This window comes from Phoenix dactylifera, chromosome 16 (assembly GCF_051530095.1).
Source record: "Phoenix dactylifera cultivar Ajwa chromosome 16, Ajwa_hap1_PhDact_Kaust_v1.1, whole genome shotgun sequence".
Classification (NCBI taxonomy): domain Eukaryota; kingdom Viridiplantae; phylum Streptophyta; class Magnoliopsida; order Arecales; family Arecaceae; genus Phoenix; species Phoenix dactylifera.
Genome location: NC_143205.1, coordinates 867728 through 939073, shown reverse-complemented (window position 1 = coordinate 939073; position 71346 = coordinate 867728). Strand labels below are relative to the sequence as shown.

General features: G+C 42.1%; 6 protein-coding genes across 7 annotated transcripts; all 6 read right to left on the bottom strand.

Moving 5' to 3' along the window:
* Positions 1–15089: 15089 nt before the first annotated feature.
* On the bottom strand, positions 15090–16965 carry LOC120104165 (60 kDa jasmonate-induced protein-like). Its single transcript, XM_039114750.3, has one exon. The coding sequence runs from the start codon at positions 16807–16809 to the stop codon at positions 15283–15285; it is 1527 nt and encodes a 508-aa protein (XP_038970678.2). The 5' UTR covers positions 16810–16965; the 3' UTR covers positions 15090–15282.
* Positions 16966–25739: 8774 nt separating this feature from the next.
* On the bottom strand, positions 25740–26138 carry LOC149751079 (ribosome-inactivating protein charybdin-like). Its single transcript, XM_089927908.1, has one exon. It carries the CDS (start codon positions 26136–26138, stop codon positions 25740–25742), a length of 399 nt encoding a protein of 132 aa, XP_089784034.1.
* A 1219-nt stretch (positions 26139–27357) lies between these two features.
* Positions 27358–28335, bottom strand: LOC103695937 (60 kDa jasmonate-induced protein-like). The gene has a single exon (XM_008777389.4). The coding sequence runs from the start codon at positions 28333–28335 to the stop codon at positions 27358–27360; it is 978 nt and encodes a 325-aa protein (XP_008775611.3).
* A 9581-nt stretch (positions 28336–37916) lies between these two features.
* Positions 37917–40222, bottom strand: LOC103695932 (putative membrane protein At1g75140). Its single transcript, XM_089927885.1, has one exon. It carries the CDS (start codon positions 40007–40009, stop codon positions 38159–38161), a length of 1851 nt encoding a protein of 616 aa, XP_089784011.1. The 5' UTR covers positions 40010–40222; the 3' UTR covers positions 37917–38158.
* A 3379-nt stretch (positions 40223–43601) lies between these two features.
* On the bottom strand, positions 43602–64723 carry LOC103695933 (acyl-CoA-binding protein). The gene is made up of 4 exons (XM_008777383.5): positions 64570–64723; positions 46865–46982; positions 44047–44109; positions 43602–43942 (listed from the first exon to the last, which is right to left on the bottom strand). Exons 1-4 carry the CDS (start codon positions 64579–64581, stop codon positions 43863–43865), a joined length of 273 nt encoding a protein of 90 aa, XP_008775605.1. The 5' UTR covers positions 64582–64723; the 3' UTR covers positions 43602–43862.
* Positions 64724–65922: 1199 nt separating this feature from the next.
* Positions 65923–70212, bottom strand: LOC103695934 (large ribosomal subunit protein eL13z). 2 transcript variants are annotated; one of them, XM_008777384.4, is made up of 5 exons: positions 70081–70212; positions 68722–68840; positions 68438–68571; positions 66474–66632; positions 65923–66380 (listed from the first exon to the last, which is right to left on the bottom strand). In XM_008777384.4, the coding sequence occupies exons 2-5, from the start codon at positions 68828–68830 to the stop codon at positions 66159–66161; spliced, it is 624 nt and encodes a 207-aa protein (XP_008775606.3). In that variant the 5' UTR covers positions 68831–68840; positions 70081–70212; the 3' UTR covers positions 65923–66158. The 2 variants fall into 2 exon arrangements, with proteins under 2 accessions (XP_008775606.3, XP_008775608.3); XM_008777386.5 differs by having other exon boundaries at positions 70085–70212.
* Positions 70213–71346: the final 1134 nt, after the last annotated feature.

Genomic DNA, 71346 nt, shown 5'->3' with positions numbered 1-71346 from the left:
AAGTATTACCACTTCAGTTTACGTGTATTAGTCTTGTATGATATGATATGACGGCTAAAGCTTAAGTTCTTATGCAGAAGGAAATTTTGCCTTAGTATGTGTATGATATGATATGGCGGCTAAAACTTGTAAAAGGATTCAATGACATGGAAACTAACAATAAATCAGGTGGCCCCGCAGGAGTTCGAGGTCTATCATCTCCGTATCAACTTTTTTTTATCATCCATTAGTGACATCTAAGCTATTTTTCTGTATAAGCTTTAAGTAAGTAAAAATGGAATACATAATATATATATTGATGGTGAAAATATTGAACATCTAGACCTCGGCTTAGACCGACCTCCTTGACTTTGGTATTAACTAAGATAAACAATTAACCAAGGTAAACAACCTCGGTGAAAACCGAGGTGCCATTTTGCTCGTGCTAATAAAGACCGGTAATTATGGTAACATTGCAGTCAATGCACGATCGATGTAATTATCGCCATGTGCTGCTCACGCGAGACGGTTTTCATGTTGTTAACGTACAGCCGATCGTTACCTTGCAATTAAGGCACGTCACGCCAAATCAGGAACTTTCCGGCAAGTGGACTTCTTGCAGATTAGCCTCGAAGGCAACCAGGTCTTCCTCATCTTGGTCTCATCCGACCTCATTCAATTCGGTTCTTACTAACCTCAAAGCGAGCCTTGGTTCAGAATTTAGCAACAACAGATTAGTGCTAGAAAAAAAGCCTTATACCGATATTAAAGAAAGGAGAAATTATCATCATGAGGTCACGAAGAAGTCCTCGAGCATTCCATGCCTCACAGCACAGAGCTTTAGCCTCACGAGGTTTACTGCAGAGTCCGAAACATGCCCCACTAGTACAGTTCGCTGCACCTATGAACATTGAGCAATTTAATCTACTTGTACAACAAGTGCAAGCCTTGACTATGATAATTCAGGGCTTACAACAAACAACAATACGGCTGGAACCAATCTGACTATAACCTATTCAGCCTAGCTGTCACTCTCCACAACCAACGCGCCATACACGCCAAATCAACCAACGTGCCATATCGACCTCGGCCATCAATCAAGTTACAAGTGTTGGCTGACTTTCCGGTGGAATGTACCATTCCTAATGAAGATCCTCCTGAGCATTGTAAGAAAAAGAAGACTACCGAGCAGCCATGGGTCTTGTACGTGGATGGGTCATCAAGCTCGGGGGGCAGAGAGGTCGAACTCATATTTACTAGCCCAGATGGAGTAATTATGGAGTATGCACTATATCGACCTTACAGCAGGATGCGGCCGATTTTGTCAAGAATTGTGACTGATGTCAACGCCATGCAAGCATCCAACAACGACCAGCGGTACCATTAACACCAATCCATGCCTCTTGGCCGTTTGCACAATGGAGAATCGATATTCTTGGACCTTTTCCAATGGCAACTGGGCAGCGCAAGTTTCTCATCGTGGTTGTAGATTACTTCGCCAAATGGAAGGAAGCAGAATCAATAGCTCGGATTACCAAGATAAAAACTCAAGACTTTATTTGGAAGGCTATAATTTTTAGGTTCGAACTTCCTCAGGTAATCATCGTAGATAATGGGCATCAATTCGGCAATGCTCGATTCAAAAAATTTTGCACTGAGCTTGGAATCAATCACCGGTTTACTTCGATAGTGCACCCCCAAACTAATGGAGAAGCCGAAGTGACCAATCGAATAATTCTACAGGGCTGAAAGTAAAATTGGACCGAGCAAAAGGACTATAGACGGAAGAGCTCAATAATGTTTTATAGGCGTATCAAACGACATATCGAATTCTTACTGGAAAAAAGCATTTCAACCTTGCTTTTGGAACAGAGGCATTGATTCCACTGGAGATCGGACTTCCATCACTTTGGGTAGAAAACTTCAACGACCAAACAAATTCAGATCAGCTTTGAGCCAATCTTGAGCTTCTAGAAGAAACTAGAGAACGGGCTCAAAGCAACATATCAACAGAAGGTAACTCGCTGCTACAATTCAAGAGTCAAAAGTAAGCTCTTTTGACCTGGCGACCTTGTCTTAAGAAAGATTGAAGCATCACAACTAGGAGAACTCGGGAAGCTGAGTCCAAATTAGAAAGGTCCATACCAAATGGCCAAAGCAATAGACCAGGGATGTATAGGCTGGAGCATCTCGACAGTACTCCGATCCCTCGGACTTGAAACTCTGAAAACCTGCTTATATATTGCCAATAAGGTCCATTATATTCTAAGCTCATTTCTAATAAAGATCTTCTTGTTATATTTCTATCTTTTAGATCGAACAATTATGACTAGTATGTCCGACTTAGATAAGACAAAGGACACCCCAGAAATGCTTGGGCCCCGACCTAAGACCTCTGAGGTCAAGGAAAGTTTGGTAACAAAATCGGCTACTCCTATGGTGACACCTCGGATATATTCGGGACCTCTGTAAGCCAAGTTCACTCAAAATTTGAAGCATATCTAGAGATGAACTCCAGAAAATCATATGGGGAACCCAAGATTAGCTAGGGATCCTAGCCGATCCTCTGATCAGAATTAAGCCTAAGAAGAGGCATCAAAAGAAAGGAAGTTTGGTACGATGAATCAAACTCAAACAAAAAAGTAAGTTATGCACATACAACTTAGTCTAAACCGATGTTAAGAACTTGGAGAAATTTTTATTACTTTTAGAAGTTTGTACAGAGACCTCAGAATACCCGAGCAAAAGGAAAATACACTAAGCTCGATAAATCCAAGTAACAACAAAAAGAAAACTTCAGAGAGTTTCTGGTGGGGACATTCCAATGCCTAAGTCAGAATAGAGTTGCAAAAGTAGAGAAGGGAGAAAACTTCACTAGAGTATGGTTCTCTGTGAATGGTGTTGCATAATGTATGTCATAGAGCGTACTTGAGTCCTTCGAACTACCCCTTTATATGGAGGAGTCATTTTTTTATTATCTGGGTCGGCATGGTGTTCGCTAGTCGCCAGGCAGCGGCAAGTAGTATAGCCTCGGCATGGGCGGCGTACGGTACTGACCGCATGCCGAAGGCAAAGCTGTCATAATAGCCAGTCGTTACGACGGCCGATTGCCAAGACTATTAGTCCTTATCGGCACGTGTCGATTGACTTCTCGATTGGAGACGAGGTCGCTTACCTCCGTTGGTTGGCTCCTCAGCTGTTTGAGGTCGATTCATACCGATGTCACGAAGAGGTTGGTCAATATTTTCCCCAAAGTAATATTTTAGGACCAAGGTGGATCTATGTGATGTGATGGCTTATAAACTTCCGGACCCATTCGATCCTCAATTTCATTGGATTGGCTTGAGCCACCAAAGTCAAATTATTATTATTTTTTTGGTGTAGGTCTAATTACACATCACTTTGATTTGTTTATTCAATAAGAATTTTTTTCATTCATTATATAATTATTGTTGCTGAAAATTGGACCCAGGGGCGACCGCGAGCCAAGGAGGAGGCGCTTCTACTGCCGGCGCGGTGGCAGACGGCTGTCTCCGGCGAACCTGCAAAAAGCCTTTGGCCGGGGATTCCGGTGAAGGCCCTTAGATGGCCCGAGATTTCGGGCTAGCTGGCGATCGGCTGAGATTGTGTGGATTCAAATATTGACAGCCGTTGTGGCGGAGGTTGCGGAATTTGATCCCGGATGTGGTGGACTTGATGACTCCTTCTTTATGTAGGCGTTACGACGTAGAGGTCGGCTTGGTTTTTGTTGGAGTTGGAGTTGGCCTCAGCTTTTGACTGGATCTTCCTCGGCCTCGAGGTCAATTAGCCTCGCCCAGCCGAGACCGAGCTTGGCGAGGTCAAGCTTGGCGAGGTCGTGCTCGTCAAGACCGTGCATGCCGAGGTCGCGCTCGTCGAGACCGTGCATGCCGAGGTTGCACTCGTCGAGACCGTGCTTGCCGCCAGATTTGGGGATTCCGACCATATGCGCCGAGTAACCCACTTTTTCCCCCAACACTACCTCCGATTTCCGAGCTCGAGCCGTTCACGGGCTCGGGTGAAGGAAGTAGCGAAGCAGCTAATTCTGTTTCACATTACTTTGTCATTTCGAAAAGGAGGAAAAAGGCGCTTTTTGGGGCGTTTTTAATGAGAGCACGAGGCGGCAGCTTTTTGCTCTTCGAGGTGATTTTGAACTGCGGCTTCATAATGAGACTTCAGTGCCCGAAGAGACGGCTACTTCGATTCTGCTTTTAAAGCGACGATCCAGGTTGATTCACTGGTTCGGTTTTCGAGGCCGGCACGTGGCGTGATCTGGGCAAGTGGCGCGGCTTGCTCTCGTCGATCCTATCCGTTGGAGGAATCTATATAAAGCCCAGTTCAGTCCTAGAATCTTCATTTGGCCGTCGTAGCTTTCGTCTCCCCCTTTCTTCATTTTCTCCTTGACTCTGATTGTTGTGTAGTCTTCCTGAAGGTATTTCGGGGTGCTGTCCGGTGATTCTTCTAGCCGTCAGTGCTTTCGATGATGACCATGGTAGGTTCTTCAATCACGCTTGCTCGGAGGCTGGCTTTTTCTTCTTCATCCTTCTTCCTCTTCCTTTGTTCCCTTCTTTCCCCTTCTTTTTTTATTTGTTTCGTGAGCGGGGTAAATGTCGGGCAGTGCTTCATCTTCTGCTGGGGCTCCTTCTCGTGGGAAGGAGGTCGAGCCAGAGGTGAGCCATGGTCCAGATGGGGTCGGGTCAAACCTGACTGAAGAAGAATTGGGCGTGATTCGAACCCAGTTCTCCTTCCCATGTGAGTTCGCCTTTGAGTTCGCGGGGCCATGGGACCGAGTTACTAGACCCCCCCAGGCCGGGTTGGGGTGTATGTGGAAACACTTCGAGCCGGCCTGAGATGCCCCCTGCACGGGTTCGTGAATGAGCTCCTGGAGAGGTATCGTCTCGTCCCAGCGCAGCTCGCTCTGAACTCGTGGAGGATAATCATTGGCTTCTTGTCCCTTTGCCTTGCTCATGGGATACCGACCTCGGTAAACGTCTTCCGCGAGTGTTATATGTTGAAATCCAACCCCGCAGACGGAAGGTGGCTGTACTTTATCCTTCGAAGAGGTAGGCCGCTGTTCCGAGGTGTTCCTTCCTCCATCCGTGGATGGAAGGAGAGGTTTTTCTTTCTCTCCTCCGAGCATCCGTGGGGGTTCAACCCGTCGTGGGGCCTGCCGATACTTAAGACCAATAATAAGACCCCTGAACTAACCATGAGCGAGCAGAAAATCCTTGCAGCTCTTCGCGGTCTAAAGGGGGATATCCTTCTGAATGACCTCCTGAGCGAGGAGACCTTGATAAACGTTGGCCTGAGCTCGGTGCGTCCTGGGGGTAAGGGCGGTTGTACTGCTCCTCCCTTCATTCTATCGTTCTTCGTTTCATTTTTTCTGTTTTTCTTCCTCCCTTTCTTTTTAGGGTTGGTCTGATACTTGAGTTTTTTTTTTTTCAAAGATCGCAGGGATGGTGTCCAGCAATGAGGCCCTCCTTGCTAGGTACAATAAGAGAGTGGCCGAGGCTGGTGGAGCTCGTCCTTCATCCAGGAAGAGGCCTAGGCCGACCTCAACTTCTTCCCCTGTGGAGGTCGAAGATCTTGAGGCAGAAACTTTCCAGCTCATTCGGAAGAACAGTAAGAAGAGGATTGGGGAGTCTAGATCAGAAGAGGCTCCCCCCACCAAGCGCGCAGCTTCTGCCGAGGCTGCAGAAGGATCAGCGGCCTGTGCCCGCCCGACCTCGGGCCCTCCAAATGCCCGCAAGGTCGTCCATCTGCGGCTCTCGGGTCCCGAGCCGGGCAGCGGTCTCGGGGTCCCGAGTTCTTTGCACGCTCCGTCGCCGAGCTCTTCAAGGCCTGATCTCCCGAGCTCTTCAGGGGTTGATGATCGCCCTGAGAGGAGGCTCTACTACCCCGAGTGGTTGGTTTTCGAGGATGACTCAGCTCTCCGCAATAGCGAAGTCGCTCGCAAGGTCGTCCGTGGAGCGTTGCTTCCAGCCGACTGAGCCGAGCTCGAAGCTGGCGAGATCGGTGATTTTGTCGACCAGGCCTACTATTCCGCCGTCCGAGTAAGTCTTTCTCGTACTTTCACTTTCATGTCCTTTTAAGTTTTTGACCTCGGCTAACCATCGCTTTCCTTCGTTGCAGCACCTCCACGAAATCGATGTGTTAGCCTCTGCGTTGGCTAACTATCAGAATCTGGCTTGGAAGAGTCAGAAGGGGCAGGAGCTCGCTGAGAAGAAGCTCGCCGAAGCCGAGGCCAAGCGGATGGAGGCCACTGTGAGGGCGGAGGCTGCCGAGGTCGAGCTTAGTTCCAAGGCCGAGCACCTTGATGAGGAAGAGGCCTCGCATGCTCTGACTAGGTCGGAGCTCCGTGCCTCTGAAGCACGTTTGGCCGACACCCATTCTGAGCTCGCGGGGAAGAAATATGAGTTGGGAGTCTTCCGCCTGAAGATCGAGCAGCTTGAAGCTCGGGAGAAGAAGTTGACGGAGCAAGCTTGGAACGCGGTGCAGATCTTTCGGAAGTCAGCAGAGTACCATGAGGAGCTGGAGGAGGAGGCTATTGACGGGCTCATCCGGGGCTTCGAGGATTTTCGGGCTCAAGCGCAAAGGGTATATCCCAAGCTTGACTTTAGCAGCTTTCGACCTCGTCTGTTTGGGGTCGCTAAAGGCGAGGATGCTCCGGACAGCCCTGCTCCTGTGCCCGTTGAGCCTGAGTCCGAGGTAGCTCCCGAGGCAGCCTGTGAAATTTCACCCGAGGCTGCTACAGCAAATGCTCTCGAGGCTGCTCCAGCAGAGGATCCCGGGGTTGCTCCTGTAGGGGATCCCGGGGCGATTCTAGTGGGAGAACCCGAGGTCGATGTCGAGATCATCGCTACCCCAGAGATATCTTAGGACTTAGCTTTTCCTTCCTCTTTTCTTTTTGTAAACGAGGTCGGCCACTGAAGCCATTGTGCGGCTAAGTGGGTCGGCCTCAGAGCCAATATTTTGTACTTAGCCTTATGGCTTTTTATCAATAGAACACATGCGGTCTTCAATTTTGTTGTGTCTTTGAACTTGTCTTTTGTGCTTTCGACGAATCCTTTGTCTTCAATTGTTTGGGCGGGACTTCACGCGTCGCCTATTTTCAAATGTGATTCCGACATTTTTTGAAGAATTTTACTAAGTCTTCAGGCTCGGATCTAGTCGTAGTGCAGGTCGACGCCGGGCTGTTATTCGGCCGTTGGAACTTGAGTGCCCTTCGACCTGTAGTATTTTCCTTAGGCATCCCGAGCTATAGTTGGATTTCCGTTCAGTAGTACCCGAGGTCGAGGGAGCTTTGGCTCGCAGTCGACGCAGCGGAGCGTCTCGAACTTGGTCGGGCCATCATTAGATAGAACCTGAGGTTGAGGGAGACTTGGCTCGCGGTCGACGCAGTGGGGCATCCCGAACTTGGTCGGATTATCCCGAGCTTGGTCGAGCGTTGTTAGGTCTCCCCAAATGATTCGAGACATTTTAGAGACATCCTGAGGTTCACAAGCAGATCATCATTAGAAGAAGTTTTGAATGGTTAGGAGAAATCTTTGAAGAATATCTTATTAGGTGGATTTTCAAATATTGAAGACCCTTAAAAAGGGCTTTACTAATAATACATCCTGAGGTTCTCGGAGTGCCAACTTCGGGGAATGAGGGTTCTATCGAGGGACTCCAATTTGTATGCTCCGGGCCGTTGGACCTGGGCGACTCGATATGGTCCTTCCCAATTCGGGGCAAGTTTCCCTTGCTCCGTAGGCCGAGATGCTTCGATCTTCCTCAGGACGAGATCACCCACTTTGAAGAGCTTGACCTTCACTCTAGAGTTGTAATATTGTACCGCTTTCTGCTGGTATCCCGCCATGAGGACTCGAGCGGCTTTCCTCATTTCTTCGAGGAGATCTTGGTTGTTTCGGAGTCGCGGTGAATTCGAGTCTGCATCCACTACAGTAAAATTAGAAAAAGCCGACCCTTTTTTGCCGACGCTAGGAAAAAGTGTTGGCAAAATTTTCTGTTGTGCTAAATTTTGCCAACGCTTTTTAAGAGCGTCGGCATTTTGAAGAATCAACGACGCTTAAAAGCGTCGTCATAGTCGTCTAGCGAAAGCGTTGCTGGGAAGCGTGGGAACTGGACCTAGGATGACGCTTTTAAGCGTCATTGTTGTCCCCGGCCTAAGACGACGCTTATAAGCGTCGAGTAAACACGACGTGTATAAGCGTCGATCAAAGACGACGCTTCTAAGCGTCGTCTAAGGCTAGAAACCCTTAAAACCCAGCGCCCGACCCCGATCGATCCCTCCCTCATTCTGCCCTATTTCTCCTCTCCGGCACTGCCCTAGCTTCCGTCTTCCTCCTCTCCGGCACTGCCCTAGCTTCCGTCTTCCTCCTCTTCGGCGCTGCCTTTGCCACCCGTCTTCCTCCTCTCCGGTGCCGAGCATCTGACTCCAACCTCCTCTCCTCCTCCCTCCTCTCCAGCGCCGAACGACCAACCCCAACCTCCACCTGAGGTATTTTTCTCCTCCTCCCTTTTCTCCCTCCTTCTCGTCTTGCTTGTTCTCCTCCTCCTCGCCTCTTCTTGTTTGTGTGTTCGTGGGTGTTTTTTTCTTTTTTTACTGATACTCTAGCTTTGCCTCCACCCGAGGATCTCCTCCTCCTCCCTCCTCTCCGGCGCCGTCCGAGCAGACCTCAAACCTCGATCGAGCGGCAACCCTGATAAGTATGATCGTTGATGCACATTGAACAATTATTATTTTTTATTATTTTGTTGCTATTTGGCTAAGTTAAAAAATTAAGTATCAAATCAGTTCTCCTAAGAGCCTATTTAGATAATCTATCAAGATTTGGACTAAATTTTCTACTGGATTTATAGGCTTGTAAGCCCATTTGAGTACCGTTTTTATCAACCCAACACTCTCCGGCCTGAATCATGTTGGACTTTTTTCCTCCTTGGAGATTAATAGGCCTAGGATCAGTGAACAAATCCAACCCCCCAGCTTCCCCAAGAACCTTTAATCAAAGGAAGGAAACATGAGTATTATGAACCATAGAAATCTTGATCAAGAAGCTCGGTCCCAATTCAGATTCACAGTCATTTGTGCAAATCACTAGATCATGATTCATATTGGAGGGAAAAGAGAAAAGCATAATTAGGGTTTAGATAATACTACCTTGAGATCCAACTGGTTCACTATTTGACCAAATGACCACAGCCACATAAAAACAACATAAATTTGTGTTAGTATGTCAATTAAGTGAGATTCATTTTTTGCAACTTCAGACCAAGCAATGAAGCACAATCCAATGCTTGTAAATTGGTTATGAAACTTTGCTAACACAAAAGGGGGAAGTGGTAACATTCATTTTTTGCAACTTCTGACCAAGCAATGAAGCACAATCCAATGCTTGTAAATTGGTTATGAAACTTTGCTTTTGGAAATGACATAGGTGATGATGATGAGTGGCTGCAATTTGAATTTTGTTATTTCTCTGATGGAGTTTTTTGTTGTATTTGATTGGTCGACAATGTTTGAAGTAGATAAATATGACAATGCATTGTGTATTAGGATTATGTAATCATAGTATCTACATTTATAATTTACAAGAAGTTGAAAGTGCACAAGAAAGGGAAACCCTTAACAACTAATGAACTAAACACAAGTGTTCCAATCACACTCATATTTTCAAAGGGAAAGGTGGCAATGCTTATCTCCATTCAGGAGTAGATAGAGGCAAGGAGTGAACTCAAATGGAAGCAAAGGACTCTTTAAAATCCTTCATGAGCAATGTACTAAAAAGTGGATTGCAGGAACATAGTAGCCAGGGGGTTTCATGGCGAAGAGCAGATGGCAGGTGCTACAGTGGGCACCATGTACTCAAAATGGGTTGTTGAAACATATCAATATATTTTTATGAAGTATCAAAAATCATTATTTTATATCAACTTCATGCAACAAATAAGGAAAAAAGATCAAGGCCAAAGCAATGAAAATATCAACCATCTAACAACATAATGTCATGCTAATATCTATATAATGTCTACAATCACATAATATCTATATAATGGCCACTATAGCTGCTGTAGTGGCTGTTTTTAAAACAATGTTCATAAGAATTCCGCATGTAATCTTTTTATTTTTTTGTTTATTTGCACTTTGTATACCGGACATTAGTGAAACAAAGTATAAAGCTTGCTGGTTGATATTAAAATTATGGAAGAATTTGAAAGGCTAACTGCATTGATACTTTGTTATCATCAATTTCTTTTGGGAACAGAAAAATTGTTGAATCTGTGGGGTTTGGCATTTAGAATATACCTAAGGGCTCGGTAATTTGATTGTGCTAAAAGCATTGCTTCTATTCACAGTCCTTTCTCGCTGGCTATTTAGACCCAATTATTAGGAGGATCTTGAATGAGCTTTCTTCTTGTAAGTGGCTTTCTCTCTTCTTACTAGGGGAAAAGGGGGAAGTGGCTATCATAAATCAAATTCCCCACTTTTTTTCCAAGCCTTCTTAACATCCTTTTTCTAGATGCTAACACAAATTGGTAACATTCATTTTTTGCAACTTCAGACCAAGCAATGAAGCACAATCCAATGCTTGTAAATTATGAAACTTTGCTTTTGCAAGTGAGATACATAATTATCGATTGCATTACGCGCAGCATGCAGTATGGTGGGGAACTCACTAAACTAAAATAAGAGCAAAAGATGGTGGGGAACTCACTAAACTAAAATAAGAGCAAAAGATGGTGGGGAACTTTATTTAGTATAAATTTATCATTTAACCAATATTGATTCTTTTTTGTGCATACCAGGTAACAATATGCCCCGAGGGAGACGATTTAGAGATGTGGAGTTCCAGCATTCTCAGGTGGGATCTACTTCTGAATAGTCCCTGCAGTCCCAGCAGCCATGTGAGCACCAGCAGCACGAGTCAGGATCTCAACACGAGCCTCCTGCTGATTGCCCGGAGGATGAGCTCCGGATCCAGGGTAATTCGATTTAAAGTTCATATTTTATGTTCATATTTGTCTTCAACTTTTTAAGACATATTTTATTTAATTTTAATAGATGGACAAGGGATGGTGAGGACGAGACGGGGACCCACTCAAGCAAAGGATGTGTGGAAGCTTCCTCCAAGTGAGAAGATCATCATCCGATGCAATGAATTGGGGCAACCCATCAATAGAGCTGGAAGTCTTCTATCAAGCTTTTTAGGATCGGTTGCACGCAAGGGTCAGCTGTGTCCGCTCAACTATACGAAGTGAAATGACATGCTTCCTTCGTATAAGGTTGAGCTTCTTAGACTTATATAGGTAATGAATTGAATTTGTTCTTTTTTATTTGACACCTCTTGTGTGTTAATTTGCTTACTACCATAATTTTACTTTTGAGGTTCTATATTATTATAACATTCTGTATCTTTTTGTAGGATAAGTTTGTACTCCCTCCAGAGAGTCATGATTGGGTGCTAAAGTTCCTCAACCGCAAATGGAAAGAATATAAAGCAAAATTGAAGACGGACTTCAAGCGCGAGGGTATGACAGAGGAGGAGGTTGCTCGTGTGACTCCTCCTGATGTATACCCTCAGTAGTGGAGGGAGCTTGTTCACTACTGGTTTTCTGAAAGAGGACAGGTTACGTATATTGTACTATGTGTAAATATATACATTGAATCATATTATACTGTGTGCTTTTATTTTGGCAGACATATTCTAATATTGGCAGAGCTGCACGAGCATCTCAAGCAGTTCCTCACACTTCAGGCTCGAAGAGTTATACGAGACGTAGAAATAAATTCGTAAGTTCTTTTGAAACTATTTGAAACTCTACTAACATATAGCACGTATCATGATATATAGTATGCCAATATATTTTCCGTATGCGTAGATAGTATAGCATGGAAGGGAGCCTGATGAGGTAGAGTTTTATAAGATGACCCACACTCACCGAGATGGCAGCTTTGTCCGGGACGAGTCGAGAGATATAGTTGTATGTATTCATTTTTTATTTGTTCAAAATTTTCTTATTAATTTTACTTCTTTTAAAATATTAATGTGACTGTTTTTTTTTTGAGAGAGATATAGGAAAGAGCCACAACTCTTATTTCAGAGTGCGTCGGGGAGTCATCATCATCCGACGCGGCCAGTCGCGTCGAGGCTTAGGTCTATGCCGAATTGATAGGCCCAGAACGTTATGGTCGCGTGAGGGGTTACGGTGTCGGAGTTACCTCCACTCAGCTGTCTGCAGTAAGCCGATATACCCAAGATGCCAGACAAGGTAATAGCACTGCAGAGGTTTGTAGTTTGAAGACAGAGATGGTACAGATAAAGCAGTCATATGAGACAAGGATAGAGAAGATGAGGCAGAGTCATATGACTGATATGGCGAAGTTGAAGAAGAGCCAAGAGTTGAAGATACAATCTTTGCAGGATCAGCTTGACCATATTTCATCTTTTTTGCAGAGATTTGCTCCTCCGGTACATAACTAAATCTATTTGAATATTTTATGTAATTATAATGTATTCTTGTATGAGCGTGATGACTTTCGTATTTTTAGTTTCTAAAGTATTTTTTTCTTGTAGATTGCTGATACTTCATCTACTCGATGATGATGCCGTCGACCCTTGATACATCGTAGATTGTGTACTTAGGAATTTGAGATGTATGTTTTTAGAATATTTTTGAAGTACAATGTAATCAAATATGATAATATGAATATTTTGAATGAAAAGTTTATTATTTGTGATGTGTATTTTGTTATCTATGTGATTTAGTGTATTTGTTTTGTTAGAATTTAATGTATACAGAGTATTAAAAATTGCTTTTACGAATTTTTTTTTTTTAAAAATTCTATTGCCGACGCTTTTAAGCATCGGAAATAGCAAGTGGCACGAAATCTGGTACGCCTTTAACGACGCTTTATAGCGTCGGTCAAGAACCATAAGCCGACACTTTTAAGCGTCGGCCTAGTTCGACAGAAACCAACCATTTGGAGCGTCGGTTTAAGTTCGCCGACGCTTTTAAGCGTCAGTTAGGTCGCGGATGAACGACGCTTAAAAGCATCGGCATAGATCGAGCCCACGCCCACCTACCCAACGTCTTACCCACGCTTTGGGGGGCATTGGGTGGATATCTACCGACGCTTAAAAGCGTCGGTAAAGACCAAAAAAAGCGCCGGAAGATATCCTTTCTTTTGTAGTGATCGTAGCTCTCTACCCTTGGCGATGGAAGCCCTATCTCCAAGAGAATGACTGCTTCCATTCCATAGGCTAGGTTGAATAGAGTTTCACCGATAGGGATTCGAAACATGGTTCTGTAGGCCCAGAGGACATTGTATAGGTCTTCGACCCATTGCCCTTTAGATCGATCCAGTCTGGCTTTAAGACCTTGAAGGATTGTCCGATTTGTCACCTCCGTCTCTCCATTAGTCTGGGTATGGGCGACCGAGGTGAAACGATGGTCGATGCCGAGCTCGGAGCAGAATTTTCTGAAGCGGGCATTGTCAAACTATCGGCCGTTGTTGGATATAAGGACGCGGGGGAGTCCAAAACTGCAAATTATCGATTTCCAGACGAAATCTCGCATCTTTGACTCGGTGATTTGGGCCACTAGCTTGGTTTCGACCCACTTGGTGTAATAGTTGATGGAGACAATAAGAAACTTCCTTTGTCTGGTAGCTTGGGGGAACGATCCCAAGATGTCGATTGCCCATTGGGCAAACGGCTAGGGAGCACTGATGGAGGTCAGTGGAACTGAGGGTCGGCGCTGAATGTTAGCGTTCCTCTGGCATCAGTCACACCTTTGAACAAAACTTGCGGTGTCTTTTTAAAGTGTAGGCCAGTAGTATTCTTGGCGTAGAATTTTGAGGGCCAAGGCTCGACCTCCTAGGTGGTTTCCGCATATCTCCTCATGGATTTCTCGCATGGCAAATCCGCCTCCGAGGGGCGAAGGCATCTAAGGAGCGGAGACATGAAGGACCTGCGATAGAGCTTGCCTTCATACAAGAGGTATCGGGAAGCCTGGCATTTGATTCGGCGGGCCTCGAGCTCATCATCGGGGAGAATTTCATTCTGTAGGAAGTCGACAAATGCATCTATCCAGCTCGGCTCGGTTTCAACGCAGAGGACTGGTTCCGGCTCCTCGGTACTTGGTGTTTTGAGGTACTCGAGCATTGTGGTCTTCGGGAGCTCGCTCATGCAGGTCAGCCCTCGCGTTCTCTGCTCTAGGGATGTGCTGGATGTCAAAATTATTTAGCATGGAGGTGATATCCCGCACCTTCTGAAGGTACTTTTGCATTGACGACTTCCTTGCTTCGAAGTCTCTTAGGATTTGGCTCACGACCAATGGGAATCGCTAAAGACCTTTAGGTTGCCAACCTTGAGCTCCTTTGCCAGTTTCAGTCTGGCAATGAGCGCCTCATACTCTGCTTCATTGTTCGAGGCCGGAAACTCGAGGCGTAAAGCTTGCTCCGCGACCACTCCATCCGGACTGGTGAGAATGAGGCATGCCCCACTACCTCTCGAGGTTGAGAAACCCTCCACTAGCGCCAACTATTGCTGGAAATTGGACCGAAGACGACCGCGAGCCGAGGAGGAGGCGCTTCTGCTGCCGGTGCGGTGGCGGACGGCTGTCTCTGGCGGACCTGCAAAAAGCCTTTGGCCGGAAGTTCCGGCGAAGGCCCTTAGATGGCCCGAGATTTCGGGCTAGCTGGCGATCGGTTGAGATTGTGTGGATTCAAATATTGACAGCCATTGTGGCGGAGGTTGCGGGATTTGATCCCGAATGTGGCGGACTTGATGACTCCTTCTTTATGTAGGCGTTACGACGTAGAGGTCGGCTTGGTTTTCGTCGGGGTTGGAGTTGGTCTCAGCTTTTGACTGGGTCTTTCTTGGCCTCGAGGTCAATTAGCCTTGCCCGGCCGAGACCGAGCTTGGCGAGGTCACGCTCGTTGAGACCGTGCGTGCCGAGGTTGCGCTCGTCGAGACCGTGCTTGCCGCCAGATTTGGGCGTTCCGACCATATGCGCCAAGTAACCCACTTTTCCCCCCAACAAATACCGTAATAAGTCCAACTTTGAGCCTTATCATTTATGCAATGTTTATTTCTGCAAGATTACTATTTATTTATGCAAACTTAGTGTTTGCTAGGGAAAGCACATACATTGCGGAGGATTCGGACTCATTACATATACTAATGCTCAGGAAGCAAGCGGACAGCCATGATGACAACACGCATAATCACCACAAGCTTATTCATATTATCATCCATATATAGTAGCATATATATGACTTCAGATATCCATGGTCCAGGTCACCCTCACTCGAATTTTACCGTTCTTGCCAGAAATATACTCCTGGGATGTACCGGAGAGTTGAACAGGGAACTTTGCAGTGCCGTTGGCAATCTCATCGTCGTGAGAAACGGTGTCGTGATCATACAGAAGCGCTCGAACTGTGAGGGAGGAGTTCAGCGGCACTGCTACGATGGACCTCAACAACGGGATGCGCTGCCCAGGACGTACTTCTATGTAGTCGTCCGACCCCTTTCGGAAGAGCTCACTTTCACCGAGACCATTGAGAGCAGCAAGTCCTCCATAAACTTCGGCTGGGTCTTCCCCATCTCCGTCTATGAGCGTGACCTCCAGAATGGCCGCCACCGCATCGCTTAACACCGCGTACTTCACTGTTATCGAACCATACTTGCCGTCAACGCGGGAAAGCAGAGCCTTGTCGTACTCGTTGGTGGTGTCGTAAGCGTTCCACGAGATCTGCCCGCGGCTGACTTCGTCATCTGGAGACGGGTCAGCATCCCTATCCTTGAGATCTACATCGATGGTGAAGCTCCCGAGGGCTGATATGGCTCGGTCTGGGCCAGTCAGCAAAGCAAACTGGCCCGGGCGGATGGATTCATAATTGTCTCTTGCTCGGTTGTAGATGTATTGAGTACGCAATCCGTCGGCGACCGTTATCCAGCCGTAGAGCTCGCCTGGGTCCTCGTCGTCGATGTTGTCGATGCGCACAAAGAACACCTCGACCAGCGGTCGTCCTTGAGGAAGCCGGACGGGTCCATCGTCGCGGGGCATGCGCGGGATCCTTCGAGGCCCGAGGCAAGGACGCAGCAAGATGCCAATTTGCGCTGTCGCCTCTAAAGCGTTATAAATTGCCATTCGGTTGGGTTGTGAAAGTCGGAAGCGATGTTCGGCATCGGCGTCCTGGCGCAGCAACTCTTCAGAGAGGTCTCCCCAGCCGTGCACTAGATTCTGCATCCAGTTAGGGGCTGGCGAACCGTCGCGGTATGTGTCCAAGAGATGATCGGAGATACGAATGAATCTAACTGATTCGCAGATCATCTGGATCACGATGATCAGCGACCGTGCCCTCTCTCGGCGCACCGTGGAGGTAGCGAGCAGATTTACGGCGGTCGTGAGTTGCTGCTGGCCAAGGTTTATGGCCTCTCTCCTCTGACCGGCAGCATTTTCCAAGTCGTTGTATTCCCCACCGAAGCCAAGGAAGGAGGATCCTGGTATCAGATGCGGAGCAGGATCCCTCCCAAACTCCAACCACCGGTTAGAGTTCTCCATTCGGTAGGCGTCCAGGTAGAGGTTGCCCCGCCGGATCCTCAGCGTGATCTCATGAGAATAGGTTCGCAGCACGAGGTCGAACCATCGGGTAGGTGGATTCTCTTGAGCAGGAAGCACAGGACGATCGTGGGAACGAGTCGCTTCCAATCGACGGCGCAAGCGCTCGATGAGCTGCCTGTAAGTTGCCCACCCGTTGCTCTTCGCTTCCACGTGGAACTCCTCCGTGAATTCCGCCATTAGGTTCCACTACTTTCGACTGGCTGTTGTTGATCAGCTGTCCTGCGATCAGATAGGGAGATACCGAAGCCCCCTTGGACCCAATTTATAGCCAAGACCGCGTTTTCCAATTTGGATGATTTCTCTCTTGAAAGTAGCCATCCCTTTGTGACGAGCACTTTGTTTTTTTTTTTTTTTTTTTATGTGGGTGATTTCTCTGCCACCAAGATTTTTGATATCTTGTAACCATTAAAAATTGACCACCAGCATCATCATACCGTTGTGTACAAAAGATTAATGTTCATGTGTTCCAACAACCGGGACTCAAGCACTTTGTTTTTATGTGGGTGATTTCTCTGCCACCATAATTTTTGATATCTTGAAACCATTAAAAATTGACCACCAGCATCATCATACCGGATGTGTACAAAAGATTAATGTTCATGTGTTCCGACGACCGGGATGAGCCCTTTGTTTTGATGTGAGTGATTCCTCTATCACCAAGACTTTTGATATCTTGAGACCATTAAAAAATGACCACCAGCATCACCATACTGGATGCGTACAAAAGATTAATGTTTTGGCCCCATGATCCGGCCCGATCAGACCTCGAACTCGGCCTCATCCTCGATCGGGGTGGCAACTCGACCCCGGTCCCCCATCTACTCTATTAAGGGTAAGTTTAATTAAGAATGAGAAATCTAACAAACAAGAGAGTCGATATGATGAGAAGAATGGAGGAGAGATATCAACATTTCTAATAAATGTGTATATCATTGGAGACCATGTTTGTGATCGGAAAAAAATCATTGGTGGTTTCGCTTGTGTTTGTCACGAAAGGATACAAAAATAATTTGGAAGCCAAAAGGATGTAACCCTTTGAAAAGTGAGCCAATAACAATTGCCTAAGTGCTTACTTTGAAACTTATTTTAAATGAAATTAACCAAACAACTGAACCTATATAGCTACGGAAACAAAAGCACAAAAGAACCCATTTTAGGAAAACTCGCTATAGCAGTGCCTCTATGTTTTATATTACGATAACGTCAGTTGCCTCTACGTTATATATATATATATATATATATATATGCACAATTGTAGAGATGCAAATTGGAGACTCTGTTAATTGATGAAAGCTACAATATCTGGATAGTTTAACACATACAGATGAAAAAACTTGAAAAAAAAATCTGTTTTAAACCTTAAAAAAAATGTGGCAATATTATTGGTGCAAACGAATACGGAACCGTCCGAAATCACCCGGTATGAGGTATATAGAGCTATGCCATTATAAACTGGGATGGTTGTGGCATTCAAAACGAGAAACCCACAAAGGAGGGAAAAGGAAAGAAAGGAAACACTCCAGCAAGCAAATTTCTTGCAGGTCATCCTCGGAGAAAGCCGGTTCCGACACGCCTCAACTAGCCAGCTCAGCTTGGTTCCGGTCGGCTCTAGGGTCGTTCGAGCTGCAATCCGACCTCGGTCTAGATTCTGTGGCAACATATTGCCGCTAGAGGAAGGGTCCTAACCCTGCTACATCGACATCTAATGGACGGAGAGACAACTAGCATGAGGTCACGAGGAGCCCGCAGTGCATCGCATGCCACGCAATGCCACGTTTCAACCTCCCAAAGGTTGTTGCAGAGCTCGGAACCTGCTCTGCCGGAATAATCTGTTGCGTCTGTGTTAGGGATCAACCCTACGATTGTGGAATACAAGAAATAATAGGAGAAAAAAGAAAAACACGGCAAACCAATAGCACATGCACAAGACACACAAAGTTATGTGGTTCGGAATCTCTTGCTCCTACGTCCATAGCCGCATAGATTAATATTTTACTATATGATCAAAAGAAGTTACCGAGATTCAGGAGATGAGAACGAACTCTCTTTCTCACAATAAATAATCTCTCTCAAGACGAACAACACGTCATCTTCCTGATGCATGCCAAGAACAAACTGTTCTACCGCCTTCCTTGGATGCTTGGATCTCTTTGGAACCTCTTGTTGATGAGTTCTGGGATTTCTCTAGCTTGCCGCCTCTTGCCTCTACTTGCCCTAAACCTACCCTTGTGTTCCTCAAGAAGTCTATATATATCTTCTAGTCTCTTACTTTGATTAGGACTCAAAAAATCTTGACTTGGACCCTGTTCACGACTCAGCTTTGCGTGAAACCTGTGCTCGAGTCAACTCCCGCAGTTCTGCGAGTTGACTCGTGAAAAAGTCCCCAGAAAATAACTTTCTGTCTGCTTGTGGGAGTCGACTCCTGCAGGTCTGGAGTCGACTCCAAAACTGTGCCAAATCTGCTTGCGTGCTAGGGTCGACTCCAAGTCTGCTGGAGTCGACTCGTGACCCCGCTGAAGACTTTTTCTTGCCAATTCAACTCTGAATCTTCTCGAACTCTTTCCGACTTGTCTTTTCTTGATCCTCCACCACCATAGACCGCATAAGGGTCTTGAAAAAGGAAATGAATCAGGATCCACAACCCAACAGTCTGTGGGCAATGAGCAGTTCAACCTGTTCATTCAATAGGTGTAGGAGCTGACCGCAGTGGTCTAGGGCCTGCAGCAGGCAACAACATGACCGGAGCCGATCCGGCTGAAATCTAGCCAGTCCGGCCGCCACTCCCAATCGTCGGTGCACCGCAGGCACCTGGTCAGCCATCGCTCTTGGCACTGGGACCCTAAGCGATTGCATTAGAGCGATGGACTTAGCAAAGCAGTTCCGACCGGGATGGGAAATGACGTGCTCCAAGCTCCCATTCCAGCGAAAACTTTGCTCCAAGCCTCTCGCTTCCTCGCCATGCAGAGCCCTCGCTTTAGCAAGACGCTGATCTCGATAGGAGAATCGAGGAGATGGGCCAACAGATCAAGCTCTCAAAGAACAGACTTTGAGGGCGAACAACGACCTCAACTTATCCTTGGAGCCCCCCTTCACCTAGCAGATCATGAAGGCATCGATTCCACCTTGGTTTAAAATCTTCGAGAAAGAGCCGTATGTTGGAACCTCAGATCGTCTAGATCACCTTGAGAGCTTCAAGGCTCTCATGATGTTGCATAGAGCTACCAACATTGTGCTTTGCAAGGCGTTCCTCGCGATCGTTCGCAAGGCGGCCCGATTCTGGTTCTTTGGGCTTCGGCCCGAGTCCATCCAATCCTTTGAGTACTTGCCTGCCTCTTCGTGATGCACTTCATCTCCACCAGCAGCTATCCTAAGGATGCCTCTTTAAGATGAAGAACCCTCAAAAAAGGGACAATGCAGCTCGGATATTTCAAAGGAAACAAAGAGAACGGAAACGAACTAAGACCTGCCAGGAATTCAACACTAGTTGTGTCAGAATGAGGCTGTAAGGCCTTATTAGCTGCAAAAAAAAGGAGTGGAGAGAAAGTCTCAGCCCGACCTTCAGAGTCTCCTTATACAAGCCGAGCCAAGAAGGACGAGGGTTGGTCACCTGGTCACCATGACTGGCAAGCCCAAACGTGAACTCAACAGGCACAAAATGCTGAGCTCGGATGAGGTCCATTTCTTCTTGAGTAAGGACGGGTGCCTCATAATCCATCCTTGATCGAACCTCGGACTCAGCCTCACTCGAAGGCGATGACTGCCAAGCTATAGAAGAGTGGTCAAACGACCGACTCCCCTCTGAGGCGTTGGCCTCAACCCCGCTCATAGTGGCAAGAAAAAGATGAAGGGAAAGGCTGAGAAAAAGATCAAGGTTGAGACATATGGAGAACGCCGAAGCGGGAGACAAAGGGCTTCATCGGAGCACCACCCGGGGGCCTGAATACTTGAGCACTCGGGCGGGGGAACAAATGAAGCAGAAAGTACAAAGTGAAGGTTGGGGACGCCCATATATAGCGGCGCGGACAATCCTGATCAAAGCGCCAATTCGACTACCTGGGGAGATCAAGGCATGTGTTAGCTCGGGACACGACATGACAATCCACTAGGATTGCTGTAGTAATAGCTTCTCGAAGAAATCTCCGCAATGATGACGCCTCGGGACTCCCAAGATGTGGCGATGCCTCAAGGTCGGTCGACCATTTAATGCCCCTGGCAAACGTCTTGCCCTCTATCAGGGTGATGTTTCGACTTCCATCGCCCAAACTGAGATACAGCTCCTCCTCGAAAGTGGGGGGCAAGTGATGGAGGAAATATTGGATGCCTCAACCTCAGGTGGACCGACCTCGACAACCTCGGCCCTGACTGAGGAGAGCAACTTTGGTCCCAACTGAGGAGCCAACTAACTGAAGTGAACAACTTCGTCTCTGACCGAGGAGCCTCTTTGACACATGCCGACATAGACAGACAGTCCTAACAACCGACGACCCCGACAGCTTGCAATTACGACAGCACCTTAGTCTACGCCTGATTGGTGCTGCACGCCGCCCATGCAGAGTGACTTCACGTCGTGGCCGTACCACCGGCTATTATCTGGCTATTAGTGCACGGCACATCAGCCCAAGTAACGACAAAATGAGCTCCCCTATATAAAGAGACAGCCCGGGGAACCTCAGGTACACACAATAATATATATCACGCATACAATACTATTCCTAGAGAGCACACTCTACTAAAATTTTCTTTCTTATGTGTTATTGCCTCTCTTTTCTAACTCAAACATCAGAGGTCCCCGCCGGAAATACTCCGACAAACGGAATTCTTGCAGGTCATCTCCGAAGACAGCCGATTTTAGTATGCCTCAACTAGCTTGCTCAGCTCAGTTTCACTTGGCTTCACGATTGCTCGAGCTACAATGCGAACACAGTCTGAAACTTGCGGCTACAAAAATTATTAAAAATTGACCAGCATAGGAAGATTAGTGTTTCACGTGTTCAAACAACCGGTATGAGCACTTTGTTTTTATGTGGGTGATTTCTCTGTTACGGACGGTTTTGATGTATTACAACCATTAAAAAATGACCAGCCCATCGTACCAGATGTGAACAAAGATTAATGCTTCATCGTTGGGGATGTGGGGGCCATGCTTAATATATTTAATCCACCTAATCTGTTATTTAACCTATTAAAATCGAGTTAATTTGCTTGTTTGATAAAATTATTAGATTTCGAGTAGCATTTTTTAATAACTAGTAATCATATGTTGGACTTAATTTATGTTTGGACGGAGTCTCTCCAACATCGGTGATTGGTGATGGTGATTGTTAATTATCTTAATCACCAGCATCCTTCTCCGGGCATGCCTTTATGGTCATCAATCAATTGATACAACTGATTGCCAACCAGCACCAAACTTCTATGCCCTTCTGAGTTCATGGAGACAGGTATCAAGAACCGCACATGCGATCATCCTATTTGGAGAATTAAAATCTAGCATATATACCGTCATGAATCCTCAAATGTAGCTCTAGTAGAAAGGAGAATCACCGAAACTATTCTCCGATCGACATGGTTATCAGGAAATAGCATTCGTTCATGAAACGTAGTAGCAAACTGAGAGTCAATACATGCGCGCATCATCCTTCACGTGCCTTCTACTTAGATCTTAGGGTGTTGCAACTAATCACTTCTCCCGGCTGCTAATCTTTACTTGGGCCTACGTAGGTCCATTTAGAGAGCCTCCATGGAGTGTTTTCCTGAATAACTTACTTCCATATATGCTGCTGTAAAAGAGACCAACTATAGCACCTCTTGATTCCTAAAGAGATCAAGAACGATGGTAACTTTGGGGATATCAGTAATTGAAGCTTTAAGGACTTATAAATTATCTTAGATTCAACCAAGGAGTTCTAAATATTTTGAAATCATACGTGCAAATGCACTGAAGTCAGCTAATCTATCTATTGGGTTGGGAATGAATGAATGAATATGGTAAGAGTTTACATGACATGGTTAATTTTGGTCATGTCCTGGTTAATTGGGTGAAAGCTACTTGGATTTCGACTAGGAGTCTAGAATCATTATGATTGAATTGTTTAAATTAGGTATGATAGAGTTCATTGGGTTTGGTCTTTTGGATCATTGATTGGAAGAGAATTTGGATAAAATAGCTAGGGGTGTCGATGCTGTATTAAATATGCATCTTGCTATATGAAATTTCTACGAAGGCCCGTCAATTATCATGCTTTAGTGGTACCTCATTATTAATTTCTCAATGGAGACTTCTCTTCTTGTAGATGAATCATTTACTTCATGAGCCATCAGAGTACTGTTGCACCGTCTTTTTCTTACTTGAATTATGTTGTTTATTCTGATTTGGTTCTTATTAGCATTCATTTACTTGAAGATGTTTTAGCCCCCAATCCTCCGGAAGAGCACCTTGTTTCTTGTCAGAAACTGAAAATATACTGAAGAAAGTCATTTATGCATGGAATTCAGAATAAGAGAAACATGTTTCCTGATTAATCAGCTATACAAATCTAGAGATATGAGAAATCTATGAGTCGAAGGAATAATCAATTAGCTGGATTAGAATGTATATTGATATTATCAAGTATGAATATGAGCAATTAATAATAATGAATACTGGCTGATGAGCCTGCCATATGAAATCTATTGAAACGAACAATCATGAAAACATGCTTATTTATGGTCGCTCATAATTATATAAAGTGCAAATATATAATTTTAAATCACTAATATGTAACGTTTTTAAATCATGATATATCAGTTGTCTCTGTGAGTGGTTTCGGTCTGAGATGAATCGAGATCTAGGTTTGTCTCAACTGATATGGTAAATAAGAACACTTGGAAAGAGTCAAGATTTTTAGAGATCTTGAACTTTATTTTTGGAACGAGATATCAAAATCTCTTCCGATATGCTAAACCCAGGATTATAAGAACTATATCTAAACATTGATTGGGAGCTTTACGAATTAAGATAAACTATTTGAAAATGCAAGAATTATCTGGATATATGAACGTATTATGTCGACCAATATCTTGAGTTTTATTGTTTATATCGATTGAGATAATAGGGCGCAGACTTAAACAGGAGGTAACTAATGCCAATAGAAACTGATATATCAAGGCTGAGATCTTGGTCGAGATAAAAAATCTTACTCATACGCCATATTGTGTTGGAGGTCATATAAGAAAGAATTAGTCAGGTCTTGTAAAATATGACCATGGTAATTAGATAGAAATTCTGATATCCGATTAGATCCGGATCTGAATTTGGATATTTACTGATAAAATCTTACAATTTGGATTTGAACTTAGATCCCAAAAACTTTTTAGGTTCGGTTCTGGATATCCAAAAAAAAAACCTCTTTAAAAATAAACTATATAAACCCCACCCCCATCTCTAAGATCACTGGTTTGAATGACAAGCGCTCAACCACCAGGCTACAACATGCATCGATGTTTATATTAGTGGTATATTTTGCTTATTCATGTATACTTCCGTCATTGAATAATTATTTTAGAAGGAAAATATGGATTTTACTTTTCAGAAGGAAGGAAAGTCTCAACATAAATTATTTTCATTAGTACATTCAAAACAATTAGCTTTTACAAGATACAAAATCTAAGGATGTAAATAGTTATAGTTATAAGTAATATTTGCTCCAATAGCTCCTTTTCTCCGCCAACCAGTCAGCTGGTTGGTTACCTTCTTGGAGACCATGATAGGTAGAAAAATCAGAGAGTTTGATATGTCAAGTTGATTTTAAAATAAAATGAAATAAAAGTAAATGCCGCAGACACCACCTACAATCATGCTACTATCAGCTCTATCCAGAAAATTGGTTAGAGTGCCGATCCTCTGGGCCAAAGGATATTTATGATCAGTTGCTTGGGAATAACAAGGATGAGCTAGAGAGATTGATAGCATTATATAGAGCAAATGCTATACTTATGGTGTGACATTGATATGTGATAGTTCGATGAAGCCCAACAGGTGAAGATTTTTGAGATATTATGATAAGAAGACTTTTTTTCATAAGTTAGATGATGCTCCTAACAAGGTGCACAATGCCAGTACATCTTGAGCTTAATGGAGTAGGTAATTGATTAGGTAGGAAAGCAGCATGTTGTACAAGTGCTTATTGATAGCAGACAACAAGATAAGACCACCAGGGATATTCGGATGATCAGGATGCTATATATTTTTTGAACCCTATCTGCTTGCTATTGTATAGATTTGATGTTTAAGGGTATTTGTAGAATTTGTAGGGTGAGGTAGATGGTAGAGATATACCAGACCATCATTAAGCACACATAGGTGTTGGATTTGATGAGGAACCACATCGAAGGTGAGATGTTGGGGCCGCTAGATACCTGCTTTGCCACGTAGTGCATTGCACTCAATAACCTTATTGAGAAGAAAACATGCCTATATCAAATTTTTGCGAATCTAAGTAGTAGGAGAGTGATATGCATTGTTGCCCAGCCATGCAGCTCAAGAGGAGGGTGAATTGGGCTTTTCGAAAATTTAAAAGCAATACAACTAAAATAAAAGCTTGACAAATGAATACTAATTTCAACAAATGAGTAATAAGTAAATATGTAAGAAATTAATGCAAGCAAATCAAGTAACACAAACACACAAAATTTATAGTAGTTCGGTGCTAACCCTGCATCTATGTCTACTCTCCAAGACTTTTTTCTTGGAAATTTTACAATAATCTTTTCACGATTACAGTTTGATTGTTTTTCATGGGCTCACAATCAATCCAGTTAATTGTCACAAGCAATCAACCAAAATCTTCACCAATTATTTTACTTGGGCTCACAATCAACCTAGTTGATTTCCTAGGCAATCAACCAAATTTTTTTTCAAGCCTATCCTAGGCTCAACACAATCCAATTCAAAATTTAGATGGACCTTTTTTCAAGTATCACTTTTTGAAACTTGTTATAGTATAGTATAGAAAGAATTAAGTGCAGGCACAATAAAGTACAGGTCTTAACCAATAAATATAAAAAAATAAATGGAGCTTGACCCTATTGGCTGGCATTGATTGATTTTGAATGCGCTTCACCAACTTTTAGCTGTAGAAGATATGTTCATTCTGGCGCAGCAACTCTGCAGAGAGGTCTCCCCAGTCGCCCTCTAGATCCCGCATCCAGTCAGGGGCTGCCAAACCCTCTTCTGAATTGTATTTGTCCAAGAGATGATCGGAGATACGAATGAATCTAATCGATTCGCAGATCATCTGGATCACGATGATCAGCGACCGCGCCCTCTCTCGGTCCACCATGGAGGTAGCGAGCTGCTTTACGGCAGTCGTGAGTTGCACCTGGCCAAGGTTTATGGCCTCTCTCCTCCGACGGGCAGCATTTTCCATGGCGGGGTATCCCCCACCGAAGCCAAGGAAGGAGGATCCTGGTATCAGATGTGGAGCAGGATCCCTCCCAAACTCCAACCACCGGATAGAGTTCTCCATTCGGTAGGCGTCCAGGTAGAGGTTGGCCCGCCGGATCCTCAGCGTGATCTCATGAGAATAGGTTCGCAGCACGAGGTCGAACCATCGGGTAGGTGGATTCTCTTGAGCAGGAAGCACATGACGACCGTGGGAAAGTATCCCTCCCAATCGACGGCGCAAGCCCTTGATGAGTTGCTTGTAAGTTGCCCACCCGCTGCTCTTCGCTTCCACGTTGAAGTCCGGGAATTCCGCCCTCCTCGCCGTTGTTGTCCTTGTCGTCTTCCTCCTCCTCCACGATGAAGATTATGCGGGGCAGCACGACGCCGTTGGAGTTTCCGCCCGTGCCGGTGCTGCCACCGTTAGGGTTGGGATTCGTGCTTCGGGCGTGGGCGCAACAGCATACGTAGGAGGCGAGAAGGACGGTGGAGAGGAGGACAAGGATGCTGAGGGCGATGGCGTAGCCGAGGCGGAGGTTGTTGAGGTTCTGGAGGAAGAAGGAGGTTGAGGAGGTTGGAGGGGAGGCGGTGGCGGTGGCGTTGTCGTCGGCGGAAGAGGGGGAGAAGGACATTTTGGGAAGAGGAGGGGGACAAGAAGGGGGTTTTGTAGCATGACGGAGAGAAGTGTGGGCGAAACGGGGGGATTTTTTTTGGGGAGAGCCCGAGCCCGAGCCATAACAAGCCGGAGCCCGAGCCCAAGCATTTGCTTTGCCAAGCAAGCCCGAGCTCGAGTCCAATATAGAGCTCGGTACCGAGCCCAAGCCCAAGCTCATGTGAAACGAGCCGAGCCCAAGCCTCTCAAGCTCGGGCTCGGCTCGTTAACAGGCCTATCGTTATCACGACGATCTATTGCCAGAACTGTGAGTCTTTATTGGCACGTGTCGATTGGCTTCTCGATTGGAACTGAAGTCGCTTACCAATCATCTTTCGGGGGAGCCGAAGTTGTTTGAGATTGGTTTATATGAATGTCCAACTTTGAGCCTTTTCATTCATTATATAAATTCCGTAATAAGTCCAACTTTGAGCCTTTTCATTTATGCAATGTTTATTTCTGCAAGATTACTATTTATTTATGCAAACTTAGTGTTTACTAGGGAAAGCACATACATTGCAGAGGATTCGGACTCATAACATACACTAACGCTCAGGAAGCAAAGCGGACAACCATGATAACAACACGCATAATCAAAGTCTACCACAAGCCTATTCATATCATCATCCTTATATAGTAGCATATATATACTTCAGATATCTACGGTCCAGGTCACCTTCACTTGAATTTTACCGTCGTTGCCAGAAATTTCCTCCGCGAATGTACCGTCGAGTCGAGCAGGGAACACTGCAGTGCCCTTGGCAATCTCATCGTTGGGAGAAGGGTCGCTGTCGTGATCATATAGATCCGCTCGAACTGTGAGGGAGGAGTACAGCGGCACTGCTACCATGGACCTCGACAACGGGATGCGCTGCCCAGGTCTTACTTCTATGTAGTCGTCCGACCCCTTTCGGAAGAGCTCACTTTCACCCAGACCATTAAGAGCAGCAAGTCCTCCATAAACTTCGGCTGGGTCTTCCCTGTCTCCGTCTATGAGCGTGACCTCCAGAATGGCCGCCACCGCATCACTTAACACCGCGTACTTCACTGTTATCTGACCATTCTTGCCGTCAACGCGGCAAAACAGAGGCTCGTCGTACTCGTTGGTGGTGTTGTAAACGTTCCACGAGATCTGCCCACGGCTGACTTCGTCATCTGGAGACAAGTCAGCATCCCTATCCTTGAGATCTACATCGATGGTGAAGCTCCCGTAGGCTGAGATGGCTCGGCCTGGGCCAGTCAGCAAAGCAAACTCGCGGGGGCGGATGGATTCGTAATCGCCTCTTGCTCGGTTGTAGATGTATTGAGTCCGCAATCCGTCGGCGACCGTTATCCAGCCGTAGAGGTCGCCTGGGTCCTCGTCGTCGATGTTGTCGATGCGCACAAAGAACACCTCGACCAGCGGTCGTCCTTGAGGAGGCTGGGCCGATCCATCGTCGATGACAATGCGCGGGATCCTTCGACTCCCAAGGTAAGGAAGCAGCAAGATGCCAATTTGCGCCACCGCCTCTAAAGCGTTATTAATTCCCATTCGGTTGTCTTGTGAAAGTCGGAATCGATGTTCGGGATCGGCATCCTGGCGCAGCAACTCTTCAGAGAGGTCTCCCCAGCCGCCCTCTAGATTCTGCATCCAGTCAGGGGCTGGCGGCCAAGAGATGATCGGAGATACGAATGTATCTATCTATGGGTCTCTATCTTGTTGGGATTTGTATCTCAAATGTCAATCGTCAGCATATTGATGATTGAATTTTGTAAATGAATTGACAAACTAATAAAGTGTTAATTGGCATTATTCATCATTTCATCTTCAAATGAACTCTTATATGATGAAGTCCTTAGGACTTATGTTATGATAAAGGAGGATTTATCCTTGAGTCCTTAAACTTGTTCGCGACCAAATGATATGTTGTTACTAGGACGACAGCATTATCGAGATTAGGTCGTTGTGTGACATATACGTTGGTTGTCCTCTTAACCAAGGAGTGTGGAGACACTGGGATGCCACACAGGTGAAGTGTAGGAGTACATTTCACGGAACGTGACCAATTCCGGAACGCTCTACTGTCGAGAGATGTTCCGAGTGGATATGGATATAAGTTTGGCTCTCTGACCTGAGACCGCAACCTGTGACTAGCAAGCAACTCACTGTACTTTGGTACCGAACTACCTGAATTTCTAATTCAGTGACGGAAGATCACTGGGTGCAGTCAAGTACTTGCGTAGTCAGTTGTGAGTTAAGATTGAATTGACCCCTCCTGAAAACAGAAGTTAATATCTTGTGATTAATTTAGCAAAACCTTGGCCAGGGTAATCCCAGTGAGGAGTCACGGGATATCTAAAGTTAATCACCTAATGAATGTACTAATTATAGGGTTGACAGTGAGCTCTAAGTCATCCTGGCATTAGGTGTCAAAGGGATTGAATTATACAGTAACCATAGTTTAGGGTTCCAGAATATTTACTTCGCATATATTCGGCCTATCTGGACGTCGGGTACCATTGCTAGATGGTCACATCGATTAGTGTAGGAAATTGTTCCTATGCTACCGGCTTAGGTTCGAACCTATGAGGTCACACGCATAGAAGATTCCTGATTGATCAAGAAAGCTGATGAATGATTAATAATCATTCAGGGGTCATTTGGTCAATTTGATTGGCAAATTATCTTATAAAATAATTAAAGTAATTATTGAAGGATTAATTAGTAATTAAATTACTAATAAACTCAATTTTATTGAGTAATTGTGCTAAGGATGAGCCAAATTGAATTGGATTCAAGTTTGGGCTCAATCAGAATTTTGACCTGATTGGATTAGGTCAGAACCAAAAAGGACTTAAACTGATCAAATTAATTTTAAATTAATTTGTTCTTAATTGGGGATTGATCTAATTGGATTAGGTCCAACACAAAGTAATTAATTCAATTTGATTGAGTTTGGATGAGCCAAAAATTGAATTGGATTCAATTTGAGCTCAATCCGGGTTTGACCTGATTAGATTGGGTTCAACCAAATTGCTTTGTTTTAATCCGGGTTTGACCAAATTTGATTAGGTGCAACCCAAGAGGATTAGGCTCAGATGATATGGCAATTAGTGGTGACATGGAATTGGATTTCATGAATTTTAAATAAACCAAAATTATTGCATGGTGCATGGACCCATTGCTTGACACATGGCGACATTGTTTGTTGTTTGAATTTGAATTCAAACATTAAGCAATATATTAAATGATTTCATACATCAAATAACTTCCCTAGCTGGCGTGTGAACCTTTGAATCATTTAAATTTGAAATTCAAATGAAATATATGCGACAAGAGGTAGGAAAATTCTGCTGCATGGATTTCAAATTCCTCCCCTCTTGCACGTGTTTAAAATTTAAATTTAAATCAGATTTGGTTGAGATCTGATTTGGGTTGTTCCTATTTCTTTGCATGTGCCAACTAAAGGAGGTTTTCTGAAAATAAATTTCGAATTTTGAATGAAAATTCGGAGGCCATTAAAAGGGGTCAAACATGGGCACCGAAAACACATCCATTGCAGCCTTCTTCCTCACCCGCCTCCTCCTCCTCTTCTTCTCCATTTTAGATAGGGTTTTCAGGGTGAATATCTAGAAGATTCAAGATCAGATCTAAGTCCTCTACTTCCCTTACAAACCTCATCTCTATCTGCTTCAAGACGATTGATCAAGAGTTGATTGAATCCCGGCGGGTAGATTTCAGCTTTCAAGTGTTCTGCAGCTGCTAGCACTGTTGCGGAAGAAGATCCTTCAGGACTTCGCATGTACTTCTCGTAGAGGCCATTCGTGTGCGTGGCTGCGAAGTCAAGAATCAGATTCACCACTTTCATCCATCATAAAAGGTATTAATCTAGCATTAATCATTTATTATGGTGTCAAGGTCTAGGTCCGATTCTCCGAGGTTTTACCCTCTTTTGGGGCTCCTCACGGAGATATCTCCAGAATCCATTCGATGGATATTCGGAGATTAATTGGAATAGAGTTCTTAAGTTTCAGATCTGATAGTTAATCATGCATAAAAGTTTTAGCATAATTGTTTAAACGATTCCGGCATAATCCTATGTGTTCTTAATGTGCTGATTTCTAGATTTGATCTTGTAAGCATGCATAAATTAAATTGTTTGATTCATTTTTCTGCTGTATTTTTGAAACTTTAAAAGAACTACGTGTGGCTTGATTCCCTTTGTGAAGGGGTACGTAGGCAACCCGATCAGGTTCAGCCTTGGTTTTCAAAAAAAAAAAAATTCAGTATGCTAAACACCGAAGAACCTAGGAATAACTTTCAGTGGTATCAGAGCCAGGTTTATGTTTAAACTTTTATGTTTTAATTCTTGCAATTAAATCTGAAATTATTAACATGTTTAGATTAGATCTAAAGTGCTTTTTATGATTGATTTAATTGCTGATTATGCATGATTAAGTAGATCTGAAATTTTGGATGCATATGATGCATGTTTGTGTTAGGATTAGTAACATGAATAAATATGAAATCATAATATTGTTTAGATTAGATTTAAATAAAGTTTATGATTTATATGATCTCTGATTTTAATGAACAAATCAGATCTGAAAATAAAAGTGAAAAAACAAATACATAAGATGTATGTTGTTTGTATTAATTCATGTTGTTATGTATATGTGATGCATGAACATAAAACATAATGACTTAAACATGAATTAAATCTGATTGCATGTGATTAATTATAGAAACTCAGATCTGAAAATGTGTTTTAAGAACTGAAAGATTGTAATTAATATGTAATTAAAAAGAAATATGCAATGATCAAAACTTTCATAAGTCTAAACTTAATTGAGAATTAAGTATTATGAAATAGAATTATAACTCAATTAATTGACATTGCATAATTCTTTGGGCATATGGGTTAGCTTGAATCAAGTTCTTAGGATTGGGTTAGACCTGAGGTTAGAATTAAACATAGTCTAATTAGAGTTAATTGATCAAATCTAATTAAGTAGTAACTAGATTAGGTCAAGAAAACTCTAGGTTAAATACAATAGTTGTAGATTGATCAATTCCATGTCTTTGATTAGACCAAGATGGAACTTGATTTAGGCTCAGAGGTGTAGCCCGAGTCATTTGAGTAATCAAATCGAAATTGATTAACCAGTCGGTGTCTAAGGTAAGTTTGGCAGTTTTGACCGATGGTTTTTAATTGGGAGCTACTCGTACTGATTCGTCTTTGTCGAGTTAATGGCATATCCCTTCCACCGATCTCACTTACCTGGCCGACATGGTCAATCATATTTTGATTGGATCACTTAATGATTCGAGTTAGCCCATGCCTTAAGAAAAATCAGTATGACTGATTTAGGTGTCTCCTTAACCAGTTTGAGTCTAATCTGATTTGGTGAAGTCAATGGGAGAAATTAGACTAAATGGATCTTCTCATCTATCCTAATTATGAAATTCTCTAAAATTATTAGGTCCTTAAAATGAAATGGTTATGGGGATAATTAGGTCATAGCCTCCCATTAAGTTGGGTGATAATGGGTCCAATGTTTTGATAATTATTGGAGGCGCCACACGCCTGGTACTTATCAAGCATTGGAATTGTCATTCAATATATGATGAGTTAAGTGTACCTTCAATAGGCAGTCAGGTGAGCCGAGCCACACTCGGGCTTGGTCGTTTATTAGTTGATTAGACTTAACCCTATCATTTAATGGTTGGACCTGACTAGGGTATCCGGTGGAGGCGCCACACGCCTGCCGGAAAACCTAGGGCAAAATCATTACTAGAAGTTGCTTGGTGAAGCAATTGGTTAAGAACCTACCAATAGATGCATATGGGTTGGCCGAGCCACACTTGGGCCTATATGTGATCTATTGGGTTCTAGTGCCCACTAAAGAATTAGGAGTAATTTTTCGAATTAGAGGTAGAGGCTACCAATTTGTATAAAATAGTGGGAATACCTTAGACTAAAGTCCAAGTCTATTGAGTTTAGTCAATTCATATACTAATAGCCAAATTTTTTTAATGCAGAAATGACCACTAATTTGTCACTTCGCTCATTGTTGGACAATAATAAGTTGACTGGTCCAAATTTCAATAATTGGCATAGAAAACTGAAAATAGTGCTAGAGTATCTTGAGATACATTCAAGTCATCCAGCTATTAAAAGGTAAAATAAATTACTGGGAACAGTAGCCAGGTTCGCACTTCTGAGATTCCTGAGATATTTTGAAGGAAAATGCTTTGGGTTGCTGGTTATGTGCATACAAAATGTTGCCTTGGCCCACAATTGCTTAGCTGGCAACTTAGCTACAACTACCTCCAGTGTACGTTATGATGCACTAATTCTCACTTGGACACCAATCCCCCCCATGTCACGTGGCCAAACAAGCTTCTGGGTGCACATAACCGGCTCCCATAGCATTACTCAAGAAACAACAGCGACATATTCTACCAATATTACAAAAAGGAATCAGACTTTAGCTTAGTCTTCTTATCCTCATTACCAATCTCATTATAATAATAGCCTATATTGTGTAGTATGGGAAAAAAACTTATGGAGGCAATAAAGTATAGATCCAATTTTGAAACTAGGGCTGAATGCGGGTCGGATTATATCCTACCGTATCCATTTCTGTATCCGATATGGATTGGATTCGGATACTGTTTTTTTGGTTCGACTGGATCTGAATACGGATTCGGATAGTCAAATCAAAAAATCTTCCGGATATGGATACGGATGCGGATACACCTGTTTTTTTATATTCAAATTCGGATTCGGATATCCGTATAACAAGGGTAAGCGAAAAGAAGAAGTTTAAATTAAGTTAAATCAAAGAACCAATTAAGTGATTAACCAAATCTAAACTAAAAGAAACCCAGATATCGGATGACCGTTACTTGAGACAGTAACCAGAATACGAAATACTTGATTCGAATAAAATTCTTCGAATCACCCTACACGTCTAAAAGGCCCAAACTCTCGTTCGTCCGTTTCGTCCCTCTCTCTTCTTCGTTGTCTTCAAGCAGCTAGGGTTTCGAAGATTCCATCAATTTTCTAGTTTTCATCTGGTGATTGCAACCTGTGATGTCTTGGAGGTGCCATAGATTCCGTCTACTTCGGTGACGAGCGGTGTATCCTTTATGAAATTATTAGTTTTTATTATTGACAAACACTTGTTAAAATTATATTTTTTTAATTGAATTTTTTTTTTATGGTCATATTTTTATTGTTAGTTTTCATGATTGAATTTTGCTCAAATTTGGTTAATATTTAAAAAAGTATCCGATTTATATTCATATTCGAATAAAAAAATATGTTTAATATCCGATTCGTATCTGTATTTGTTTATAACAATTATGGATATGCTTAATATCCGATTCGTATCTATATCCGTTTAGAATAAATATGGATATGTTTAATATCCATATCTGCATCCATGTTCTTTGAAAAATATGGATATATCAATATCTGATCCGAATCCCATCCGTTTTCAGCCCTATTTGAAACCTTTCATCTTAAATAATCTAATATGTTTTCCAACAATTTAGCCTCTTGTGATGCTTAATACCCTTGCATAATGTAACCATGTTGGACTTGGAATAAAAGTAGGGCGCACAGAATAAATCTACCACAATATGGGATCCATGTAAGGGAAAAAACCATCAGATCAGAGTTAAAAGTATATCTTCATAGATTAATTTATGTTTGTTGCCACACAAGCATGTCTTTGTTATTTTGTATTTTAACATTGTCAAATTTTGTATCTTAACATTGTTCAAGCCTACCAAAAAGAAAAAAGGACAGCTCAATAAGAGAGGCAACTACTGATCATTCAAAAGTTCAAACTCTCTCTCGAAAGAACTCTAGCCCAAGCAAGTCATTCTCAATTAAAATTAAACTTTATCCTGGACTCAAACCTACCATCTACATCCTAAACTTTTGTTTTTTTGCTAAGACAGGTAATTCACACTGTTCTAGTAGGAATACATCCAAAAAATTCAAAAAATAACATATCCCGGAAGACACCTGGAGCATGCGTCAAGTTGGTCCAAATCACATAATTCGAGTGATGAGCTGTGAAAGAGGGCATCCAGGCCGCAGCCCCATTGGTTTCCCGATAGATGTGCCTTGCAGTAAAGGGTATGCCCCTTCTCACCAGACTCTAGATATCCTATAACAGGGGGTGAGCACCCACTGCCCCGACATACCTCTGGATCTAACTAATTACCGCAGCAAAGTCGCTCTTAACTAGGATGCAATCAGCTCTCAGAATGCTACGCGCATAACTGATGCCTGCCCAAGCAGCCCTCATCTCCGCTCCTAGGATTGTGTCGAAGATTGGACTCCCACCAACTGCAATGAAACTAGAATCTATGCATTTAATCACAAATCCTACTCCGCCTTTGCTACTTCTATCCAGCACATAGCCGTCGAAGTTGACCTTAATAAAACTCGAGAGTAGGGGCTCCCAAGAAATAAACACCGTCCAAGACGCTCCAAGAGCTGGTGGGACCCAGGTGCCCCAAGTTGTCAAAGGTTCTCTAGCGGCACATGAATGGGTGATCTCATCAACCTATTTTAGGGTCCTCTCCAATATGAATCTCGGTGTTTGAGTACTCTCCCTGAAGGTCCAAGCATTCCAAGCCAGTCACATGTGATAGGCCACTAAAGCAGCTCTAATGGTGTTCAGCCTGGATGGCAGCCTAGTTGAGCTGCTCCTCAGGTACTCCAGGAAAGTATCAACAGGGGTTGTCGGCTGAAGCACCTCCCCCGAGATGCTAGCTAGGCTCCACACTCGCACCACTCTCTCGGCAAGGGCAAGTTGGTGGGATGCTTAGCCCCCGTATACTCAGGACACCCCTGGTTGGAAGGCGACGCCAGGTCAGCTTGCAGATAAAGAGCAACCTTTGGGTGAACGCCAAATCTCCAAATTCAGGCGCAGTCATGCCTCTATGCAGTCTCGCCCCTGAATAGATGATAGAGATCTCTAGCTCGTACTCTTGGGCTGCATGTAGATCTAATGTCAGGAGCACTACGTCCAGGGATCCAAATGCCCTCCAGACAGCTAGGCAACCAAGCTAGTGTTTTACCTCGGGTCAGCCACCGACTCTGAGGGATCATCCACCCAATTATCCCTCATAACATTCACGTTTTGCTCGTCCCCGGCATCCTAAACTTTTTAACTATTCTCAGCCATCAGCAATATATCTTCCACGTGCTTTTCCACACAGCCCACAGTCATTGTCAATCACATGACAAGAACAACTTTGATAATATCATTATTTCTTCGCATTTATGTTTTTCTTGTTTTTCTTTTTGTTGGGGAAAGAGGGGAGGAGGAGGGGCAACAGCCATCATATTCATGGTTCAATCTGCAGTGGTGACTGTTAAGGGCCCTTTTAGTATTGCCTTTGTTTTTTTTTTTCTTTTTTCATTTTCAAAAAGTCAAGAAGAAAATGTACCAGACTGAACAATTTGAATGGTTAAACCCATTTCCCTGTTGAAACTGTTCGTAAAATCTTCGGAGCTTTTGGCACTAAAGCAGAAAACAGTGAAAATGAAAAAGTGAAATAACAGAAATTTTGTAAAAATGCTATCTTCAACAGCAAACTCCCTGTGGTATTTCATTAATTTGTCGAGATAAAAACACAAAAATCCACAATGATGCCAAACAGACCCTAAAGCTTATAGTTACCCAACAATGGCACCATGGGCAGTTTGATGAGGACAATAATGGAGTCGCTAACTTGTTTAGAATCACCACTAACTCGTCCAAAAAAATGCAGTCAACGTAAAATGGTTCTTCACATTCACAATCAATGGACCAAGAAAGGATCCAGCAACTGTGGTACTCCTTCTTGAAGATATTTGAATGGATTGAAAATGAAGGTGAAAAATTTGCCTTCTCTTGTCTCTCTTGAAAATTCTCAACTACATATGAAGTAGTAGTTGAAAAGGAAAGAAGCTTCAACAAGTGAAAGAAAACCAAGTTTGACAAAGTTTTTTCTGGAATGTTCTTTCAACTCGAATAAATCAAGATTTGCCAAGCAAATTCAACTTTTTTATCAACTAAATGTAAGGGTATCTTCTTTGTTGGAAAAATGATAGATGCTCAAGAGGAGCATATTGCAAGGTGACAGAGTAGAAAAGAATAAAGCTTGGAACCAATCAGCCAGTGAACAAAGTAAACTACGTCATTAATGATCTATCACTTAGTTGCACGGAGAAGTAAACCCTGCATGCATATAGTCCACGTTTACTTTATTCTTGTACCAATTAAGTATAGATCATGACTAAATTAAATAAATCGTAGAACTTTTCATTTAAAAGCAAGCTTTCAAAATAAAACCCTAATATGAACTTTTTCAAAGGAATCAAACTAGAAGAAAACTACCAAGGCCTACCACAAAATCATCCTTCCTCAAGTTTCTGGAGGAAAATTGGCACAGCATTGGTGGGAAAAAGAAGTTCTGGATCATTTCTTGTACCATATCAAATTCTCACCTGCCATGCATCTGCCAAACAGGGTGCTAAGAAAAATTGCTTTATCTCATTTGTTGATGGGAAGACAGGCGATCTGTAATCCACAGAACAGATACAACGCATTACCTGAGATCAACCTGAAGTTAACAACAGTTCATCTTTCAGCTTCACGTAGAACACAAATTGAACCTCTTTTTTCATTTCTTCAATGGAGATCATAAGTACACCAAAACTCCTACATCTGGTTATATGTGGTAGATTATCAAGAAAGTTTCTGGCAGAAAATGAACACTTTTTTCTAGGCATCAGCATATCATGCATGTCACAAGCTCAACAAGTAATGCAGGGGATAGAGAAGTGGTCATTCATAAACAAAAGAATAAGCTAGAGCACTGAATGTGGTGCATGCATTCAATAAACCCTTTGAACAATTCAAGCATAAAGCATTATAACCGCTTGTCCATAAATATTACCATCGAGTAATCTAATCTTAAAGACAGTTTTTAACATCTGCTATACCGACAGTAGCGTCCATTCATAGATAAGAATTCGCACCAATGCTGGCAAGCATTGCTTGGTAATTGTGTCGGTGTAGAAGAATTCATGCCGCGCTGCGACCAGGTTTCACAGCTACACACTAAAATGTAAAAAGTACAGAGATAGAAGCAAAGGAGATATAAGCAATGCTTAAATTAACCACAATATATCTTCACAGAAACCACACCCAGTCAAATGAAAAGAAAATCACTTCATAGATACCATGGAAGCTAGAATTTCCATTTAAAATGTTGAAAAATACAAAATAGGCCGACACAAGTAATCATCTCAGTTTGCCCTCACAATTGCTTCATCATGATATACTCGTACAACACTTGTAATAATACAACAAAATGTACCAGGATCAAAGGAACCCCAGACAGGTGAGGCCAACAAGGCTCAAAATTCCACCAGGAACTCATGCAAGCAATTAAATCCTCAATTGACATGATCATCTGCAACGGGAGTGTTCGAAAACAATGACTCTCTTCTTTTTGCAAAACCTGTGGGTTCTATATTCTGCCCTCTAAATTTCAGTTCTGCGGGTCCTCTAAAATTAGGGTCGGTGGAATGAGGCCTATATGGAATCCCAGTTCCTCCGGGATATCGAGAAGGGGGAGACACGTACCTTCGAGGAGGCCCTCTTAGCGCACCTCCTCTCAGCTCCCTAAGATCGCCAGCTCTCGAACCATCTACATAACCTCTGTCACCAGCCCCAGGACCCAGAAGGCTACTTGCTGCTGTGCCTGAGGCATTGAAGGACTCCTCGGGCACCCACCCCAAAGAGTCCTTCTTCTTCACATAGAACTGCCATATACCAATGAGGAACAAGAGGAACAGCAGAGCAGGGCCACTCCACACCACAGCATTAGTCTCCACCTTGAACACCGGGAAATTCGGCCGGTATATCCCAATGCACCCATCGCCAAAGCCCAAGACCACAAGCTTTTCACGGTCAGCAGCGATCAGAGGCTTTCCAGCCGAAGACCCATCGGCCTTAGCATCAGAATTCAGGAACAGTGACTTGATTTCATGGATGGAGGCAAAGAAGAGTGGCCGAGGAGCTCCGACCCTGCCGAAATACTGCGAGGAGATATTGTAGACGAAGACCTTGTCAAGGCTCGCAGCAAGGAGATAGCCTTTGATGGTTTGAATGGAAACGGGGCCATCGATCTCCAACCTCCTCATCGCCCGAACCCGGCACTTGAGGTTGGCACCATCCCCCAGAAGAATGACATGAACGAGGTCACCTCCGGCGGTGAAACCATATGCCTTGGACCTCTCCCACGAATCAAAGGAGTAGGCTTTCGGGACCGACCCATTGAGCCCTTCGCATTCCGTTTCTTTCACCACCATCGACCGCAAGTCGAGAGACCCGGCGCCGGTCTCAGTCAAGAAGAGAAGCCTCTGCTTCATGAAGGCAAGAGGCCGGCTGGAGGCAACGGCCGTGCCATAGAGAGTGCCATTCTCTGTGAAGACCCTGATCCTCCCGCCGCCGTCGGTCGCGAGGACGTACCGCGTCCGGCCAATCTGATACATCTCGAGGCCGAGCACCGGCGGGGCGTCGAGCTCGCGCGGGGCACGGACGAACGGCCGGGAGCTGCCGAGGGAGAGGGTAAGCCAGTCGTCCCCGTTGGCGGCGGACAGCCAGAGGTGGTGGGCGGCGATGGAGCCGTCGGCGTGGCCGGTGAAGAGGAGGCTCTCGTTGCGGGGGGAGGAGAGGTAGCAGAGCATGGAGGTGACCGGGGAGTCGGAGAGGGAAGGGATCTCGATAAGGACGTCTCCGGCGGAGGAGAAGACGTAGATCCGGCCCCGGGTGTCGCCCACGGCGAAGTACTTGCTCAGGCCGTCGTGGTCCTCGTAAGGGAGTACTGTGGCGGCGGTGGTGGAGGCTTCCAGCCGCACGGCGGCGGCGAACTGGAACCTCTCGGACCACAAGGGCTTGTGCTTGGTGACGGTGACCCCAGGGGACCGGTCGGCGGCAGGCGAAGGCGAAGGCGGCGGCAGGGAGACGAGAGAGGGGAGGGGCTCCAAATTGGAAGGAAGGGGATGGTCGGATCGCAGGGAGGAGCAGGCGGAGAGGGAGGACTCCAGGGCGGAGACGGTTTTGGAGAGGGATTCAACGAGGGTTTCGAGGCGGTGGAGCTGGGCCTCCTGGCGATCGAGGAGGGAGGGAAGCGGCGCCTCCGCTTCTCCAGCGGAGGAGAAGATGAGGGAGAGGAGGAGGAGGAGGAGGAGGAGGAGGAGAAAGGCGTAGCCTTTGACAGCGGAGGCGGCGGCGGCTGCCATGGATGAGGGTAGCGGAGGTCTAATGTTGCGCCATCGCTAACTCCTCCTCCTCAGATTTCCGCCATTACCACGATAGTGGGAGAGATCGAGGGGCGAAATCGATTGAAAAATTAGGGTTTTGGAAAGGAATTTTAGGAGTTTGGGATGGCGATCCAAGCTAGATAGAGGAGACAAATGGAGAAGAAGGGGAGGATCGGGTGTTCGGTATAGGGTATGAACATATTATATTATTGCTTCTGTGGCGTTGTAGGAGGGGGCAGCGGAAGGTGCACGTGGGACCCACAAGCATTTCGGCAGTGGCGGGACTTTTAAAGCGGTCGGATGCTGAGTGGAGTAAAACTCGTAGTGGATTGAAGCAAGGGGGAGGGGATCGATTGACGAAGATACCTGCTGGGACCCGCTTTCGGAGTGTTTTGACCATCCTAAACAGGGAGTGGTGCTCTTCGATCATAGCCGTCCGCTTAATGGGAATTCACACGCATCGGGGCGTTTCAGGGTTACCACGTGATGAGTATTATAAAAAATGCTCTCTTTTATGTAGAGCATTAAGAAAATTCCCAAACAAATAAATGCAAGCATTTAACTCAGCCCATGAAGAAGCTGGCAAGAACTAAATGCAAATGTAATGTAACATGAATAATGCTGCAATACTCCGCCATGTACACACGATGCAGTAAGCAAGTAAATGATCCAACTCATGGATTTGTTATCAAACACATTGATTATGAAGTTACCAAGTCCGTTGTTATAAATCCAATGTATGTAATTTACGATAGCATCCTATCTAAAAATACGAGCATTTGGATAGATGGATCCTATATAAGCACCACAAAAATTTTTAATCTATCCGATTTAGAATTAGTATTCCTCAATACCTCTTCTCACGTGTAGAGATTAAGAGACAGAATCAGAAATAAAGATGGCACGTAGACTAGTAAATGAGGACATGAAGGTTTTGCAAAAAATGATTAGTAGACTCCAAAAGTACATAAGCATTAGAAGAATTTTTAACCTATCCCATACAGAACTATTATTCCTCAACATCTTGAAGCATTTTCATATCAAGCTATTTTCACAATACTAAGTTGGTCCATTAATATATCAAAAACATATTTTTAATTTTTTAAAATAGAGGCACCATGTTCTTGCAAAATTCTCAAGAAAATATTTTCTTCACTAATAAAATAGGCAAAAATTCAGTGGAGCATTGGAGCAAGGCCCGGAATAAACACAGAACCTCCTCTGTTAATAGAAGAAACTTGACCGGCTTGACCAATTGATACTCATTCAGGTAACACTGCCAATTACTGGACTAAAAGCTTTTTCTGCAAAGCAAAAGAAGAAAAGAACTTAAAGAAAGTAGAATATCTTTGGAGGCGTTCTTAATGTAATTTCTAGACCTCATCTACATTTCAATTGAATTGTTCCAAAAAAAATATAGAGACAAGCAATTAACTTGGAATGAATATATTCTTGCCTATTATGTTTAGCGATGTTGTCGCGAAATCTGGTCTTGGAATGTAGTATGGTTATCTTGTGCGTCATTAGCAGTGCCATATGTTTTTGGCTACCTTTTGAGTCTTGTCTTAGACTCTCAATTAAATAGAGTTTTCTTCTAAAGCCGCCGTATATAAAGAGTAATTAGGATCCTCTGCAGTGTTGTACACGCCTCGATGGCTACCTTCAACCATCAAACATTACGTGTTTATACGATACAGTATGTGTAAGAGGTTTTTCAAAATTTGAAATAATGGTTGAGAAACCTTTAATATCTCATTTAAACTATTCTTTAAATGAGTTGTTTGTTGGAGAAAGATTTTTAAAGTTGAATAGACCAACGTTTCCCTAGGTGAAGCCTATAAAAGGCCACATCGAAGGGAAGAGGAGTTTTCTCATTTCTGTTTCAAAGCTTTGTTTTTTCATACTATTGTATACGAGCATACAGAAAAGTCCTGCTGAGTTCAAGAGAATTTGTAGCATTGTGCATGTCTACAAATTTAAGGATCCGTTGTATTTTGAAAAAAAAATCATCAAAATTCAGTACACGTAAGGAGGCGAATCTCTTTTAAAGACAATGACCACATGCCTCAGACCGATCTATAGGTATTATTTATTTTATTGTGGATCGAAAGAAAACGACGTCAAAGAGATATGTTTAAATTATTTGTAAATTATTTAAGTTTTTTAGAAGTAATCTTTGTTCCAACAGTATGCACTCGTGGACCGCCTTTTTCATGGTTGTCCATCTCATGGTGGTAGGAGCACGATATTTTGTAGTGCGGCCTACGCACCGGCAGAGGATCCATGCTCAAAGAGAGGTGGAAACTCAAGTCCATTAAGGATCTTGGCTGCTCGGGATGGTACAGAGGGATTTTTTCAAAAAAAATGTGCGCCCCAAAGAGGCCAGGCATGGGCGCAGGAGAGTGCAGGAGCTGGTTAACCAAACCCAAAATCCTACCTTTTTTTTTTTCTTGGCCCCATTTAGATTTGAGATTTGAGTCTCCCAAACTTACTCTACATAAGAGAAGTCAGGTCTATGGCTAAGACAAACAGAGACACACCCAACCTTATTGTTTTTAACCTTCTTTTTCTCAATTTTCCCAGGCAAACTAAATGTTTTCCTATGCAAAAGTTCTTGACGTTTCTGCCAGCATTCCAGCACCATGGGTGTAGATTGGGTTCATTATATCTTGAAGAGAAATCGGGCCAGAAGCCGGTGCTTGTGCAAATTAATGTTTCACACAGAACGTTCACATTGAAGAACTTAATGTCATCCTTCTTAATTTTCTATATAGAAAACTGCTAGATTTCTCCTCTTTGCCTTCGGCAAGTTGATAGAGGACCTAGTTGCCTAAATACACTTCCAAATAGCAGTCCCTATTTTACTGTTAGTTTTAGTCCCGCTGTCAGTAAACCTAACATCCAATGTTGGGTCTAGATTCAAGAAATTGTTCAGCATAAGCTAAGACTGAACTGCTGAAGAGAGACACAACCAAGTTAACATACCCTACCTTCTGAAATAAACATGGCCGTTAGCCAGATTTATGACGAATGCCGCATCCTAAACCCTCACAATATGCTCGCTTTGTGAGTTCCATTAGAAATTTCCTTCAACTCAACTCCAAAACTCACTAATCCAACATGAAATCTCTCCACTTCAAAATCAAATCTTATAGTCATAAAAAACACTTTTACCCCTATTATTCAAGAAATTCTTTGGAAACTGGAAAAATTAGAAGACAGATGAGCTGCACATGATGCATGCACCATACTCATAAACAGTCAAACCGAACAAGATGCCATCCCACTGCAATCAGTCGCTTGTTCCTCTCCAAATGTGAACCTAATACCCTCTAAGCTTTCAAAGTCCTTCCCATCAACCAATATATCATAAGCTTGTGCTTTCACAATCTTTTGTGTTATGACCCAAAATTTAAACGTGGCTGATAACAATTCAGGCAAGCTCAAAAAATAGAGAAAATGTGGTAAGAGAAACCATATGTCTTATTTCAGCCTCCCTCAGAGGAAGTGCACCAACAAGCCAGACCCAAGCAGAACCAGTGAGCTCTGCTGATATTTCAATTTCTGAAACTAAGTGGAAGAAATTTTTCACTAAGCTCACAAATAAGCGGAGACATATCAAGCAGAAAAGCAATGCAGTGCTAGTGTAGAACATAGATAGCAAGATTAGGAAGCATTATTCATTGTTCGTGATAGAAAATGAATTCACATAGGCTAATACATAACATCCATTGCATGATTCAAACTTCAAACTAGATACCCCACTGGTCTAGCTGATACCACAGAGGAGAGCAGGTAGAGGCCATTTCCTCAGGCAGCATCAGAGACTGGTTCAGGAAGAGGCAGCAGCCTCTTCCTGCAATTGCTTCACCTTGGTGATGTAGTCACTCATGGCTTCCTCCTTTGATTTCCCTGTAGATGTCATTGACACTAATAAGCAATTATGCATATATATGTCAAGATGTGCCAAAACTTAGATACAAAGGCTAGCATGTCTTTAAGGTGGATTTTAGTACCTTCGACAGCCTTCCAAGCATCCCACTTGGCCCTATCCTTCATATTAAAAATGCCAGGTCGGCCTGCAAAAAAAACAAGATTAAGGTAACATGAGAAGAACAAGAGAAGATTTAGGTAATAAGAGAAGAGCAGGAGGAGATTCAGGTAAAAAAGAAAAGAGAAGATTCAGGTCAAATCTATACAACTACGCTAAAGGAGACTTCAGCTCCCCTCAGCACATGCCTCCCCTCACCACCCTTGGTTAGCAATGCAGGTCGCACCTGCTCTCCATCTAAGGAAAAGTTTGGTTGGGGGCCATAGTTATGTTGGCATGCTCGAATGGATGCCTCCCTTCCCTATTTCTCTTTACCCTCTCTCTCTCTCTCTCTCGCTCGCTCTTCCCCTTGTGTTGGTTGCCAACAGCCTCACTGACCCCACCGCGGCATTACCAACCCTCCCCTACCCAAATGGCAAGCTGCTAGAGCCCTCCCTCATCTCTCTTTCCTTCATCTTCTTTCTTTATGGCAGGCACCGTAGACGGGGAGTACCGTAATATACCAGTTCGGTACCGATATCCGGTACGGATGGCGTACCGACACTCGGTATGCCAAAAAAATTCCGTATTGTACCGTACCGTCACTGTGCTAGCACGGCACCGATATTGAGTCCGGTACCGAGACGGCGAAGCTTGATGGCAAGTATCGCCACCGCCCTCCACTGCATTGCCGGTAAGCCCTAGCCTCTCTTCCTCTTCTTCCTCTCGGCGCAGTGGAAGGCATAGGGTCGTCCCCTGTTTCGCAGCCGCCAACCAACCTCTTCCCTCTCCCTTCACTGCATCGCCAGTAAGCTCCAGCTCCCCTTCCTCTCTCTCTCTTCCTCTCCCCTTCTCCCTCTCGCTCGGTCACACAATGGACTGCACAGGGCTGAAATGGATCTTCAGTTTAAGTCTGCATGGTGCAACCAAAGGCAGAAATGGATCTTCAGTTTGAGTCTATAATACTGAGCACGCCTTGGGGATACGTCGGCACAATAATTTTATGCATTGCTACTTTTGGAACAATAGCATTGATGAGCGGCTTCTTTCTTAAGCCCAATGCTACATTGGATGACTACATATAGCTGATGTTCTCCCTCTTTTTCGTGGTTTTTTCCCCATCTTAGACATATCTAAGGTATATCCATATTTTTTCGACTTCTACAAATCCATCATGTGTCTTTATTTGTGCTTAGCTGCTTCTCTAATGAATGTTTTTGATTATTTATTATTGTATTTCCTTTAATTGTGTTATAGTAGTCATTTAATCCCATTCTTTGTTTTGGTTACATGTTGTTTTGGGTTATTAGAATGCTCTGTTACATAGAATGACATGGAAGTAAAGTAGAGAATCGGATGTAGCATTAGTTATTATGGTTGATTTTACAAAACTTTCACGTGATTTGGTTTAATAGATACCGTATATTGCAGTCATGCAGGCTGATGATGATGGCTTTAGAATCTTGCAGATTGCAACAATGGCAACAGCAACTTGCTATGGCATTGAGCTTAGCCCTTCATTTCTTATTCCATCAAATTGGACTGGAAGCCTAGGGAAGATAAATAACTATAAGTCATTGCTATCGTGCGAAAAAGCTATCTTTGACAACCCTGTTGCCCGCACAGCCAGTGCATATCTGAGTTCTGACATCATTAGCTCTTGCATTTGCTGCATTTGTGGCTGATGGCAGTTTAATGGAGGAGACAATGCTATGTAAATCTTGTCTAACATAAGGAAAGTATTGTTTGTGAAGCTTTTGTTTGACGACACTGTTCTCCTAGGCCAATTTTCTGACATTTTTTGTTCTTTTGAAGATTTATAAGTCCTTAATTTTTCGACAACAACTCTTCTTTCTTTCATTCAATTGGTCATCAGACCTTACATGGTTGAATTGGGGAATGTATTACCTAATGCAGTTGAAGAGGTTGGGGTGCCTGTTGATTCCCTTGCTTTTACTGGATTTCTAGGTCTGCTCATTATTCTAGAAAAATACAACTATAGCTTTTGTTTATCTCTACCTCCCTGCTATTTTTTTTGTTATTCAATTTAATACAGCCACGTAGAATAGCTTATTTTTGGTCTGAGCATGAAGACTCATTTCATGAAGGTGATAAAATGTGACAGCGTGGCAGGTCATTATTTGAAGCAGAGATGAAGAACTAGAGGATATAAGGTCAATTACCAAACAGAAACCATGATAATAGAAATGAAATTTTAATGAGCATACAGCTGGAACTGTGCTACCTTCCAAATTGATGCTAAAAGGTAACGCTAACTGATTGTATCCATTATCTCAGATATTACACACCAAAGCAGTGATTTGAAGAATAAGAACAGACACAATGCATGTAGGGAATGGACAACACACATAAGACCGAGTGTTATATGATCTTCGCATGCTAGTGAAATTATTATTAGTAAAATTGTAGTAAAGCTAACCCCCTACCACCTAACAAACTAAAATAAAAACATGCCACAATGGAAAAACTGGGAGAAGACATGATGGTGAGAGTTATGGGTGTTGGTAAAGCTGTCCTTACACAAATCAATTATTTACTTAGCTAGTTTGGGCTCCATTGAAGGATTAGTTCAAGGAGAAAGGATAGCCAGTGGGTGCTATAGTTGAGAGCCAAGAGGACGCTACTCGGTGCTATAACTGAGAAACCAGAGCTACAAGAAATACTGACCAGCGACTATGCTAAACAAAAGCAATCAAATTATATGTCACAAGGGAGATAATATCTAACTATATGCATACATATTTTTATACTTATCAACTAATATAACAAGAATGAAGCCATACTGGTATTCACTGGTCCAACAGTTGCTTGCTTGTAAAGCCCATACAGGATTAATTTGTTCTCATTGGTAATATTTTCAGGGAGAGTTTTAGCTTTCTCAGCATATTCTTCAAATTCTTCCTGCAATAAAAATTCAAAAGAAGATTCATTATGGCATTCGATTAATTAATTGTTTGCACATACAAAAAGCAGGACTCTTGGTGTAAATAGAGGAGTCTGATCTGATGCATAACCAAAATCACCTAACATAGTTATATCATGTCAGATCCTATACAAGACACATTTCAACTAACATATTGTATATCTTGAAATTCATGACTTGGAACAGGGACAAGGAAACTCATAGCTTGGAAAGAATCAAGTTTATGCATAAAAACAGTTTGTGCTGTTGGTGAAGAATTGTAGGACATATTGACACAGCTAGCACATAAAGTTCAAAAAAGGAACAAAACTCATGTGCAGCATTTAGATTTCATATTTTGAGTGCTTATAATATTATAGGAAAAGATATGCTATTCCAGCAAGGAGAGGAAAAAACGGAATTTGTGTTTGTGGAAGATGGACACTCATGTTGGATCCAAAAATTACCTATGTGGTTACAAGAATTTGTGGTTTAGAGAGAGATCTTGATGAATCAGGAGGGAGAAGGAGAGAGCCAAATAGAAAAAGGGATAGAAGGATGGAGGAGAAAAGATACATAAAGAGGTCCCAAAAATGATAAAAAGGGAGTGTTTTTGTTAAGACACTTGATTATACATAGTTATAATCCATAGAAGTGAGGGTTTGTGTTAAGACTCTTGATTATACATAGTTATAATCCATAGAAGTCTTCGACAATCAAGAATTAATTGCATTGATATAAATATACTGCCAATCTTCACCCTCACATACACAATAAAAGAACAGCCACTCCCAACCTAGTTGTCTAGGAAGGTTTTGAAGAATGCCCTCACACTACAAGCCAAGATGTAGTGACAACTAAAGGCCTAAGGAATAAGCATGGAACTGTTCCTGCAATAAAGCTTCAAAACTCGGCATATACAGGAGTCTTATCTGATGCATAAACAACAACATCAAGAATAAAATACATCTCAACTAGCATATATTGGGTATATCAGATCCCATGATTTCGACAGAAAAACTCTTGTTGCTTGGGGACAAGTGTAGTAAACTCAATCATAAAAGTGATATTTGGTGTATTAGGAGAATTGTAGGATGTCCCCAGGCAATTGACAAGTAGATATCAAGAAAGAAGCATGTATATAACACTCATGTTTGTAGTAAATATTATCGAAACAACATTTTCTCTAGGAAAAGATACGCTATCAAGGCATCTAGGGATCCTGCCCCTCTCCTCTTCCCTTTATTCTTTGTGCACGGTCAGAGTGCCGCTGCACATGGGGGCCGCGGCTGCCTCACCGCAAGCCATGCCACCCTGGCCTTGCCTCTCTCTCCCTCTTCTCACCTCCCCCGGGTGGACCCAAGCTCAACCCCCTGTGTTGAGCCAAACGGAGACCTCTCGGCCTTGCCACCTTCATCGGCCACCACCATCGCCAACAGCCACCCATTGAGCACTCCTCGCCGCCACCATCACAGCTGCCGCCGCCACCACCAGTCCCTCAGCCACCATCACAGCCGCCGCCGCCATCCCTTTTCTCTTCCTCCTCTTTCCTCTCTTCTCTTCCTTCTCTCCCCTCTCTTCCTCCTCTCTGTTTCCACCCCCTTCTTCTTATTTGTTCTATTTTTTCTTCCCATTTTTTCTCAATTTGTAATTAATTAAAAAAAGAAAAACCCTTCTTTTCTCTCTCTACTTGACTCGTGGACCAAATATAGTGATTGATCCAGATCACCAACAGACCAAACCCAAAGCTCTGAGTAAACCTAGGTCAAGTCTCTCTTTTTCTATTTTGGTCGACCTAGACTGAATAGGCCATGCCCCTAATTGGATCTAAACCAAGTGGATCAGACCCAAAAGCCCAACTGGCCTTAGATCCATGGACCGGGTGCAGTGATTTAGCTACATCGCCAATGAATCAAAACCCAAGCCCCTGATCGAACCCGAATTGACTGTCACTCTCTCTTCTATCTCTATTGGTTCACCCCGACCGAATTGACTAATCCATTTGCTTTAAGTTTAAGTGATAAAATTTCAGAAAGCGAAGAAGAAAGCCTTCAGCCACTCTCAAAAGAAGATCACCCATCTGAAGCTTCACATCAAGAAACAAACTTTAAAAAGCCATGAAAACATTCCTTGAAAGCTCACATACATGCACAAAAGATTTCACCCTGAGCTACCTCAAGAGTCGACCCCAAGCCTGCAATGAGTCGACCCAGCACACTATCACTGATTGTAGCATCTTCACGAGCGACTCCAACAAACTGCGAGTAGACCCTACAATAGTCTCAGAGGACAGACAGAAAACCAAAAAATTCATCATATTGACGAGTCGACCTATGAACTACTCGAGCTGTCTCTTGCTTAGCATGAGTCGAGCCCATACAGAGACGAGTCGACCCCAATAATAGCAAAAAAAAAAAGACAGAGAGCTAAGAAAATCACTGTATTGGCGAGTCGGCCCATACAATTCACGAGCCGGCTCCAGTAAAGCTAGAGTCGACCCCAGAAAAACCACAGTGGAAAAACAAAAAGCAGTAAAAAATAGTCTGTTGAATAGTCAACCCCTGAAATCAATGAGTTGACTTCTGAAAATCTCGAGTCGATCCCTGAACTGAGAGAGCTGGTTCCATAAGCGCCACAGACGAAAGACAGAGCGCAGCAAAAACAAAAGCAAGCTCGAGCAGACTCCTGAAGATCACGAGTTGACTTCTGAAAATTTTGAGTCGACCCCTTTGTGCCTGACAATTACAACGGCTAGTTTTTTTTTTCAAATCTAAACGGTTGTTTTCCTCTCTCAATGACTTTATTAACTATCTAATGGCTAGAAATTTATTCCAACCATCTCCAAAGAGTATAAATGCATGAGAATACCAAAGAAAACAACAAGCTCAAATGCCACAAAGGAAAATCGATTAAGAACAAGAGAGAAAGAAAAAGAGAGAGCTTCAACGAGCAAATCATTCTTTAGACCTTTCATTGTGAGCTGAAAGATCACATCCTCAACCTCAGAGAGTTGGTGAAGCGCCTTCAAGAAGCATTCAAGTCAACCAACCTATTGTAGCTCCATTTATTGTTTTTGTATTTACTATCTTGGAGCTGTATTTATTGTAACAACATTTAATTCTTTCTATCATTTGCTGTAACAAGTTTCTACAACTGATACTTGGAAGAGAGCTCCATCCATACCTGTAATTGGATTGTGTTGAGCCTAGGATAGGCTCGAGGTAGATTTTGGTTGATTGGCCTAAAAAATTAATTGGGTTGAAAGTTGAAACAATCGGTGAAGGTTTGGGTTGATTAATCTGATAAAATCAAGCGAGTTTGGTTGTGAATCCGAAAAACAACTGGGCTATAATTTGGGATATAGATTATAGTAAAATTTTCAAGAGGTTTTGGAGAGTGGATGTAAGTCCAAGGTTGGCACCGAACCACTATAAATCTCTTGTGCTTGCCTTATTGTTTTCCTTACTTTACTTCCTTGCATATTTACTTAGTGGTTATTTGCTAAGTGTTGCCCAAGGTGACAAGCCAAGAGGGGAGGGGTGAATTGGTTTCTTTTAATTTTAATTATCTTACTTGTGTTAAATGATGAGTTAGTAAACTTAAACAACTCACAATACAAACAACAAGAAATATAGTGGTTCGGTGCTCTCCTTAGCACCTACGTCCACTCCCCAAGCGACCCCTTGGAAATTCACTATAATTCCGCGGATTACAGTTGGATTGTTTTCCGGGCTCACAATCCAAAAACCTTTACACTTTGGTTTTCCGGGTTCACCAAAAACCTATGTTGGTTTTACGGGCTCACCAACGAACCTATGTTGGTTTTTCGGGCTCACCAACGAACCTTTACAATTGATTTTCCGAGTTCACCAATCAACCTATTCCGTTGGTTTTGCGGGCTAACCAACCAACCTTTACAAGTAGTTTAACAAATAAAGGAAGAAGATTTAAACTCCTAGATGAGCAAATAAAACAATGTAATCTACAAAGAAGAGTTTAGAAGGTATTTATCGCTTGTAGTGACTTCTCTCTTCTTTGTCAAGGATGCTTCACTCTTCAAGGGAGGATGGAGCTCTTGATGACTCTTTGAATCTGCTCAACCCCTTTCTTTGATTCTTGAATGAAGTACTTGGATGAAGAAGATTAGGGCACTTTCTCTTTCTTGTGTACTCTTTGATATTCTTTGGAAAGGATGTTCTATCTGATGAATAGTGCCACTTTAAATAGCTTCCTACATCCATTGGACAAGCCCCAATGGTTAGAATTCAAAAACTAGCCGTTACTCACTTTTGGAAGGACAAAAAGTACTTCTGCAGAACTAGCCGTTATGCTTCTGCCCGTGTTTGGGTCGGCTCAACCTGTCCTTGGGTCGACCCAACTTTCACTTGGGTCGACTCAAACTTTCCTTGGGTCGACCATCTCAGAAACACAGAAACTTGCAATTCAGCCTTCCTTCACTTGGGTCGACCCAACCTTTCTTTGGGTCGACTCAAGGTTCAGTTGGGTCGACTCAACTTCTTCTTGGGTCGACCCTAACAGGGTTTCCAGAGAACCTTTTCTGTCTTCTGTTCTGTCTTGCCTTTGGGTCGACCCACTCAGGGTTTGGGTCGACTCAAGCTTGGGTCGACTCAACTTTATCTTGGGTCGACCCTCTCAGTAAATCCAGAGAACCATTTTCTGAGTTGTTTGAGGATCTTGATGTTTGGGTCGACTCATGCTTTCCTTGGGTCGACCCAACTCACTGTTCATCTGTGCCATTTTTGCAGAAGTGTGCCAAATGCTTTCTTGATGTGCCGGGGTCGACCCAATCATCCTTTGGGTCGACTCAATCCACACTTTACTGCATCTCAAGGTTAGATTCATTCATATAAACAATGAAATGTATCTATATCAATTTATACAAATATATTGAGAGTAATAGACTTATAAATGAAGTATCGATTTAACTTATAACATACTCTAGATAATTGCTTATTAATCATCAAAATAACACTATCATCCTCAATCTCCCCCTTTTTGATGATTACAAAATAAAGAGTATGAGCCTATTGATACTTATCTTAAAATTAGTTTTAAAAGGGCTTAACTTGCTGAAATTCAGCTTTTCAAAATATAAGAGTGAAGTCTCCCCCTATATCATTCAAATATTGCCAATTTGACTTTTTGAATTGCTCATCCTTTCATTTATAATTCTTTAAAGATGAAACTCCAAAAATTTGAGTTAAAATATGAGTTTCAGGTTATGTATCGAGGTGTGAAAGGTGCGTGCCAAATTCTGAAATTCTATGTGCCAAATTCTGAAATTTGATAGAAATATTTGATTTGATCATTTTCATTGTTACAAATTGCTCTCCCTTGGATGTATATGATTTTCAATTTGTTTTACAAGTTATTTCTCTTTCTTTCTTTACTGCTTCTCTTATTGCTCTATCTTTACTTCTCCCCCTATTACTCTTTCTTTACTTCTCTCCCTTTTTGTTATCATCAAATAGGTGCATGGAAAAAGACACAAAAAAAATAACAAACATTCAAACTTCATTGATCAAAATAGGAACATTTTAGTACATTCATGTCAAAAACAAAAGCAAATACAATGTTCCTCAGTCAAAGTTTAAAGATACATGATAAACACAAAATACATATGAGAACTAGATATCTAGCCTAGGCTCTAAACAGAAATGCTAATATCAGCCTAGGGAGTATCTAATGGCTGGGATCTAGTCCTCATCCTCCTAGTGTACGTGGCGAGGGGAGGTCGAGCCTGGTGAGACTGTGTTTGGCGTGGAGCACGACGAGCTGGATGACTCTGTGCCAAAATCTCTGACTCAGCAGCCTGTGGCACAGATGGTCCATGGGTCTCTCTCTCTCCGGAGTGCTCCTATCTGCTGCCTCAGATCACTGATCTCAGCAGACATGATGTCCAGTCGGCTCGTCAGCACATCAGTAATAGTCCTCGCCTGAGCTGACATACTATCTAATCTGCTCGTCAGCCCGTCAGTGATAGTCCTCGCCTGAGCTGACATGATCTCAGTCATCCTACTCCAGAACTCATCTGTATCTCTCGGAGGAACAGATGACGATGGTCCAGCCTCCGAAGGTGCAGTAGGATGATCCATATGCTCCTCATCCTCAGGGATAGGGTCTCCATGATCTGGTGCATCACCCTCTGGTGCCTCACCCTGAATCCCTGCTCCAGTATTAATCCACTGCCCGTTCACTTTCTCATATCCCATGCGTATAAGTGTCCGTGCAGTGTATGTGTCAGTATGAAGCAGACTCCTAGATGCCTCCCCCTCGACAGATATACCGTGCTGTCGAAAAATCAACGTGAGTATCATACCATAAGGTAGTGATACTCTGGAGTTGCAGATTACTTTCCTCATCTGCTTCAGTATCATGGCCGGGAGATTCAGGGAAATACCCTGAATAATATACTCCATCACTACTAGATCTCGCTCTGTGATGAGATCGAATCTCCCGCTCTTTGGAAATAAAATTCTATTTATGATACTGAGCAATAATCTCATTTCAGCAGATAAAGAGCTTGCTATTACCTTTTCTGAGAAGTCAAAGTCCTCATTTTCCATAATCAACTGCAGAGCTCTCATCTTGTTTTCTGGCTTTTCCGGAGTGGCTCCTTCGCAGGGAAGATGAAGTAGCTCACTCAAACTTTCCTTGGAAACTCGAACCCTAACTCCTCGAACTTCCGAAATAAGCCCTCCCATTCCAGTTTTAAGGAAGGCATAGAACTCCCGAACTAATCCGGGGTAGATCATCACATCTAGGGAGCAAAGATACTCCCAACCTTGCCTTTGGATCCATTCCCTCAACCGGAACCCTTCTTGATCAAAGAACTCGGAATGGATCCTTCTCCCCGTTGTAACTGGTCTCCCCGCAAATCTTGCAAGTATAACTGAGGGGGAAGGAGGAGGAGGTGGCTCCGCACGTGCCTCACTTTGTGGAGACACTGTAGATGGCTCCGTAGGTTGCCTTTCCTCACGTTGGATCCGTGAGACTCTTCCGGATCTCTTGGCTACGGCTCTTTTGGGTCCCATTTCTCCAAAATCTTAAGGTAATCTACTGTTTGGAGGAGTTTGGAGGAGTTTGGAGAGTGGGGAATAAAGTATTCAGAAGAGGACAAGGGCAAACAGTGCCCTAATAGAGCTCTCGGGTCCCCCTTTTAACAGTGGGGTCCCGACGTTGGGTCGACTCAAGAAATTTCTTGGGTCGACTCAACGTTGGGTCGACCCTAATCTGGTTTGGGTCGACCTAAGTGCAGAATTTTTTTTTTCTCTTCCTTTTTGCTTCTAAAAATTTTTCTTGCTTCCAATCCTTATAAATTCTTTCTGGGACAATGATACATGAGTAAGGAATCTATAGATAACAAGTATGACTCATGTTTCATGGGTTTTTTGAAATTGAAGGAATGTATCATGAGACTACTTGCTCCCTTTTATATTTCTTCAATAAAAAGGATCACATATGCCTAATTCCCTCCTTAGCGTGCAGAATCTATCTTCACTCAAAGGTTTTGTAAATATGTCGGCTAATTGTTTTTCAGTGCATATATGTTCAATACATATGTTTCCATTTTGCACATGATCCCTAATAAAATGATACCTTATTTCTATGTGTTTGGCTTTAGAATGCTGAACTGGATTTTTAGTAAGATTTATGGCACTAGTATTATCACACTTAATAGGAATATTATCTAGCTTAACTTCATAGTCCTCTAGTTGTTGCTTAAGCCATAGTACTTAAGCACAACAACTACCAGCAGCTATATATTTAGCTTCAGCTGTGGACAGTGCCACTGAATTCTGCTTTTTGCTAAACCATGATACTAAGTTATTTCCTAAGAATTGACATGTGCCACTTGTGCTCTTCCTATCTAATTTGCATCCGGCAAAATCAGTATCTGAATATGCAAGCAAATCTAGACAAGAGTCTCTTGAGTACTATAATCCTATATTGGTAGTTCCTCTTAAATATCTAAGGATTCTTTTAACAGCACTTAAATGTGACTCCTTAGGATCCGATTGGTATCTAGCACATATTCCTACACTAAATACGATGTCGGGTCTACTAGCAGTAAGGTAGAGCAAGGATCCAATTAGTCCTCTATAGAGCTTAATATCAATACTCTTCCCTTTTTCATCTTTGTCTAGCTTACTAGTAGGATTCATTGGAGTGCCTACTCCCTTATGATTTTCATTCCCAAACTTCTTTAGTATTTCCTTTGTATACTTAGTTTGATGAATGAAAATGCCTTCCTTAGTTTGTTTGATTTGTAATCCTAGAAAGAAACTTAGTTCTCCCATCAAACTCATTTCGATTTCTCCATGAATTAAATCAGCAAATTCTTTGCAAAGAGTATCATTTGTGGCACCAAAGATTATGTCATCTACATATATTTGTACCACTAATAGATTTTTGTCCTTTCTTTTGAGAAATAGAGTTTTATCTACATTTCCTCTACTAAAGTCATTATTAAGCAGAAATTTGCTTAATCGATCATACCAAGCCCTAGGTGCTTGCTTTAATCCATATAATGCCTTAGGTAGTTTAAACACATGATTTGGCAATTCATGATTCTCAAAACCAGGAGGTTGTTCTACATATACTTCCTCCTCAATAAAACCATTTAAGAATGCACTCTTCACATCCATTTGATACAATTTGAAATCCATGAAACATGCAAATGCTAGAAGTAATCTAATAGCCTCTAATCTAGCTACAGGAGCAAATGTTTCATCAAAATCTATTCCTTCTTCTTAATTGTATCCCTTAGCTACAAGTCTAGCCTTATTTCTTATAACTAACCCATTTTCATCTAATTTATTTCTAAATATCCATTTTGTTCCAATTACTGAGTTATGCTTTGATCTTTCAGTTAATGTCCATACTTTACTTCTTTTGAATTGATTTAATTCTTCTTGCATGGCATTTATCCAATTAGTATCTTTTTCAGCTTCTTCATAAGTCTTAGGTTCTAATTGTGAAACAAAAGCAAGATAATCATTTAAGTTTCTAAGAGATGATCGAGTTCTTACCCCTTGAGATGGATCACCAATGATTAAGTCTTTAAGGTGTCCATATACATACCTCCAGTCCTTTGGCAAGCTTTGGGATTGTGGTGGCACACAATCATCTCCCTTATCTTGAATTGGCACGTCATCAATATTCAACTTTTCAAAGTCGATAATTCCTGTATCATCATCAACAATATTTTCTTTCCTAGCAGACTCACTATCAGACTCATCAAATATAATATTGACTGACTCTTCCACTACTAGAGTTCTTTTATTGAATACTCTGTATGCCCTGCTAGATGTGGAGTATTCTAAGAAGATACCTTCATCTGACTTGACATCAAATTTACTTAGATCCTCCTTGCCATTGTTTAAGATGAAACATCTACATCCAAATACTTTAAGATATTTAGCAGTTGGTTTCTTATTCTTCCAAAGTTCATAAGGAGTTTTCTTGGTTATTGGTCGTATTAAAACTCGATTTAGAATATGGCAAGCAGTGCTTATAGCTTCAGCTCAAAAGTACTTTGAAAGATTTGACTCACACAACATCGTGCGTGCCATTTCTGCCAATGTCCTATTTTTTCTTTCAACAACCCCATTTTGTTGAGGCGTTCTAGGTGCTGAAAATTGATGTGAAATACCATTTTTAGTACAAAATTCTTCAAAGTGTTGATTTTCAAATTCAGTACCATGATCACTTCGAATTGCTACTAAGGTGAGTTTCTTTTCATTTATGATATTATTATATAGTTTCAAGAATTCTGAAAATGCTTCATTCTTATGTGCCAAAAATGAAACCCATGTATATCTTGAAAAATCATCAACAATAACTAGTCCATACTTCTTCCCTCCTAGACTCGCAGTTCTAGTGGGTCCAAATAAATCCATGTGTATAAGTTCAAAAGGCCTAGTTGTTGATACTATATTCTTTGATTTGAAAGATGATTTAGTTTGTTTTTCCAAAGAACATGGTCCACAGATTTTGTCCTTTTCAAAAATCAATTTTGACACATCCTTTATTAATTCCTTCTTGACTAGTTTTGAGATTAATTCCATACTAGCATGTCCTAGTCTACGATGCCAAAGCCAACTTGTTTCATTTTTCTTTTCTTCATTAGTAATTAAGCATAATCCATTTTTCTTGTCTAAATCATGAAGATCTACCAAGTAAATATTTCTTTGCCTTTGTCCTACAAGTACAATGCTATTATCTTTAGAATTTGTGATTATGCATACAGATGCTTCAAATGTGACTTTAAACCCTTTATCACAAAATTGACTTATGCTAAGCAGATTATGTTTCAATCCCTTAACTAATAAGACATTTTCTATAAAAATAGATGGAGTAATGAAAATTTTACCCTTTCCACTGATATGCCCTTTACCATTGTCTCCATAGGTTACTACTCCACCCTTCTTTGATTCCAAGGTGACAAATTGATCTACGTCACCGGTCATGTGTCTTGAACAGCCGCTATCTAAATACCATCGTTTTTCCACTTTATCAGCTGCAAGACACCCCTGCAATCAAGATCAAGAAAGAGCTTTAGGTACCCAAACTATGTTGGGTCCTTTAGGGTTAGTACTTGATGTTCCTTTTGGAACCCAAACTTTTTTTAATTTAATCTTTTGATTATTACTTAATTTGTTTTGACTGGACTTTCTATAGTTACATTCATATGCTCTATGTCCTAATTTATTGCAGCAATGACAAGTAATATTTTCATTTTTAGCTTTTACAAAAATGTTCTTTAAGAATTTTTGTTTCCTATTTGTTTTATATCCTAAACCAGCCTTATCATATACAGCTTTTTGACTATCAAGAATCATATTTAGTTTGGTAGAACTAAGTGTAAACTTATCTACCAAGGATTTATATTTTTCAGCATCTTCTTTTAACTTGATATTTTCAGCAATTAGATTCTTAGTTTCGTTTGTAAGTTTTCTACTTAATGTTTCATAGTTATGAGATAGTTTTAACTTATCTTTGACAAGAGATTGATTTTCTTCTTTTAGAACTTTATTTTTATTGATTAGTTTCTTATGTTCTTCCATGAGTTCTAAGAATGCATCATGTAATTCATCAACAGTAAAATCACAGTCAAGTTCAGCATCTACCTCATCGTCATTGGCCATATGACACATTGGGGCCGTCTCTTGATGATCTTCCTCTTCCGAACTTGACTCCTCACTTTCACTCCATTCAGCCATGAAGTTCTTCTTTTTCAGTTTTCTTGCCATCCATTTCAAATCTGGGCAATCTATCTTATAATGCCCGGGTTTGTTACACTCATAGCAAATAGGAGTTTCTTTTTCCTTTTCTTTGTCTTTACCCTTTTCTTTGCTTGAGCTACCTTTGAGGAAGGGTTTCTTTCTATAAAATCTATTCTTACCTCTCATAAATTTTCTGAATTTTCTTCCAAGCATAGCCATCCCTTCTTCATCAAATTCATCATCATCATCTGAATCTTCCGATTCAGTTTGTTGTTTAGGGGTGGTAGTCTTTAGGGCAATGGGCTTTCTTCTCTTAACCTCATCTTCTGAATTTTGCCTCATTGTCAACTCATGGGTCATGAGTGATCCTAGAAGCTCCTCTAATTGCAGTGTGTTAAGGTCCTTAGCTTCCTGAATTGCGGTTACCTTGGCCTCCCAAATTCTTGGTAGAGACCTGAGAATTTTTCGCACCAATTCAGAGTTAGTGTAAGACTTTCCCAAACTCTTAAGCTCATTTATAATTTCAGTAAAACGAGTAAACATATCAGTTATGGACTCAGTAGATTCCATTTTAAACAATTCATACTTGTGTACTAATATGTTTATTTTTGACTCCTTAACTTGATTGGTCCCTTCATGAGTGACCTCAAGTTTGTCCCAAATTTCTTTAACAGTAATGCAAGTAGATATTCTATTAAATTCACTTACATCTAATGAGCAATAAAGTACATTTATAGCTTTTGCATTTAACTGTGCCAATCTTCTATCACTTTCATTCCAATCCATTTCTGGTTTGGGTATGATAGTGCCCTCTATATTAAGTGTGGGTGTGTGAGGTCCTCTAGTTATGATGTACCATAATTTATAGTCTGAAGCTTGAATGAATATCCTCATCCTAGCTTTCCAATATGTGTAGTTTGTGCCATTAAATAGAGGTGGTCTATTTGTGGATTGACCGTCACTCATAGAACATCCCACTTGGGTTGTCATGATCTTTAACTCTTGATTGTGAGATCAATGAGTACTATTGGAGCACCTTGCTCTGATACCACTTGTTGCCCAAGGTGACAAGCCAAGAGGGGGGGTGAATTGGTTTCTTTTAATTTTAATTATCTTACTTGTGTTAAATGATGAGTTAGTAAACTTAAACAACTCACAATACAAACAACAAGAAATATAGTGGTTCGGTGCTCTCCTTAGCACCTACGTCCACTCCCCAAGCGACCCCTTGGGAATTCACTATAATCCCGCGGATTACAGTTGGATTGTTTTCCGGGCTCACAATCCAAAAACCTTTACACTTTGGTTTTCCGGGTTCACCAAAAACCTATGTTGGTTTTACGAGCTCACCAACGAACCTATGTTGGTTTTTCGGGCTCACCAACGAACCTTTACAATTGGTTTTCCGGGTTCACCAATCAACCTATTCCGTTGGTTTTGCGGGCTAACCAACCAACCTTTACAAGTAGTTTAACAAATAAAGGAAGAAGATTTAAACTCCTAGATGAGCAAATAAAACAATGTAATCTACAAAGAAGAGTTTAGAAGGTATTTATCGCTTGTAGTGACTTCTCTCTTCTTTGTCAAGGATGCTTCCCTCTTCAAGGGAGGATGGAGCTCTTGATGACTCTTTGAATCTGCTCAACCCCTTTCTTTGATTCTTGAATGAAGTACTTGGATGAAGAAGATTAGGGCACTTTCTCTTTCTTGTGTACTCTTTGATATTCTTTGGAAAGGATGTTCTATCTGATGAATAGTGCCACTTTAAATAGTTTCCTACATCCATTGGACAAGCCCCAATGGTTAGAATTCAAAAACTAGCCGTTACTCACTTTTGGAAGGACAAAAAGTACTTCTGCAGAACTAGCCGTTATGCTTCTGCCCGTGTTTGGGTCGGCTCAACCTGTCCTTGGGTCGACCCAACTTTCACTTGGGTCGACTCAAACTTTTCTTGGGTCGACCCTCTCAGAAACACAGAAACTTGCAATTCAGCCTTCCTTCACTTGGGTCGACCCAACCTTTCTTTGGGTCGACTCAAGGTTCAGTTGGGTCGACTCAACTTCTTCTTGGGTCGACCCTAACAGGATTTCCAGAGAATCTTTTCTGTCTTCTGTTCTGTCTTGCCTTTGGGTCGACCCACTCAGGGTTTGGGTCGACTCAAGCTTGGGTCGACTCAACTTTATCTTGGGTCGACCCTCTCAGTAAATCCAGAGAACCATTTTCTGAGTTGTTTGAGGATCTTGATGTTTGGGTCGACTCATGCTTTCCTTGGGTCGACCCAACTCACTGTTCATCTGTGCCATTTTTGCAGAAGTGTGCCAAATGCTTTCTTGATGTGCCGGGGTCGACCCAATCATCCTTTGGGTCGACTCAATCCACACTTTGCTGCATCTCAAGGTTAGATTCATTCATATAAACAATGAAATGTATCTATATCAATTTATACAAATATACTGAGAGTAATAGACTTATAAATGAAGTATCGATTTAACTTATAACATACTCTAGATAATTGCTTGTTAATCATCAAAATAATACTATCATCCTCACTAAGTTTTTGAAAAACCAAATTCACCCCTCTTCTTGGGCTGCATAGCTGGACAACAAAAAAGATTATTTCTAAAAGGATAAAATAGTAAATAATTATCATGGATAATTTTTTACGATGTTTTGAGTGGATCCTCTAAGTCAAGTAGACTAGTCTCTTTATTTCCAATACTCTAGCAGATTTACAAGATCATATATGGTTGCAATATTGCAAGTAGAAATATTTTCTTATTGATGGAATTGATCTTAATGTGAAATCATAGAGCCTATATCTTGGTGGAGTTTCTAAAAAATATTTGAACCAAATTTGTAGACTTTTTGTGAAGTCAAAAAAAAAAACAGGTTTATGAGTTGATCATGGATCTTGTACTGCCATTGGTAAAAAGCTAATGGAATTTCATGTTAATTATTAAAAAAAAGGCTTAAATGAGTTTAACCTAGAAGAAAATATTCAAGAGGGTTGCATATGCTCATGAGTAAGATAATTTTGGGATCTTTTAATTTATTGGAGCATAGAGTTAATATTTTTGAAAAAGAGAGATCAATTTCAAATTGAATTGTCAAAAAAATTTAGAGTTGGCTTAGCTCAAATAGGACTTAGAATATCATAACTTGATCATACAATGGTACAACTATGGCAATTACCTCGAGGGTTAGTCATGATTCAGTGTACTTAGAAAGTAAGGATAAAATCTTTGCTTGAACTTTATATATATAAAAAATGATTCATAATCATTAAGGAATTTTGGAGCATGTTGATTAGAGTTGCGTAGCAAAAGTGTGGTTGATTGAGCCATTTAAAACTAGTCAAAAATCTTTATCAGGATTTAAAATGTGTTATGATGGAAAAGTAGCTAAAGAAGACTTTTATTAATAAATGAAAGAAGAATAATGCCGATTCTTAGGCTAAATGTGATGTGACTATGTTATTTTCTCTAATAGATTCTTCAATGGTGGGCTATGCTAAGGAAGATTTTGAGCATCTCAAGTCCAGGGCTAGTTGATTACTAGCCAAACGTAGTCTAATTTGTTAAGTTTAAATTATAATCTTCATTACATATGGGCTACCTTATTAGAAAACTTGTTATGATTACAACTCCAACATAGGAATTATGGTAGCGCTGTATTATCTTCTTAGACTTGCTCTTATGATTCAGTGCCAATCATTTTCATACTTTATGATAGCATGTTGTCTAAAGCCCATCATTACATGTTCGTTTCGTGAATCACCTTCATAGCCATATAATGATTTGACTCGAATTAAGGTTGGTCATTATCTTTTGTGGGATCGGCACTCTACCATCAAGATGATGACTTCAATCTCAGATCTTAGTTAGTCGCTTGTTTAGTGCTAATGTTGCTAGCCTGTATCTTAAACTTAAATCCAATAGGAAGCTTTTGATAATTGATCCAAATCTAGTTATCGCACTAATTTTGATTGAGGTGAGACGAGATCTTGGGCTCTATGTTACCTAAGGGGCGAAACTCTAGCATTGGCATAGAGGTGCTGAGTTACGGAGCACTCTTGGGAAGAGTCTATGCTTTAGCACAGAGATGCGCATGAGAGTTGCAGCTAACCCAAGGAGATAGGTTGCTTATGGACACTCTAGGTTGTTACATGTGTTTAGTTCGACAGAGTGCCGAGCAGAGGTATGGAGGTACATGACTGATGCACATGTATATGTATGTCCAAGTAAAGGACTCTGAAGGGCTGGTCTTGTTGTGGCCTATCGCTCCACATGGGTGTTTGGATTAGAAAAATACTCACTCCATGACAAGTTATCTCCTAGCTACCTTGGGTATGATGAGTTTTTGGGCTGGGCATCTTTAAACCTGAAAGGTCCGAACTCAAATTTTGCGCCCCACCCGAGGATTGGACGACGGTTGAGAGTAGCTTGGACGGTCGGCAGCCGCTTCATGCCAAACTCCTAGAGTCCACACCGGCCACGATTACCGTGGCCTTATCGGTTCAATGAAGGGGGGCAGAGGATCGTGATTGCATCCCCTATTTTGAGCCCCTTTCTCTCTTTTTTTTTCGAATGAAAGACAGAAGTCGACTGGGGCCTGCCAACTTAAGTCCAAAATGGCTCAATTAGACCAATTTCCATATCCCCTATTTTTTCTGATTTTGCTACTCTCTAGTCCGACTATGATCACACAGACTTAGGATCTAGTATCCTTTCGGGCCTCCAGTGGGGCAATCACTAGCGCATGCTGGCTGATGGCGTATTGTAGTCGGAAGCTAGTTTCCTTTCGGGCCTCCAGTGAAGTGATCACTAGCCTAGCTAGTCAGGGCTAATCGCTGGCACATGCTGATGGAAGCATGTATCTCCAAGTGATTTCAGAGCTCGTTTCCTAGTTTCCTTTCAAACCTCTAGTGAGGTGATCACTAGCACACGACCAATGGACGACATATTGTAATCAGGATCTAGTCTCTTTCGGGGCTTATCACGGGTCAATCGTAGCATAGTCGTAAGGACTAGGAGAGTGAGAATAGATGGTTCATCCCTGTTTGTTTTGAAAAATATATTTTTGGCCAAATACATTACATATTTTGAAATCTATGTCGATAGATATGATATGTTTCATGTACTCTTTAGCATGTTGGTATTTATGAAAAATCATGCAAAATTTATATTTCTTGCGTAATATACTTGATCTTGCTAGAGATTTTGGTAGCTTACTGGGCTATGAAGCTCATTACCTCTCTTCTATCTTTTTTCAGATGCAGCCAAGTAGACGGGGCATGGGACCGAGTAGTGAGAAGCTTAGGATTTAGAAAATATTTGATCAGTGTACTTTGATGCATTCTTATTGTTAGTGCTTGTTGACTATTTCTTTTGAATAAATGCTAGTTTATTTATCTCTATCACTGCCTAAGTTGGAATGACATGTGTATGAATCAGAAGGTAGGCCTAGCATGTTCTGTGGGGTTAAATCCTAAGGATGTACGGCCTTCTATCATGTGCTCGGCTCGGGCCATCGGCTCGGGGAGTGACACTTCCACATAAGCTTTTCTTTACAAACCCAATCTAGGCCAACTGGTCGGCGATTACGCCATACTTAGCCTCCCATTCCCGTGGTTGGACGAACTTCAGCAGGAATAATGTTTGATGCGAGGAAGAAGGGGACAACCAGTGGGGGATTGAATTAATTACTCATCTTACTCTAAAGAGAATTTCTTTTTTAGTACGGAGTACACAGCCTTTAAGCAAAGACATCATAAGAACAGGCATACGGCCTCCTTTTTCCTTTTCTAACGTCCCCTGCTAAGTCCTCCCTTTCTTTTTTTTGTCAATTCACTATTAAACGAAAAGAATACTACAGATCGTAACAGTAAAAATATATAATGATCGACTTAGACAAGTGAAAAGTATCTGATTTTTATCCATAATTGAAGGACAAAAACGATGAATGATCCAGATCTAGAACATAATGAACAAATAAATAAATAAATAAAAATAGATTCATAAAATCTTGAGGCCATAAGATCAGGAGTCCAATTCCACGCAAGAACAATCCAATCTCTTCAAGAAAAAAAAGGCTGATCCAACTCTCTTTCGATCTATTCTTATATTTTCCAAAAAAATAACTCAAAAGACTAAAAATAATCGTAGAAAAATCCAGAACGAGGAGGCGAAAACCAAACAAAACCATTCTTCAAGAAAACAACCAAACTCAGATCACGAATCGCTCCATTAATATAATCTAACGTAAACAATAAATGATAAGAAAAGCTAAGAACTTTAAGAGAGAACAAAGGAATCGAATGGCGTCATTATTCGAATACCTTGAGACCCATTTCTCACCGTTTCCTTCTTTTCTCTCTCTCCTTTCTGCTTGAGATCCTCGGGAGCAACGATGGCCAGTCGGGGAGAGGCATTGGCTTCGTTTACATACACGTGTCTGAATCATAATAGACCTTTGAGTTATCTCAAATTACGAAAACGCCTGCGCCCCTTCCGGAACGGAAAGCTTTTGAAACTTATTTGAGAACGGAATCTTCAAACGAATTATGCTGATATATGGTCACGTGGACAGAAATTCCTATGCGAGAACTATGATCGGCCGTTGGTGTTACTATGTCAGTCCATCCTGTCCGTTCATCTGTTGACGTACTGACCGTAGGATCTGAAGATGAAAAGAAGGAATATATTTAGGGATCGCATAGAAGTTCTGTACGTTTCTACTGAAAGTGGTAGCGCGAATGGCGAAAACTATTTCACTTTAATGGAGATCCGAACAGGAAACAGCGATCTCGAGTGAATAATGTGCCCCTTCACATGCGAGGCCGGTAGGGTGGCAAGGTGGTTAATCACTAGGATTAGTTAAATCAGGGTTTAGATGCAACAGAGCTTGTCTTCATCCAAAATTGAGTAGTGACAGTTATAAACTACAGAATGTTATGATAATTACTATAAGCTTTCTTCCAAACTTCTCGTAAGATGCAATAGTTATTAAATGAATTAACTTGAGTAGTGACAGTTATAAACTACAGAATGTTAAATGATTACTATAAGCTTTCTTCCAAACTTCTCTTAAGATGCATAGATATTAAATGGATTACAGTTTGCGGTTAGCAGTCTCACATGCTCATTGTTTCAAGGATTTGAGATTGTTTTTTGATGCCAATAATTTTCTTTATCTATTAAATGAAAAATACTGTTACTTAAATTTATAAAGCCTTCCATTGGAAAAGTGATTCCTGATGGCTTTCATAACACAGTAATAAACTGTATGCATTTACATTTCTCTGTCACTGTAATGAAAATTATCTAGGATGGAACACCTGCATCAAATTCCATCATAAGATTTCTTTCCACTTCCTACACTCATTACCACATGCAACTAGTTCAGCTAAACAATAATCCCTCACAACCAATTGGATTCAGACTTGCCTAATTCTTTTTCTCAGGAATAAAAAAATCTCTCACATCCATCTTACACAGTAACAAGCACTGGAAATGTGGGACTCATTAATCAAATCTGCACTTCGATTAATACCACAACCACACATTTAATTGGGTTGGTGAGATTTCAGTTGCAAGATAAATGCAGAGATTAAAGCAAACAGTAGAGGCTGCCAACCAAGATCATCTGGATATTCCAAGTCTAGAAACCTCAATTTTTGATGGAAGAGTCGGAAAAAAAACAAACTTTGCTCTATTGCCAGCCAGAAAAATTCAGCCATAACCAAACATAATATACGTCACAACACGAACAGAGTAGAAGAGAGCCTGAGCAAATATGTATAAATGCCTACAAGTTTTTGCTGTTTCAGAATTAACGGGAAAAAAAGTAGGCCAAAATAAGATTCAAGACTAGCACCCCAAAATATTGAAATAAATGAGCAGAACACCAGCCAAGGAATGAATCCAATCACTTCTTCTCTTCCTTTTCTGCCTCTGCAGCCTTCTTCAACCGGGCACCAGCCTGGCGCTTGTTCATCTGCTCAACACGAAGCTTAGCATAGGCCCTGAATGATTTCATCTCATCCGTTACCTTAACAAGCTCAACTGTGGGCTTCTCACGAACAATGGGCATATATGGGCCTTGGACCTGAGTGGCAGTTGCAAGTTCCTCCGGAGCAGAATCACCAGCCTGAGAGAATAAAGACCAATACATTAGAAAGCTTGCTTAGAAATCGACAGCCTAACTTGGCTCATAAATAAGGAGGAGCTGAAGTCCACTAGCCTTAAATTTGCGTGCACGTCTTGGGAAGATTACTAGCTTGGCTTTGTATGTCTTCAGCCTCTGGACATTAGCTTGGAGACCCTCAAGGGAACGGTTCTTCCTACGGTGATCCACGGCAATGCCAATAGTTGGGGCAAGCTTCTTTGGAATACCTGCTGCCTGCATTTACAGAGAGCACAGCCATTGGGTAGAGCGAGCAAACTATTTACGCTCATAATGCTTAATTGTGATGACAATATATCTTAATGGAAATAATAGAGATGTTTTTATAATGGTGTAAAAATGTCTGGAGTTGATACCATCAACAAGTCATAATGCACAATGGAAACCTGCCTCTTAATATGCTTGTGTTGTCAATTAAAAGGGGGAAAAGATTTCCTTTTTAAAAAAAACAAGCATTCGCAACTCCCAACAATGATGAAATAATCTAAATGACGGGCTATGCAAAACATTTTACATGCCATTTATATAGCAAATTCCACTTTAAGTCCAAGCAATGGCCCTTTGTTCATGAATATTCCAACCAACCATACCAAACATTTTTATTTAGTTTGATCAAAAGTTCAATCCTGCCTCCAAAAAATTCCCGAGTCATCAAGGTCTTTATCCATTTCAACCCAACCATCTTAGAAATCCTTCACCTCAATACCAAGACTTGCCATTTAACATCAAGTTCTGCATCAGAAAGGAAATTCAAATTCTCCCTGATTTCCATACATTTCAGCTATTCATTTCTTTTATATTCATTTTCCTTAAAACTTGTATGCATTAGTTACCTAAATGTAGTGATGCATCAAAAAATTTGATAGATAATACAATTGAAATAAAGGATAGTAACAATCCCATAACAAAAACCCTATTCCAATCAAGGTTCTCAGCCCTCATTATCAACCTACCATACACCTTGTCCGCAGAAGCAAAATGGAAATCCTAGTCTTAAACCTCTCGAGTTTCTTTAATAGTCGCTGGAGAATATGTTAATTTGATATAGGGCAAGAAAAGGCAGTAATGCATGAACCGGTATGGTCATACCACTGGAACTAGATTGATGTCTATTAAACAAGTTAGGAAGAATGTTGTACCCTACCATACTTATTTTCCATGTTAACTTTGCAAAAGATGCAGCTCACTTTTGTCATCTCCAAAGTGTCCACATATCTGCCCTACTGATTGCATAATAGCAATATCATCATATATCACCAGCCCTAATTATCTCTATAACTGTCCCGCTTATATGGATTTTCTTTTACATGCACCAAATGCCTCCAAACAACTCCTCAAACACCTTTATCTTGCAACTATCGTCACCTTTAATAAGTCCCAATATGCTTAATATAAAAAAAACTTGTAATAATCAAGTCCTAAAGCTCTCACCCTAACTGAAAACCCACCTTCAAAATATTCTAGCGTACCAGCTTCATAAGTACCTTTGAGGATTACAACATGAGAAACATGTCAACAATTAGACATCCTATAAAAGTTATTGTAGAAGGGTAGAAAGGCGGGGAGTTGCCCTAGGCACTCCAAGATATTTTGTTTTCTGACTTTATTAGGTGCATCCATACTCTTCAGGTATGATCTACCCATTTTAGCAAAAAAAAAGGGAGGGGGGGGGGGGGGGGTACAACTGCACCAATTCATTCCATTTTCAAGTCATTAAATATTTTGTTTCTTTTTTTCCTTCTCTCCTACATTGGTTGGAATTTTTGGCTCACTTCCAAATGATACCTTCATGACAACCCATCATATTTTAGTCACTCTCTCTCCATTTGCATGGCAAGCACATAAATTGTATCGGACGTGCATATTCTAAAAAAGGTCGGATGATTGTAGACCAAGGTATAGCTCATAATCAAGCAACAGAACATCAAAATTTTCACAAGTTCGAATCACACTATGTTCCAATAAGCAATAACAATAGCCAAGTGTGTTGTAGATTAATTAACAATAAACCAAAGTGTTACCTTGAGTTCCTCAAGGGTAAAACCCCTGCCTACTCTAGATTTCATATTGTATTTGAGTGTTTGGCATTGAACAACAGGTCGGAGGGGTCCAGCAGTTGGGCGTGGGAAAATCTTCACAGCCTTCTTCTGTCGAGCTGCAAAAGACATGATAGAGTACACTGATAAGTCGAGGTAGAAAGGACTACAAAGAACAATTCCAACTTACAAAGAAAAACAGTAAATGGATAAAAAAGGTGCAATTTATGGGATCAAGAGTCAATAATGAGAGAACGAGATCTGCCTACCAACACGTCTTCTAGTTTTGCGAGCTGGTTGGTTAAACCAAGTCTTGACATAATTCTGCCAGTGCTTCTTGAAGTGCCCATTTGGCACAACATTGTTATGCTTAACCATGGCTCAGCAACTAAACAGTCAGGAAAAGAAAACAAAATACATCAATCCAAACATCTTCTGCAGAGCATGTTCATCACAACTATCTTCAGTTCAAATACAACAAATATGACAAGCAGATCAAATATTCAGAAGCAACAAGCGAACTATACATATCCATGTAAAGTAGACAAATCAAACAGGAGAAATTTTCAATTGGATTGTGCAGAGAAAAAGGGTGGTAGAAGCCTTTTATTTAAGTTGACTACATTTTTTGAGTTGAATGTGACTACAAAAGCACATGAAACTAACATGGGTATACTTGGGAAAACAATTAGAGAGCTTGACTTGGAATATATTTGCACCATAAAACATCCTGCCAAAACACATCAAACCAAGCACTCAACAATGTTCTATCAATATTCCTCTCAAGACGGATCCCAAAGTACCAATGACCTTCCAAAATTTAATAAGCTTCTAGAAATGGCATTCCATGTATATCATAACCAGACTAGCTCACTCTACACTACATGTAAAAGTATGGTGTTCATTCCAAAGCACCAAACCAATGCAAGAATCACAAGATCGACCATGTTAAAGTTGTACCAACTCGATCTTCCCTAGACATTTTTCTCAAACAAGCAATAACATATTGATCAGAATAATAAATATTTCTTGCCATTTAAGTAGCACAAATCTTAACTACTCTGCACACTCAGCTAAACAATCCTGAGTCCAACCCTGAATGACAAAAAAAAATAAACAGCTAAGAGCAGGAAAGAACTAAAAGTACAGCAGAAGAAAAAGTCAGCCTCATTCTTTTGCCTGCTACTGTAGAAAGGTTGAGACACATTCGCTGTTCCGGTAAAAGAAATATTAGCAAATTAAAAGGCTGAATAGTTTTATTAAAATCCTTAATAACATGCATCCTTATTCTCTATCTTTATACCTGCGTCTTTTTGGCCGGCCTGATGCTGCTAAAACATTTAAAAACTATGAGGAAAACAAGACAAAGCATTCACCACGAAGCAATAGCATCGCCAACGCAAAGCAACACAAATAATCCGTGAATAGTCCAAGGCCGAGGCATCGCATAGGGTTATTGGGTCCTGAAAACTTCCAATCTTTTGTCGATTCGGAAAGGAGGACTTGATCAAGAGACGGGCTAACAAAACAACAGAATCCAGGAGAGAGATCTATAGAGCGGACGCCTTAGAGATCGGAAGAAGAGGGGGAAGGGAGAGAGAGAGAGAGAGAGAGAAGGGGCATCTTACCCGCCGTAATCCGCCTGGAGCTCCGCTGTTGTGGAGGCAGGAAAGGAGACGCCCTCCGGCCTGTAAGAAACCCTTGGAGGGAACGGAAGATAAAAAAGGAGGCGGGGGTAGCCGGCAAAACCCTAATTTCGGACGGCCCGGACTTTGTAGCCCTGGGTACGGCGTGCGGACTTCCTATCTGCACGTGAGACGCGCGTGCAGTAATGGGTTTATCGATGGCCGTCTGATCCGTGGTTCTTCTTGTTAGCCAATTGGGCCTCTGTCCTAGTTGAAAACGAGGACTGGCTATTTCGATCCAAGGAGCCCTCTTTGTGGTGCGGGTTTTGTGATACGGGGCCCGCACTCCAAAGTGGTGGCAGCAGGTGGTCGTCAGTTGTTCGGCATTTCTGTCCCTGGGGCAGAGCTACGAGCTGCTTGGGCGGGTCTTCGATATGCGAGGCAGGTATTGCGGGCTGGCTCGGTTATCCTGGAGGGCGACTCGGCCACAGTCATCAGGTGGATCTAGGAGGGGCTGAGGGGTGTGGGCACAGACCACCCCTTGGTTCGGGACATTGGGATGATGTGTGGGGTTGGGGTGGCCGTCGTGGCCAAATATGTATTCAGAGAAGCCAATGGGGCGGCCGATTGGGTGGTTGCCTTTGCGGCTTATCATTTCGGGTATACCCTTTGGGTGGGGGAGGCGGAGATGCCATTGGCACTCCGTGAGCTAGTGTTTTTTAACTTTATTGAATGTATTCATACACGTAGCGTATGATAACCCGTCTTTAGCACAAAAAAAAAAAAAACCACTCTCTTAAGGATATGATATTAAAAACAATTTCCAGATCTTGGTTTTTTTTATTTATTTATTGGATCTTATAATAATAATTGTTGCTGGTGGTCCAAACCGAGAACGATTGGCACAGTGGTGTGAACGGGGTTCCCTTTGAGTTGCTTTGGTTGCGCTCCGCCCTCCGCCGTGAAACCTGCAAGCAAGCCTCGCACCACCACCGGGGTAGTGGGGGCCCTCCGACGATCAAGTCAGAGGAGATCGAAGGAGAAGGAGAAGGTAGCAGGTGAGATGATACTCTGGAAGATATATCTTACCCTCCCCCTTCCCCTCCAGCCTCATATATATCAGGCTGGGGGGTTTTTCCGGGGATTCGTCATCGTGTGGCACGATGGGGCTGCCACTGACATGGCCGTTACAGGGCGTCGTGGGGCAGCGCTGGGTACAGCCATGGCAGGGCATAGTGGAGCTCCGCTTTGTACGGCTGTTACAGGGGA

Coding starts and splice junctions, on each gene's coding strand:
- LOC120104165 (XM_039114750.3), bottom strand. CDS start 16,809: ATGGCGGAATTCACGGAGGAGTTCCACGTGGAAGCGAAGAGCAACGGG.
- LOC103695934 (XM_008777384.4), bottom strand. CDS start 68,830: ATGGTTAAGCATAACAATGTTGTGCCAAATGGGCACTTCAAGAAGCAC. Junction 68,572..68,721: donor CAAAACTAGAAGACGTGTTG/GTAGGCAGATCT, acceptor TGTCTTTTGCAG/CTCGACAGAAGAAGGCTGTG. Junction 66,633..68,437: donor TTACCCTTGAGGAACTCAAG/GTAACACTTTGG, acceptor CTGTAAATGCAG/GCAGCAGGTATTCCAAAGAA.
- LOC103695937 (XM_008777389.4), bottom strand. CDS start 28,335: ATGCAGAATCTAGAGGGCGGCTGGGGAGACCTCTCTGAAGAGTTGCTG.
- LOC149751079 (XM_089927908.1), bottom strand. CDS start 26,138: ATGGAGAACTCTATCCGGTGGTTGGAGTTTGGGAGGGATCCTGCTCCA.
- LOC103695933 (XM_008777383.5), bottom strand. Junction 44,110..46,864: donor TGTTGGACCAGTGAATACCA/GTATGGCTTCAT, acceptor TTTTTTTTGCAG/GCCGACCTGGCATTTTTAAT. Junction 43,943..44,046: donor TGCTTGGAAGGCTGTCGAAG/GTACTAAAATCC, acceptor TGACATCTACAG/GGAAATCAAAGGAGGAAGCC.
- LOC103695932 (XM_089927885.1), bottom strand. CDS start 40,009: ATGGCAGCCGCCGCCGCCTCCGCTGTCAAAGGCTACGCCTTTCTCCTC.